The sequence below is a fragment of the Ixodes scapularis genome, unplaced genomic scaffold (assembly GCF_016920785.2).
Source record: "Ixodes scapularis isolate PalLabHiFi unplaced genomic scaffold, ASM1692078v2 ptg000800l_1__unscaffolded, whole genome shotgun sequence".
NCBI classification, from domain to species: domain Eukaryota; kingdom Metazoa; phylum Arthropoda; class Arachnida; order Ixodida; family Ixodidae; genus Ixodes; species Ixodes scapularis.
Genome location: NW_024610039.1, coordinates 1,734,213 through 1,806,301, shown reverse-complemented (window position 1 = coordinate 1,806,301; position 72,089 = coordinate 1,734,213).

Below are 72,089 nucleotides of genomic sequence, written 5' to 3'. Positions count from 1 at the left end.
TAAGTATTCAGGAAGAGGGTGGTATTAGTTACAATTACTGTTATTTTACTGAAAAGAACCATGGGCACACATACGACCCTCGTTTTATAATTTTACAAGAACCAATATAAATAGTAAAAATTAAGTAGTGTTATTAGCAAATAATACCCTATTGAAAATTCCATCAAAATACGTAATTTGGGACACTGACTTCCAGTCAGCAGCATTGGTGGAACGTGATGGACCATCAGATGACGTCTTACTGGCATTGCCAAGGGATTTTCATCAACAAGGGCAGCATTTATGTAAGAGTAAAGCTATACGCACTCATAAATATCGCCAAATGCCTCGATAAAACAAAATATTCGAGAAAAAAAAAAGAAGAGAAAAAGCAGGACCACCGCGGATCCAACCCGCGACCACTTGCGTACAAATCGGACACCTTAACCCCTATGCTATGCCTTCACTTTTAAAAGTCGATTTGACCAAACTTTTTGTACGAGATACTTCGGCTGCAAATGCAGTTAAGCCTTCAGCATGTTATGCAAAACACTCGTTCATCACTCGCCGGACTTCAGTTCTACTCACCTGCCATGTAGAGTACTTTCGCGTCGTAGAACGATCCTTTTGTTCGCGCGTCTCCGGCCCAGTAGACCTGGTACACCTTGTCGTCTTCAACTACACCGCTAAAGTCCCTTACATCAGCGGAACTCACAACAGGCTGGGTCTTGTCGAGTAGAAATTCTACTAAAACATAAGGCATTGTAGAGCCCGGGCAGGATCGACAGGTTGGAGCAAGCGGGGAAACAAAACGAGTCGAGAGCGATCGTTCATGAAAGCTCGGCGAAGCCTCTATGGGCGAAGCGAAGTGGCGTGTTCGCCGTTTCGGCGGGCTTCTGATCAAGGTTGTCGGTCGGCTGCGTGTCATATCTCTAACATCAGCGGTTTTAAGGGCTCACGTCCCGAAATCGTTTTCTTGTGCATAGATTATTTTTCGTATTTATAGATTTGACGAAATAGTGGTATCCGAACGAACTTTACGTCCTTTGACCGTACGTCTGTCTGCACGTCAAAGCTTTTTGACGTACAGTTAGAGACAATCGATGTACAATCAGAATCGCTACCAAGACATCTTGATGGCATTTCGCGGTGGCCGACTGCCACCAGGAAACCATCAGAAAGCCGACAAGTGGAGTCTGACTGGAGTTTAACTGTCGGTCAGAGTAACTTGTTGGCCAATCAGATATGCTTGACGTACAGTCAGGCACAGTCAGCGGTCCACTAGAAAACATTGACTTCCAAACAGGGTTACATTGATGGATTTTTCCTTCGAGTAGAAAGCTAAGTGGTTCTAGAACATATTTTAATTTTCTACACGTATTGTACAGATAACGTAAACAGTTTGGTTCTTTGCGTGCAATTTATTAAAGTAAAATGTCGCGAATTGAAACATTATTTAAGACATGTGGAGCAAAACAAGGCTATTCACGTTTAATTCGACAGAGCCGCTATGGAAGAAAACCATTGCCAAATATCACATTGTCCTCTGTGTTCTACACTGAAACAAAAATTTATATCATATGTCACATGTTCTTCTATATAGGAATATGAGTCCTATGGTGAAATTTTATTTTATTAGGACGCAGTCATAATTAGTTGTAATCAACTGTGACAAGCGAGATTTGCCAAGAGGCTCAGTGAGAATCAAACTCCGGACCGCGCGACCTGCAACCCGACGTGTTTGCTCAACGCCGCAACAGCCTTTTTTTTTTTTAAGAAAAGGGCGCTACGAGTGCACATCAAAAAGGGCACAAACAGGAGGACTGAGCATGACCCACAAGAGCCTGTATGAACAGGCGACCGCCGGCGTGAACAGCTGAATCCCCCAAAACGAAACGCAGTTTACCATGTAACTCCTCAACATCACTGGTTGATTATACCTAGTGTTTTGGGTTTTCGAATAAATCTAACAAAAAGCTAAAAATACGCACAAAAAAAAAAAACAAAAAAAAAACGACCCGGATTTATTTGAGAAATCTAGAATTTCGGGCGAGTCAGTTGTAGCAAATCAAATTATACCCTTTTTCTTCAATCATAAACCGACCTTTGGTGTTTTTTTTTTTTGGTTGTTACCAGATTTGTTGTTGAAAAATGTGGATTTTAACCCTTTATCAGTAAAACACCCAGTAATCTTACTTGGTCCGCAGTCAAAATATCTGGTCTAACCTTCAGCTGCACCTAGAGGCTTTTTTGTGGAGACTAGTCTTTCGCAAACGTTTATTTGCTTCATTTTCGCCTCCTTTTCGTAAGAAGTGGACTTGTCAATTTCATATTGGAGAGCCAAAGAATGTCTGAATTTTAAAGTAGCTGGCAACAACAACATTATTGTTCTTATGTTTTAACATAATCAAGTTACCACGGTTATTGTGAAAGTCGATCGAGATCGCTTGGTAGTGGAATTTCAATTGGCACAATAGGGGAACATTGTCTCGAGGGAGAGGCGTGATAATAACTAGTTGTCTGCTTATTTTTTATAAAGTGACTTTTTTTTTTTTGGTGAAATTAATTTCTAGTAAGTGTCCATTAAAACGGTGCATTATTCAACTCGGGAGCTGCTTACCAATGACGCTAAATATCCGACAATTAAGAATTTCCACTGTCGTAAAATGAAAGCACGAAAAACACAAAAATTACTGTCAAAATAAAGTCTGAAAAACTGCCTTTGATTATGCTAAAAAGAAATTACGAAAAAACAGAACCCTAATTATAACTTAGCAACAAAAAACGCAGTAGCCTATGACGTCACGAGTTAGCGCAAATCCAATAGGTCGATTAGAAGGTGCAATAAACCTCATTCCCTCGCGGTTATTTTACTTATTACAGGGGTTCCTTGCACTTCAAAAACACTGAGGACTCAAGGCGCTACGCGCACACGCACCCAAATACTTTACCAGCAGAATACAATCCACTTCGCTCACTTGCTTTAAATTCTCTTTGAGCAGTTTAAAAACGGCCCGTCAGAAAAAAACTCATGCACATCGCGCTCTCTTCGCGCGCTTTCGCAATGCACCGAGGGACAGAACTGCCGCCACCGCATCTACTAGTTACCAGATTCGCCGAGACAAGTTTACGCGTCGGGTTGACACGACGGTAAATGGCCGGCAGACACCTCTCCCAATTCAAATGGTAAAACGTCGGCGGTGCGCCTCCAGCCATTCCAACTACGCAAAACCAGTTCCAGGCTAAGGAAATCACATTCTTATCTTGTAACATGTATGCCATAGTGAAGTACTCACACAACCGAGATGGAACATTTTCATTAAACTCACAGCTCACATGCTGTGCTCCCGGGTAAGTTAATACCTTTCTTAACTATTCTGATGAACCCGGTGAGCGTATGAGTGCGTCGCGTGTGCTATGCACCCTGAAACACCCAAAGCTCGCCAAAACCAAGCATGACTAGCACAATCAGAATGTACGCACGAACCTCTCCCACTCTCCGGGTTTATCAGAATAATCGAGACAAGTTAATATTTGTTTGCGCGTAATTTGCTCAGCAGGTGATAGCTAACGATAAATAATGAGGGGCGCCGTGGCGATGCAATTTCTCGCAGCTTGATTGACTTCATGGGAACGCTCTATCGGCAGCGGTTGATCGTAAGGCCTGTTCACACACTGGTAACTGAGTAGGATTGACTGAGACAGGACCGGTTCTTAAGCCTCTTGCGACAGCTTAGGACCGAATGCGTTGCTGCGGAGCAGGTCCTAAGCCGTCGCAAGGGGCCTAAAATCCGGTCTTGTCTCAGCCGATCCTACTCGCTTGCAAGTGCATGAATGGGCCTTTGGTGTGAAAGGGAGTACAGGCGTGCCAGTAGTGAACGTTGCACTCAAGAACCGGCAATAGAACAAGTGAGAGCTTCATCTTTCTGATCGATGGGTACGTCTCGCTATTCTGTGCCTCTGTGTCTCCTGATAGGTTCCAAGAATATCGTTTTTATGGTCTTCTAGGTTTCTAAGAGTAATTAGATTCTTCCTTGAGTAAAAAGAGTACTTCGTGATTTCCATCCTAACAAACTATTTCTGTGATGATTGATTTTTTTTCCGCCAAAGATTTGAATATCGAGTTTTTTATCCCGATATTCCATTCATCTATAATTACGGTAGTCTTAAGTCCTCGTAAAAAGCTCATTCCACTCCTTTATATTTCTAACTTCCTTTTGTAATATTAATAACGCGCTTAATTTATTCAATCGAAATGTAAATATTCGTGAGCAGGTATAGAGGGAATAAGTGAATGAATGAATGAATGCATGATTGTTTTTAGTTATTTTATTCATCTACAAATATACTCTGCTCACAACAAGTGCAAAGAGCGTAACAATGGCGTAAGGAGCATCAAGTAATTCGCTTTGTTGAGCGTTATAATTTCGTGAAAACTAACGATTAAAATCTGCTGAATTTGCGAGGAGTGTACGCGGAGGTTTTATTTACAAGTGCCTTCTACTATATGGTAGAGCAAGCAGGTCTTTTAGCACAGAAGCAAGGACATGCGGTGTTTAATGGTAAGGAAAGACACAACAAAAAATAAATTTACTGCATTAAAGTGCCAAAGTTTTTTCAACAGCTTGCGAAAATTCGTCTCGAAAAACGGGACGTGCGTTTTGTCATTGTCGAAAAAGTCATCGAACGATCTGCGAAGACCTAAAAAAAGCGATTTGAGACCAACAATGGAAACGTAGCGCTCGATTCTAAGGGTTCCCGCGACGTGACGTTGACAAAAGAACGGCGCGGAGAGGCGGCACTTGGCTGACTTCAGCCATCTTGTTTACGGCTCTGAGATTGTTCTAGCAGCCCAGCCCGGAGAGATGTTGCGAGCAGTTTTTTTTTTTTCTGTCCAGCATTATTTGATAGAATAGGCTTTACGCGAGCAGCTGAGGTGCATATCGATTACGCTTACACGGCAGCATTGACTGTTATGTTTTCTGCTTTTCTTTATGCACGAACAGATCGCATCTACAACAGAATTTGCAAGAATACGTGCCAGACATAAGAAAGCAATATTAATCTACAAAAGACTGCTGATTACTATAATCCGCATTGGAATCTCTTGACACGATATCAAAATGTTTGTCTCGTGTCGCCATCGCTTAATTATGCCTCGGTCAAATTGCGGGCAACTTAACCGCGATTTTGTAACAAGCCTTCTGGAAATATGTAAATCCGCTGGCCGGCACATTGCCTTTAATTGATTGATTCTGTTCTCCGGTGAAACAACATTGAGTTGATATTGAAAATCAGTATATTTCTTTGAAGAGCGTACTAAACGTTGTGCATGCTGATTTTCAAAGTTCGAGTCAACTCCAGTTTAGGTTCATGATTTACGCATACGCTTTGAAGTTTTCTTTACAATAATAAAAAAAAAATCAATTAGTTCTAAACAAATGCTGTATTAAGGTGAACATTACCAACTCCCTCGTAGCCACTGACTCAACGCAAAAATGCTACGCACGTAATATCAAGGATTTCGGCTGCGCGTGTTTGTAGTTGTTATTAGCTGTTCTCTCAGAGAACACGGCGGTCTCGACGGAGACAATAAAAAACAAGAAATCAGTAAATTTAGGCCTTGGAGAGTTACGCATAATGGGTGTTCAATTTATTTGTTTTTGATATAAAATACTTTATTTTGTTTATTTATTTACAAATGCTCCTGATCGCTATCAGGGATCGTAGCAGGGTGGGAAGTAGCATAAAACGAAGCGATATAGTACCAAAGAGTTACTAGTTACTAATTCAGAACACAAAGCGGAAACAAATGCACTTACAGGGTCTTGGTTAATAATTTTGTAACGAAGCCCATTTCATTCTACAATCGTTCGAGGAAAAAAGGAGAATTTGAAAACGTTGATGCGCGGTTGGTAAGGTGTAATCGTAAGCAGGGTTCTTCCTCGGGTAACGTAACCAGTCGAGAAAGTGATGTATTCGTCAACATTAATTTGATATTGTCCTTTAATTAATTAAAATAAGAACCGAAGTCTGCATACACGATTTTCGTTCTTGAACCGGGACAAACCCACCTGCCATTCTCCATTGCTTCGACGGATGACTGCGATATTTCCGGGAAAGCCTAGTAATTAATTGCTATTAGCTACTCTGAGGTACCTTTTTCTGACAATCCTTTCCTCTTCACCCTCTGTTATACATCAATTGAGAGCTAAGAAAAGCAAAAATCAAAGATTTATCGGTTAATCCTTATCGAATATGTTAGTATGACCTGTGCAAAACGCCACACACGTGCCCCTTTGGAAAACGCCAAGGCTGGCCACTCAGTTTTTTGTCTTTCTCTTTCGTTTTCTCTATTTTTTGCTACGGATTTCCGGCTTAATTAGGGGGTCAGTGTTATCTTTTTCCAGAGGGTTACTTGTCTCAACATTTCCAAGGGTCGTGCAAACGCATTTCCTAAAGATCGCCCAATATATCTCCCTTTAAATCGTTTGCCGCTTACTCGAACCAGAGAGTGCTTGGTGCACGCCCCTATTTGTAGCATAAACCAAGGCATACGCTCTCTGCACACCTTCAAGCTCTGACTCGCCCCAGCATCCGCGCGCGCAATGGCTTCCGCACGTGACGTCGCCCCCCTCTCGCCTTTGTTCCTTCACTACTCTCTTCCTCTCTACGCGCGGGCTACCCTTTCCACTCTTTGGTCCACAGACGGGCGCCGTCAGCTTTCCACTGACATATGGGTAATAATGCTAATTCATTAAAAAGTGTTTGAAATTACATGAAATGTGTTCACTGGGACTTCACTTTTGGTACTCCCGAGTTTTATTTCTCAGCATCCCTACATTATCGATTTTTCGTTAAACGTGATCCTGGCGGTGACGCAGCGACCGAGGATAATAACTTGATGTACTGACTGAGTGCATTGCATCGTGAGCTCGGGACCACCAGCAAGGCTAGTTCTCGCGATCGCTCACCGACTTTGAGCGGTCGTGCGCCAGGTGTGCGGCCAGACAAACGCAAGACGTAAGCCATCTTAAAGCTATGTTTTATTTACAGACTTCATCGCAATATTAACGGTGATCAGTGAGACTGCGTACAGGAAGACGTATAGTCATCTTCGAGCCCGAAGGAGAGGGTGTTCGCGTGTTATCGGTTTAGCAGATGTACACGACGCAACTCCGCTGGTCATGTTCTTCTGTTAAAAGTAACAAGCGTGACACACTCTAAAAAAACGTATATTCTTGCACCCTTTGTCCCATACATTACACTTCAAAACATCAGTTCGACGTACAGAGCACTGACGTCGAACTGACTACCCAAACTTTGGCGAGAGGGCTGATGACGATGCGATATAACATATTAAACAGCTAAAGTAGATGTATGTGTAGAAGAGGAAAAAAAATACAAAGGCTTTGCAGTAGAGCCAAGAAAACCCGGATAACTTTTTTGCAGTTAGTCACATTTACATTAGCTAATTTGATAGGTTTTACAACTTGGCTATCAAGCTGCTCGTGAAATTTGGTAGTGTCGGTTCAACGTCGGTGCGCTGCACGTCCAACTGAAGTTTTGGGGTGTCGTATCTGTGACAAGGTGTGTAAGAATACACCCTTGTTTTAGAGTGTCAGGTGCAACTTAATCGGAAGAAAATTAATTCTTATACTAAAACTTCGGATCGGGGGGCAAGCTGACAAGCAAGTTCAGTCGGTATTTCGCGCATACGTAGAGGAATGGCCTACCTCTCTGGGTCAAAGAAAAAGAAAGCCAAGTTTTTGCAAGACACGCCGTTTACCTTTTCTATGGGCTGTGTCGTAGAATGCGTACTAAAGGTTGTGTAGAAGCAATGCATTCTTGCGCCTGTTGAACATTCAACATGGCTGCACACGTGGTTGTGGTTAGAAAGACAGATGCTTCGGTAAGTCTTTGCAGAGGCAATCGCAGCACAGCGAATTCCCTAGCAAAGTAGGCTGCTTATGCGCTGCTGAATACAACGAAATGCTTCCCCAAACTCCGGCGTCGCACTCTATTCTCAACGCTGAATGATGCTCAGGCAATAACTATGAATGAACGTCGAAACGGCCAAATTTCTAACGATCCACACCATAAGAGGTTGAATGGAGTGAAGAAACAACTTTTCGGAGTGGCTGCAAACTCTTAGGGTCTTCCAAAAAGTAAGGAACACGGAATTCGCCAGCTATTATAGCTGAGCATCCGTTCACGACATGATCATCAGTGGGACGACTCCAGAAGAGCATGTTTATCGGCTAAATCAGGTATTGACAATAACAAAACCAAAAAAAAGGACCGAGGTTAAAAATTAACAAAATACTGTAACACTATGGGGATGTGAGAAGTCAAATTACTATTACATCTCATCCATTCCGAAAAGACATGTCCCACATAAGACTAGATGCGAGCCGTTGTATAAGGGACCGTAGCCATAAAACAATAGAGGTATGCGGTCATTTGTTTGCACCAGTTGCTATTTTATAAAATATTTTAGCATGATAGTGTAACTATCCCAATGGAACTTTATAGCAGGCTGGACTAGAATACAAAATGGCAATAGAAGGACGAGCACCGTAATGTTTTCCGAAAAATTGAATCAAAACAAAAACATTATGGCTTTACACACCCCGTTGGCTCCAATAGTATTGGCTTTCAAAGCACTAGATACTATTGATCAAAATTACTCGCCACTTGCCTGAGCAAGCCTGGCTGTTATGTATGAAGTAAAGAATACAACGCTAGTATGAAGTGAGATTATCTACACTGGACATCAGCCTATGCCTGAAATAATCTGAACTGACAACCCTTTCTCGCCAGTCCTGTCTGATAATTGCTAGGTGGTGTGTAAAAGTGGAACCATGCTGCTACAAATTAAAGTACAGTCCAGGAAACCACTATCCAAATGAAGATTCTATTAACTTAATCCCTCGTCGAAATAAAAAAGATCCAGAAAAATGAGGTGATAAATGTTCCAGGCTTAAACCCTTTTAGCTTTATCGACAGAAAAAGTGGCAAACAGCCGGCGTTGACGTCCTGGCGAACGAATAACAAGCCATCCAAGAGGAAATTTATCAGCTGTTTAGATAATCATTAAAATTTCGTTTCTACAAAGAGTAGAGTAAGCGGTGTGTGCCAGAGAGGCTGACACTGAACGTCAGCGTTCACTGTGTTAATCAGAAAACGCAATGGGCTGCATCTGGTGGCCTGATTAATAGATCTAAATCGAGTTAAGATATTTTATTACTACAAATTGCTCTCCCTGCTGTTCTTTGTCATGAAGTGCCTTTAAAAGAAGTGTAAGTGGCAAATGTGATAATATTTATTCAAAAATAATAGTAGGTTTCGGATGTGTTACTGTAAGAATCAGGATACAGAAAGATTAACTGGCAAGGTAAAGTTACAAAAAGAGGCGCATTTTTACTCACGTCTTCCGTACAGTAGTTTGTATTATTCCTCTCATATGATTCAAATATATTAAGCTACACGTTTGACATGTGTATCAAAAGGAGAGCTGTAAGTATCCGGTATCTGCTGCTAAAGACAACCTTAAAGACTGAAATAGTCCAACCCATCAGCAACGTTATCCCTGCAAAAGGTCGAACAAAGTTTAGGATTCCCTCCGTTGTGCATAAGGCTGTTTCACGTGACGTTCTTTCAGCTTGAAATACCGCTGCACTTTATATTGAGAAAGTTTCGCTTCATAACTGTCTGTGCGCGGAGGCAGTGTTCTCTACCTCGCTTGAGTACGTTGACATCATTATTGACTACGCGGAATCATGAAAGAGCATCAGATGGCACTTGAGTTTTAGGCATACCGTTTTTTTGTTCTTGTTTTTTCATACTTAAAGGTGCCCTGCGGACGTTTCTAAGATCACCTAAATATGGCGATAACTCACCTTGCTGGCTTTAAGCATCCTAAAAGTCCCTATATCACGACCGAAAAGTGGCCGATTTCCCTCCTAGAAAAGCAATACAGATTGAAACAGACCAAATTCATCCTCGGCGATGGAAGGAGCATGTTCCGAAACCAAGACCACTATAAGCTAATAGCAAGCGAAGGATCATCGCGCTTTACGACCGGCGGTACAGCAGAGCGAAATCTCAAATGCGCGCGCCTCGTTGGCTAAACAGCTCGGACTACGATTCAACCATAGACTCCTCCGTACTCACAAAGCCTGGCAGTTCCACGACGGAGCCAGAGAGTGCCCGGTCGCAGATTTAGAGCGCGAAGATCTGGGAGCACAGAGCATTTCTCGGGAAGCCGGGAGAGCGTTTGCAGCTTCGAGGACCCGAAACAGGGTTTTCAAACCCGACGAGAAAAGAAGCGGTAGCGCGAGGGACGCGAGGAGCACGAGCGGACATTCCATCGCTCGGGAGAGGTGTGTATAGGCGTCTCACCGCAGCGGGGCGCCCGCCACCTGGCTTTCCTCTCATCCTTTGTCTGTCGCTCTACCTTTTCAACTTCGGCGGCCGCTTCTCGTGGCAATCTGCAAGGCTTTGTCAGAATAGACCCTTCCATTTAGCGCTCTCTGGGCGGCACCATTTTGTTCGCCCGCAGCGCCCTCTCCACACATCCGGGAAGTTCAGCGGGTTCGGCGGGGTAAAACGAGAGAGAGGGCACGCGCCAGACTCCGCTAGCAGACGACAAACCGGGAGGTTGCCGTTCTCCATCTTTGGGCTGTATCGGCGGGCTCTACCGAACATCGAACTCTCGCTCGTGGCTGCCGTTGTAAAGTGGTTCGCGTTCTTAGAATAGTTGTGGCTACTCCAAAATTATCCCACAGCTTTCTGTTGTTCTATTTTACTAAATGATCAACTGGCATATATTTTTTTCCGTTACTTAAATAGCAGTTGAGTCAGCCGGCAGTACTACCCTCAACTACTGCTTGTATTGCGGCAGGAGAGCACGTTTTATTTATTATTTCCGTCTTCCACTCATGGTCGCTAAAGGCCCACACCAGTACGAACTTTTGTATAGTAAAAAAGGTACAGCAACCGGATTTACTCTTCGCCAAAGAGACCGGCCAATCTGACAGTGTTTTCCGTATTTTTTTTTTTATTTGCACGCAGGTAACAGCGCAATTGGACCCTGCGAGTCTTTTTACCTAGCATAATATTACACGACAACTGGCATACCAAAATCTGCGCATCTGCGCTTGAAAGTTCCAAAATGACGCGATTTTAAACCAAGTTTGCACGCCTGCCGGACGCTAGCTACAGCCCACTCGGGGGTGCGGACGAGATGCGGGGTGAGAGGGGGAGTGTATTTTTTTCTCTTTTACCCTTTCTGCTATGACCCTAATGGAACGGTCTATAGACCGTTTTATCGTGGGTAGCGCCATTTTGAGAGCGAGAGAGAAAAGGGGAAAGGGCTACCGGCGCTTTCCCCCTTTCTGATTGTGTAGGAAGAGTAAAAGTCCCGGATGAGAGGCTTGGCCGGTGTTGGGTGTCTGCTGTGCCCCAACTTCTTTCGCACTTTCTTTTCTGTTTTGAACTCGCAAACTTAATTAGAGCCACGGGCTTTGATGGAAACAGTCCCCCGGTCATCGGGACACCATTGCTCGGTCATAGGGTGCACGAATAACGACAGAAAGCGTCGAATACCGCCCAAGGACCTCGTAGCTTGCATGGAATTCGGCAAGGCACGTGCGGCTGCAATGTTTTGAAGCTCCACCGCTTTCCGCGTGACTGGAAATGATGAACCATTGATAAACTTTTGCTTGCAATAGGCCCATTTCAACGCAGCCGTTTTTAGTAATGAACAAGCGATACACGAAACGGGAACCTCAATTAACTTTTGTAAACACCCGGAGCTGCTAGATATCGTTTTGCTGCGCTGCTTTTATCTTGCGTGTCCGTGTTCTCATATTTCCTTGTGGATGAACGACGAAGACGTTCTAGATGTGCTTATATCGAACCGCAGAAAGCGTCAAAGCAGCCACGAATTATTTTACTATTTGATGCAATATTTTGAGTACTAACCTCCACTTTTTATCACTGACACGTTCGCTGCCGCTGTTCCCCCTTTGCCGCACTGGCGGATGCCATGACTCGAACAAAGAAACGTACATACTGGGCTCGAAGACGCAGATCGCAACACACGAGTCGTACCCTGGAGCGACCATCCAGCGCTTCAAAGCGCCCAATGAACGGAAACAACCCAAACAACCTACCAGCGGCACTCCAAGGAGCGCTTTTGTCGGCTCTCTGGTATCGCACAGGGGATCGCTATTCAGGAAAACCGATAGAACTACCTTTTCAACAATTTTTAGCCTGACCAGCGGCGGAAATAAGCCTTCAACTAAGTGTTGTAAATGATGAAATCGAGTCAGTCACCACTGCAAATTATCAATATTAAGATAAATTCAGTTACAAAATTTTACAAGCTGAAACAGCAATTATCACGAGAAAACTGGCACGCACCTTGCGAGCGTACCCCATGTTCATCGGCGGTACAGCGTTCGGTGCGCGCTCCGTTCACAAGCTGTTCCGAGCACAGTCGAGAAGATGGTGTTGACGAAATGTCTTTTCGGTTTGCGAACGCAATCCACTGCCGCCAAGACCGGGGTCATGTGGAAAGCGATGGAGCTTAAAGACATTGCAGCCACTCTCGCCTTGCCGGATTCATTGCAAGCTACATAGGTCCTCGGACAGTATTCGACGCTTTCTGTCGTTACTCGTGCACCCTATGACCGAGCAATGGTGTCCCGATGACCGGGAAACTGTTGCCGGCGAAGCCCGTTACTGTAATTAAGTTTGCGAGTTCAAAACAGAAAAGAAAGCGCGAACGAAGTTGGGGCACCGCAGACACCCAACACCGGCCAAACCTCTCATCCGGGACTTTCACTCGTTCTACACAATCAGAAAGGAGGAAAGCGCCGGTAGCCCTTTCCCCTTTTCTCTCTCGCCCTCTTTCAGTAAAACGGTCGACTCAACCCAACGAGCGCGCACTCGAGCGTTCGAGAGCTGACGACGGGATACATCACTCCCGTTGAAAAACAAAGCAAAAACAAACAAAGTTCGTTGCTTTCGAGACGATTATTGAATTTTCTTCTATTATCTGCAAAAGCATGCAGATGTTGTAATAAGGGCGCTTGCGATCCAAACGAAATGTCGCGTATGCATTGGTAACATGCCGTCCGGGCCAGAGTGCCTCATGGGCGTTAGGGTGGTCTCGTTATTTTGTCCTACACGTTTATATTTCATTCGGAAGCGCGTGAAGGGTGCGTGCCCCTGCACGCGTTTGTGGCGCTGACTGTGCCATGGCGACATTTGGTTTTCGTCGATTTCTTCGTATTTTCCCCGGGAGCGCCTGCCGTCCGTATCGGGTATTACAAAGGGTGGCATCACTGTTAACAGAATGACATTGAGGCACGCTAGTCCAGGCCACGGTGTAAGATAATACTCTTCAGGTGAGGACAGCGCGCTCCTCGCGCAGTGCAGATAAAGTTCGCTTTTCGCTCTTTCTCCTTCTCAATCTCACTATGTTTCAAGCGGCGCCGGCAGATGACTCGTCGACCCGTGGGCACTAAAGCCCCTCGATGTGTTTGCGCTCGTCTTGCAAGTAGCGTCAAATGCGCGAGTGCACGAGGCCCATGTCTCGAGCGGCCCTTGGAAGCAAATGGCGGCGCAGCACTGAAATGAGCGGGCCTTGGAAGCGAATGGCGGCGGAGCACCCGCTCATGGCACGTGTCTCGAGCGCTTCCACAACAATGGTTGGCGGTACTTGTAAAAAACGCTTTTATCAAGGGGCTTTAGTGGGCACGGCAAAGACGGCTCGTGCCGCCTCATGCTCCACACGCGCAGAGCTGAGCGAGGTTGTCGCTCGTGCAGAAAGACCACGGTGTACCGGGGTGTCATGGCAACGAATAATTTTTTTCGCTTTCACAGTTTCGCCGTTTGGCCGCCGGCGACACTGTCAGCCGCGGGCACGTAGGGTGCCTACATGTCTGTCTGTCTCAGGGTGAGGACATCCATTGTTGACCTGAGTGTGCCAGCGCGTGACACTCTTGCTCACTCGGTGCGTGACTTAGGCGGCAAAATGGCGTCTATACATTAGCCAAAGCTACGCGCTTGAGCTGAGTGACACCGGATCGCGCGCACTTCAAAATGCTTAAAAAAAGGACTGGGCGGAAAAATGGCTGAGATGTCACCACTCAAGCAAAAGCGCGTGTGTATGAAGGCACTCTACGGGCACGGTGGCCGCGGAATCATGCAGCCTTTCAGGTGCCCTTTGAACGAACACTATCTGATTCCTCGCGCAGCGCGTTCAGCCGCGCCGTGTCCCGACCTAAAGGGCTCATTCACACTGGAAGCGGATCCGCGTTCGCAAAGCGGTTGCGAACGCGGTTGTATAAGGATTCAGTACAATTGCACGCGCACACGATGACATCAAATGCGCGTGCAATTGTACTGTATCTTTATACAACCGCTTTCGCAACCGCTTCGCGAACGCGGATCCGCTTCCAGTGTGAATGGGGGGAAAGAGTGTATCTTACGCCGTGGTCCGGGCTACAGGCCAATGCTCATCCCATCGCCAGATATAATTTCAACATTTGATTGTTTGTTTTTAATAGGGAAATCGGGCCCGCCTAAATATGCGTTATGAATTTACAGGATGTTTTGTGCCCGCAGAATGAGTTATGACCATATTTAGGAGATCTCAAAATCTGCTCAGCGCCCCTTTAAGACGAGCTGGCGATTAAGAAGTCGACCAGCTGTCGGTCAAGCGTAGATGCCACAAGGGCGACTTTGAAAGGAAAAAGAAAAGCGTGGTAGGCATGGGTTTATCAACCCAAATACGTTCTCGGTCGTACTTACTGACTGCTGTCATCGACGGTGCCAACGTGCGCTACACCGACAGCAAAAGCGAGACCAAAACGTATCGAGTGCATCTAAACTAAGGGGTAAAGTGACGGACACTCTCCATCAACGGGGTGGAAGGCGGATTACAGGATGCAAAAGGCATTTCGTGAAACAGCTGTATTGCATTATTGAGCCCTTCTACAGCTGAGTTCAACAACCCCATACGTTTATAGTGGTTCGCCAATAGGAAGGCATCTGTTTTTTTAAAGTAAAAGAGACAGAAAATTATAAGTAGATACCATTTGGGTTTCTTTAATAATATGTTTGGTGCGAAGTAAGAAAAAAGGAATAAAAGATCTAACAAAGCTGGATAAATATCAGAACGTTTCGATTTTATGAATCTAGTACGTTATATTCGTTAGGTTGTAGGGGTTTTTAATCAGGGTTCGGCAGAACTAACCTAAATTGTATTTGGAAATACAAATACTGGGATACACAACAAAGACGTCTAAAGTATTGATACCGAAAAAACATATATGAAAAGGTATTGATATACATGTTAGAAATACATCCACCACATAAAAAATGTATTTGAAAATACAAGTACAGGAATACATATTTATAATGCAATTAAATGCAAAGGTGCAAGCGAAGTGAACCAGAATGACGAAAGATAATCCCTGAAGAATGGGAACCACAGGGACAAAAGACAAAAACAATTCAGTCAAAAAATTTTACTGCGCCAAAAAAAAAAAAATGCAAAAAAAATGCAAACTGTATTTCTAAAATGCTCAACTGCTCAGCCCTGGTTTTAATGAGCGACATTAAATGTGGTAGTTTTAGATTTGATGAATTTTTAAGGTTCTGAAATGCTACTGGTCAAGACCATTGAACTCGATCATTTGTTTAGAAATTAGTTAACCACGAATTGACCATTCACCTGTCAGCGAGCGAAATAACGTGCCACACAATACACGCCCTATGCCGTCCTTTTGAATGTCATCGAGCGGCACCAAGACTTCTGAACGCGCAACCATATGTGCGTGTCTTCGCCGTCCCACTTCCTCGCCCTTCGCTGTTTGTTCCAATCTCAAGAACAACAGGCGAGCGCTTGTTCCAGCGACCCTTCCGCCCGATGTTCCCTTGTTTGTCGATCCGCGCTGGCGTGTACCGCTTTCTAGATCGCCGACGTTTGTTCGAAATCCGCAAGCATGGAAAAACCTTGCCCGGGAAATGTATCGCTCAAGGGGGCGGTCTCGTCGGTGTGTGTGTGGCCTGGGCCGTTTGGTTTGTTCTGGAGAAGATTCGCCTCCCAGGAAAAAGCGCCATTTTTCAAGCACGGCTCACCGCCGGACAAATAAACAAAACGCGCCGGAGATGAAGATCGACGCGTCGTCCATCATCTTTCGTCGCTTGGCTGGCGGCGAAGTGTGAGAGGGGTGGCGGGCGTGATGAACGCCTTCGCTTTCTTTTTTTATCCCTCTTTTCCTTTGCTTTTCATTTTTGCCGTTTAAGCGGGTAAATTTTTCCTCGGCATTATATGACGAGCCTCTTCCGTCGTGCACGGAATAATGTCTTGTTCAAAGTATAGATGCTTTCCGTTTCCGTTAGTTCTCAGTCACGTGGTTTCCGTATTTCGTGTGCAGGACGAAAAACAAATTAAAGCATTCGAACCTGGAATACGCAAGAAAATATAGGGGAGGCAAAATAAAAATGTGTTACAATCACGCTCTTTGTTTGTGTGTGTGTGTTTGAGTGAACACCTTTCAGCTGCGTGGAGATATAAAAACGATGTTTTAACGCACACCAGAAGGGTCGACATTCAAGACTGCTGGAACCTCGTAGAAAAGGTGTATAGCTGAAATGTTTTCGGGCATTTTGGGCGTCCCTGGTCACGTGAGAGTTTTGATTCGCCCAGTTTGTGGTGAATTTTTTTTTTCATATTCTATATCACTGGGAGCCTAAGAAACGGCGGACATCACTTGTTACGTGCATGTTTCTTGGCTTGTGACTTGTTCTTCGGCATTGTTATCTGCTGATGCCGCTCTTCCATTGGCTTCGAAGCTATAAGAAGCTTCTCGGAACTTCGCACGCCCTCCCTTTCTTAATGTCGCAGTGACTATAAGCTGTGAGGTAGGCAGCAGCAGGGCTTTTGAAGAATAGTAGTTCGCGTATACCTGCGAAAACAAAATCGTTTAGTTTTTCCGATATCTCAAAACAGCTTATTAATCTTCGTCACAAGATAAAAAAAAAATAGACTTTCTTATTTTTAGAACGATGTAACTGAGGAGCACAGTTAGTTTCTGAAACGGCGCATGAAACATACTGTATGGGACATTCACTTTCATATTTTTTATTTGCGTTTTTGCGCCCTAACTTGTTATCCTATGGTTACACGAGTGGCCATTGTGTTGTCGGAAACAAGGCGGTAGTTTTCTCTTCTTGTTTTTAACGCGGGACTTGAGTAGATCGCCATTGCCAATTTCAATGACTCGACATCTCGGTGGGATCAGTAAATGTCAGCAATGGGGACTCTTAATTCAAACGTCACAAAAATGCAAAAAAAAAAAAACAAAAAAAAAACGGACATTTGTCAGGAAATGTGTTTCAACAGAGTATACGCTCAAATAACTGCAATTAATATACCATTTCCTCTGCCTAAAGAATTTAAATTAGAATTTCATTACTCGGCATCATTAAGAAGCCTACGAAAAATGTTTTGGGGTTTGGGAAAACGAGTCTGCTAGCATAAAGCAACACCTGCAGCACGTCTCCAGTTTTACAGGTATAGACTATGCGTTACTTTTCACTTCGCTATTTATCTCACCATTGCAATTTATTCTACAACAGCGTGGTATGGGAAAAAAACGTCTGTAGATATATTGTAACAATTATGCAGATAACAACACTCAATAAAAGAAAATTATAGTGCAAACGTTAATTAATTAAAAAGGCCTGCTCATGGCACACGGTATTCAACGCCAGAAAATCACTTGAAATATGTCCTGTTCCCGTCCTTGTCCTCAATGTTTATACTTTCAAGTTCTGTATCTATTAACCAACACGCTCGTTTTCAACTGTAAAAATCAATACCGAAGGTCTCACCTAATTTGCAAAGTTATTTCTCAAGCGACTTTAGGAGACAATGTAAGGAGTTTTGTACTTTGCAGAAATTCCATTTAGGATGAGTTCCTAACATGCGTAACCTAAAAAACACGTCTTTGTTTCTCTCTCCTCACAAAAATAGTCGACCAAAAAATTAAAAAAAAAAATGAGCGGTGTTTTACCTTCTTAAGTCGCAGTCAGAATACGCGGTCACGTGATCTGAAGCCAATTATATGCCACGAACGTTTCTCATAGCGACGCGTTTGTCTTGTCAAACTCAAAACACAGGGTACGCGCTGAGTTCCCCACATTGTTAGACTTCGTCCATTTTCTTTGTCGTGAATGGACACGAGGCGTTAGCCGAATGCTCATCGAGCTTTTGATGACAGGAGCCCAAATTGAGTGCCCACGCAATGCTCGGGTGCAATGTATAAGCCGCAATCGAGTATTGCCACTAAGAAAAATATGTCAACACTGCGACCTCCGAGCTACGTCACAATGTTTTGAGAAGGAGAGATTGAAAAGAAACACTCGTTTACATCTCTTGAATTACAGCATCAACTAAGAAGTTTTTGTTCAGGGGCGTTGCGCGCGAGTATGTTTGGGTGATTATGAGGCCAAAACGCTGTTGTAAAAAAAAAAAAAGATTTCAGTATAATTATGTTGCACCACCGCTTTAGATATACAATCAATGGAATGCTCATTGATGCCTAAATTGGATACGTTTATTTTACCCAGGCTGCAATAATACTAATCCCCATTTTATCGTGTCATCAAACTGGTCGAGCATTATTTCGACCCTTAACTTAAGAGAGTGGTGCATGATTCGGAGACAGCACCCAAACGGCTCAACACCAAACGGCAGGAGCTCCCGAACAAAATTCACGAACAAACATTTCTTCCTGTAAAAAAATAAAAAAAACATCTGAAAACACGCAGTATTATTTGTGTATGTTGCAGGCTCTGCGAAAGGTTTGTAGCTTAATTACATTCAAACCTGACCCGTCTTGTGATGATTGTTGGTCGAGTTAAATGCAGCTAACAAACATCGAGACTCAAGACAAAAGACAACAAACCCGAAGTTGCGTCCCCTGGGCCTACGTCAAATTCCTGACGCATCCGCTGATTAGCAAAGCCCCTAGCACCCCCCCCCCCCTCCACACACACACACATTCAAGGAATGGGACCACAATCTTCAGTGCGACACAAGTACACCAGATCAGTAGACATATATACTAGGTTTAAAGCATATAAACTTCGTCCATCGTCACCTTGCGTAACATTTGTTAGTATTTATTTGCAACTCTGCGTCCTTTCATTGATGGTTACGCCTTTTGCGTTTCCCGTAAACTCAGTTGTAGGACTGGTATTATTAGCGGTCCGCGTGACGCTACACGCCATGACGCTTCCCTCCGTGATGCACCTCAACGAAAGACAGTGGAACGCAGCTGACCTGCTGGAAACGGTCAACGAGCTTCGGAATGAAACGGGCTCGCTGGGTTTGGGAAGCAGACTTAGATAATAGGGAGTTTTAGAATAACGTTCGCAATTTTAGCGCACGCTAGCGCTAAATTTAGCGCTTGTATTAGCGCACGCGACGCAACAGAGTTTTAGAATAGCGCTTCTCCATCGCGACGCAAAAGCCCAAGCATCTCGCGCTTGCGGCGCCACCAAGATACAGTAACAATTTTTATTTCACACGCGAAATGCTGTAACTATAGAAAAAACCAAGTTTTTTGGTCCAGAGTAGCATTTTAGATTTGTTTAAACATGAGAATGCGACGCGAGCGGTTGACCGGTCGTGTCCGCTTGCGTCGCCTCGGCAAGAGAGGTCTCGAGTACTGACCTTCGCACACCGTACCTTCGCCGAGAAATGTTCGCGCGTCGCAAGCATCAAGTTGCCGGTGATCGTTGCCAAACCGAGTACAATGTCGTCCTGCATTGAAAATCGCAGTCGCGAGGATGCCGCCGACGTCACACTCACGACGCCGCCAAAGCAGTCGCCGACATGATCTTGCAAGCCGCCATTTTTTTTACCTCTGCTCGTCTTGGCTTTAGCCAACTTCTCATCACGAATCCTCCTTGGAGGAGCGCAAAGACTCTTTGCGTACGCACGCTATTTCCGAGAAATAGCGCACGCTAAAATTGCGCACGCAAAGCGCAATACCTGGTTTGCGTTCGGAGCATGCGCAGTGCCGACGACGCTATTCCTTGCGTGCGCAAAGCTTTAGCGTACGCTATTCTAAAACTCCCTAATCACTGCGCTATGGGCGCTCTTTGCCCGCACTCGTAAAGGAGTATTCACACAGGGGAGTAACTCGGGGAGGAATGTGCATGACGTAATCAGTCGGCGGAACCAGCGGGAATGCTTCCCCGGCTCCAGCATTCACCAGAACGACGGATGACAGAGAGGGATTCCGGTCTTTACAGACGAAAATAGCGGTCGCAATCTCGACAACAAGGCCCGGTGCGCGATGACAAGGGTAGAAAATGAAGGCGTGGAAGATGAAACGGCAGCAAACGATTATGCTAACAGCGCTGTTAGATGCAAAAAAAACCCCCAAAAACTAAGTCCTGCTAAAAAAAAAAAAATATAGTTTCTGGATGAAAAGGTGAATAAACAGAAAAGCGTAAAATCCAGTTGTTTGTAAAGCCGCTTGAGGTGAACACCGACGAATATCGACGACTCATTCGGGTGCCTGCACTCTTAGAAAAAAGGGTATGGATGGTCCTCCCTCAGGGGAGGAACGGTCGTGTAACCTATGTTCCTTTAGAAAGGGAGAAACTTTCGTCCCTGAAGCTGGGGAGCAACTAGTTCCTCCGTCGCCTGCATCTCATTATGGCGGCCCTGAATAAAGCTCAATAAGGCTTAACGAGAACGCTACGTCTTTTGTACGAGACGAGAGGAGCAGCAAATAAAAGCGTAACACGAGCTTTTCGCAAACTGTATTTATTTCTTGTTTTTTTTTTTTTTTTTGTTTATTTTATTTTTGACACAACTGTCAGGGAGGTTGGGACAAAAGGCGAAAACGAATCACCTGACTAGGTCCCCAACCCTCGTTACAGCACTCAGCAGCAGGGCACAGGAAATGAATCAAAAACAGCATAAATAAGAAATAAAACAATATCTGAGAAGATAAAAATATGACACTCAAAAAATGTACAATCTATTTTGATGTGAACTATACTAGGAATGCACACTAGGCACATTGAAGTATACCGTAAGGTATTTTTTGAAAAGAAACACGGACGCTATTGTCTGGGCTAATTCGAATACACAATAATTTCTGTTAAGAAGATCGGGTATCTGGTAGGATATTTTTGTGTACCGTAATTAGTTCTTATTTTAGGTTTTGAAAACTGCTGGTGTCTCAAATTGTAATTTGTTTGCTTGGATAAATATGTTTCGTAAAATATTGCGGGATTCGTGTTTATTTGAGTATGAACTGAAATTGCGACCTTTAGGCAAAAAAGATTATCTAACGTTAATATTCCATGTTTAATAAAGCTAGGGGAAGTCGATTCAGTCCAAGGTAAATTATCAATTGTCCTAACTGCGCGTTTTTGCAATGTAAATAATTGCTTAATATTACTTGCTGTAGTCGTCCCCCAGACCAATAAACAGTAATGCAGCCTCGAGTGAATCAGAGATATATACAGTTGTTTTCCGAAGCCAGATTCCCCCCAAAGATATAGAAACTTGCGTTTCGAAAGGAGTTACTCAGTCTTCTCGTCGACAGCACTGCGATGTTAAACGGAGACAACCGATACCCAGTTACTTCGCGCACTTTGCGTCTTACCTTTGCTGTTCCTCGAATCACAATTCCTTCGTCAACCGCACATCACGGAGGAGAGCAAACTCAATCCGCGAAACCAAAAGCCGCTGTCGAGAGAACAAACTCGAAGCCGCTGTTTATCGCGTAGCGTGAAAGAAGGTTAAATCGCTAGCCACCAGATGGCAGGGTCAAGCAGAGTAATTGCAAGTAAAATAGGCTAGGTGGCGCTAGGTAGCGCGCAATTCATGTTCTACAAAAAAAAAATTTGCTTTGCTCAGGCCACTGCTGCGCTTGGGGATCCTTTACATTACGCTTATTACAAGCATCAGTTGCACATACATTGAGCAGATACACGGCACACACAAATATCAATACACCGGAACACCACACTAACCGGAACACTACACCCGTGCTCTGCGTTTCCGCCTTTTATACTGGTCGTTTTGAACGTACGAAACTTTTCGGTGACTCCCTAAGCAATAAAAAATATTCCCAGCATGTTGATTTTTTCCCAGCAATGTCATACCTCTGAGAGTATTTTCAATGGCTCAGGAGATGAATCTCTTATTAAAAAGTAAACGATCGATCATGCCGTAATTATTTGAAAACCAATAAATCAAGCCGCTCCAATGCGGTTTGAAGCCATGAGTTTGTTTCCCCACACGGCACGTCGTAGCCTGTATTTCTATTAGTTTTTCTATCTGTGCTGTTCGCGCAAAGCTGCAATCGCCGTCTTGAATTGATCTCTGTGGAGCGGATATTCACTCAGCTGGAAGTGATGCTTCACGGGCTGAGAAATCGCTTTTCGATCAACTTGAATGCAGTCAATGCCGCTACTTGTGGCAGGTGTTAAGTGTACGGAGCTACGCCGTGGCGAGCCCGAAAACTTCTAGCGCTCACCCCAGCGCGCCACTTGGAGGGCAGTTTCTCGAGGAACCGTAGTATATTTAAACAGCAAAATAAAGGGTAGTTTTTTTTTTCGATTTAACCTACTATTGTTTTTAATGCCGAAATTCTATACGGTAAATATATGTACTTTCCGTCACAATTTCGTACTGTTCAGTCCTTGCCCCAGAGCACAATCGCTCTCGGGGACGAGACAATTCGGACAGTCACATTGGCCACTCTACGATAAGAGCTTCTACTGTTCAGACCAGCGTTCCAACATGGCTATCCGTACGTTGATCGATTGTACGTAATCCCTCAAATGGTATTAAACTTTTTAATGTAAAGCGGAATGTCAACCTGCGACACCCCGCCCCCTCATCACGGCCCGATCAACGGCATCAATGCCCGACAGTTCACGATCTCATCTTGTTGTTACACCACTGATACGCGAACACAGGGTCACATCGGCGATAATTCCAGTCTTCTGTTCACAACCCACAACACTGCCATCACGATGTTGCAGCTATATTGCTGACACGCACAAACACAGAATTACGTTGAACGCCAGTTGCACTCGGCATCGGAAAACAGAACCGAACTCAGTACGGAAGGCACCCAGGCAGCTGGCAGCAAAACCTTCCTGTCTTGGAGGCAGTTCCTGCGGTTTTCATAACGTCGAAAACGTCGACACAGCTCCGCGTGGTTTCGCTACTGTAGTGACTGTAGTTCCGTGCCGCGCGAGTCCCGCAATCCGGAGACGGCCATCCCCCAGAGTACGTTGGACTGCTGGCACTGCTCCGGAACTTCGCTGTTTCTAGCGGCTTCGTTTGCTCGTTTGATAAAATTAGTGATAAAAACGTAAATGCAATTGAAATGTTCTGCACCTTTAGACTAGAAGACGGAATTACAGGCGGCCTTCGCTGCCGCTGAAGCTCAATCAACTCAACAGCTATTTATTAAACAACGTGCGCGACCTGCTTGAAAAACGAAACCGAAAGAAGATGAGTCGGGAGGGCGAAAGCTTTCTCCCGTCTGCCTGGAGATTGAGAAAAACGTTTCGTTCCTCCCCTTTTCTCATGTCCGCTTGGGGCACGTCAGTAGAAGGGAGGAAGACGCGCCGTTGCTACTTTTTTCCTCCATATTTTTTTTTAGAGTGTGGGACGGTATGCATGAGCCACAACAAGTTAGGTTTTTCCGATGCCACCGCCGGTGTCCCGCAGAGCAGGATATGCAAAGTCGCCAGACAAGCGTAACAAATACCACCAATTGCTAAGAGATCTCCCACCAAGGCGGGGACTTTGTGCAGCCCCGAGAAAATGCTCCCCCATCTCTCGAAAATTTGTACATCAGCACGCATCTGCAAAAAGGCGTAATGTTGTTTATTTACTTATTTATTTTACAATACTACTACCACGAAAATAGGGGCATCGTAGGAAAGGGTGTACAAAAAAAATTACAAATGAATACATTTCGACATGATGATCGAGCAAGCCGGTTGCTATATTGCAGCCAACCGGTAGAGAAAGTTTTCGAGTGAATTTGAATTAGTGATGCTGGAGTGAAAGCTATTCCAATTAGATATAGTTTGTGAAAAATAAACGAATTTTTAAAGCAATTCATGCGGAGCTGGAAATTGTTTATATATCTTGGGTGTGAAGCTCTAGTGTATGTTCTGGTAGAGAAGCTAAACGTGTTGTCTGTGTCGATGTGAAAGCAGCCCGTGATGAGCTCAAAGAGAGTTTTCAGCCTGTCAGTTATCGCGCGGTGGGAGAAAGAAGTCAGGTCTCTGTTCCGTTATTGAAGTGGGCGAATCGTACCGCCCATATTTATTAAAAATATATCCCAGGGCATCTCTCTGCACCATTTCTAATTTCTCTATATTGACGGCTGACTGTGTAGGGGTCCCAGACGACGCGTGCGGATTCCAGTGTTGGCCTAATTAACGTTTTATACGCTCCTAATTTAACTTGAGGGGTTGCGAATTTCAGTGATTGTTTTAGTTGCCAGACGCTGTTTGTAGCTTTGGAGGTAACAGAACCAGAGTGGGAGTTCCAGGACACGTCATTCGAAATGATAATTCCAATATACTTGTACGCTGAGACGCTGTTAAGTGTATGTCCGTCTACGCTGTAGCTAAAAAAGGATGAGTATTTCTTTAGTGTTATCTACATAGTTCTACACTTGGGGACGTTCAAATTCATTTGACAAGTCCTGCACCAGGAGGGAAACTTAGAAAGACATATGTTTAGTTTGAGATGGTCATCATGGACAATCCATGATGCTATTTAGAATGCAATCATCTGCAAACAATTTTATACTGACATTAATACCTGAACATAAGTCGTTGATAAATAGTAAAAGTAATTGCTGTAAGAAACTAGAACCCTGCGGTACACCGGATGTGTAACACCGCATCGATTCAAAGAGGAACCTCCTAAAAAAACAAATTGCGGCCTATTTATCAGAAATGCGTGTTGGTCATCTTTTTAATATACTATGAAGCTTCTGTAACAACTTAGTGTGCAAGACAAGATCAAATGCCTTAGCCAGATTTTAAAATATAACATCCACCTGTTTGTTTTCATTCAGTACGGAGTCAAAATCATAGACAGTAAGAAAGAGCTGCGTGGTTGTTGAGTAAACCCCTCTCAATCCGTGTTGGTGCGGACTTAGTGTTTGATGTTGCTCTAAAGAGCAGGTGATATGCTTCCCAGTTACTTGTTTGAGTATTTTGCAGCACTGAGATATTATTGAAATAGGGCGGTAGTTTGACAGATTGGTTTCTTTGCCCTTTTTGTACATTGGTTATAATTTAGCTATTTTCCAGTCACTTGGTCACTCTGCATTTGAGAGAAATTTTTAAAAAATAATACAAAAATATTTCTCTATTTATTAAGCATACCGTTTTAAGAATGCATTGGGTAGCATATCGGGTCCTTGAGTTTTCTTGCAATCGAGATTGACTAAAAAATTGAGAACACATTCCGATATGACAAGATAACTAAAAAAAAACGTCATGATTACAATGCAAAAAAGAAAAAAGGAAACAGGAGCCTCATCATTATCGTACGAAAAGACAGAAGCAGAGTACCTATCAAAACCCATTCCTATCGTTTTCCTATCGTGAGTATAAATACCGTCGACGGAAAAGCTATTTAGGGAGACACGTTTCAAAGAAATATGACGCCAAAACTTCGCATGTGACGTTTTTATAAAATTGACGATGGTCGTACAATGACAATAGGATTTAGCATGTTTAGTTTTACCTTTATGTTCCGCCACAAGACGATGGAGGGTGTGAGACGGTTGGTTTGCGTACGCCCTTTTGGAAGCCTTTCTCGCTCTATAAATTTTTCTGCCCATCTGTATTATTTCTCGAAAAATCCAAGGACTCGTCTTGCCTCGATTTATAATCCTTTTAGAAACAAAACGGTTAATTCGCTCATCTGTAATGTCTTTGAATTTACCCCATAGCGTGTTAAATTTGCGTGAGAGGTAGAGGAGCACTAGACATACCCGCACATTGGCATGTAATGCACTGTGCGGGAACCACGACAAGGATGTTTCTCGGTGTGAATATCCGTTCACCAGCGGCCAACGTTCTCGAGATTGCACATGCACTTCTTGGCAAATGGCGCGGCAGAGGGGGCGACAAGGGGTGCGCTGTTTGAGTGCCCGTATATGCTCCAGCAGAGCGCACAGCGGCCTCTACTAGGGTGCCTACATGTTTCCGCTCCGCTTTAGGGTGACGCCAACTTCTTCTTACCCTTTTCCAGATCCTCTCCCACCGCCATTTTTTTCCACTTCTTATTTCGCTAAATATAAACAACGTTGAGTCTCTGTAGTCTCGAAACACCGGCAAAAGTGCGAGGCCAGTTCAGTCTCCGTTCATAAGAAAAGTCGGAGGCTCAGCGGGATGGCGGTCGTGGTGGCTGTCACTCTTTTTATGCGGGTGTTTCATATTTTGAAGTTCTGAGCAGGAAGTGTGCGTTGCTTCTAACGAAACGCGAGTTCCCGCGACAAAATGGAACGCAACAGGCCGACGTTGCACGCCAAAACCTCGCCGTCGGAACGAGAGCGGTAAGCGCCCCCTAGCCCTAACGCTCGACGAAAACAGCGGAGGTTGCCATGGTAACGAGTTAGGCAACACTGGTTTGTGGGCAACAGGTATCACAAACGTTGTCGCCACCCTAAACAGCGGAGCGGCGGAAACATGCAGGCACCCGAGCCTCTACTTTTCTTATTATTTCAGGTCCACGTTGTTGCGGTGGTGCAACAAGCGGTAACTCTCTTCTTTATACTAGTCGATACAGTAGTTTTGTTGACAAATCCATTGGAGATCATAAAATGTTAACATTTTTGGCAGATATGTTGTTGTTACTAGGATCGACGTTACAACCTCATCCTGCAAGTCAGTTCTTTTTTTATATAGCTACCAATGCTGGGAAAAGGCATCTCGCAAAGTTGAAACGATCCTATAGTCCGTTGCAACTGAAGAAGGTAGGATGAGGGTAAGACGGGCGGGGATTAGGAAGCAGACGGACCGCCGGAGAAGAGAGCGAGAAACTTCCTTCTCTCTTTAGCGTTCCGTCTGCTTCCACCCCCCCGGCCGGTCTTACCTTCGCCGTACCTTCCTGAGTTGCAACGGACTATCGGGTCGTACTGCCACACAAAGCATCTTGGGTACCTTTTGTCACTGTTTCGGTTTCAATTTGCCAACCTCAATTCCCGACATCGATTCACAATCAAACTAAAGTGCATGCATTTTGGAATATGTAACATTTCTTAAATTTAGAGTGGTACCTACCAATAAGGAAAGAATGCTAGGGCATGGTTTTGGGGGCTCGCGTCGTACCAGAGTTTCTGCGCAGGAAAAAAGAAAAAGAAAAGAAAAATAATTATACTTGGTTGATCATCTTCTTTCGTCGTCTCAATCTCCTAGGCTTCTTTATTTATCCGGGACCAGGAAGGGTCCTGCTGCTCTCAAGAGTTGTACCCAGGCCGCCAGAGAGGTATGGGACGTGGCCGGCCGTGCTCCTACCCAGTGACGTAGTCAAGGGGGAGGAAGTGTTGAAATCCCCCCCCCCCCCCCCCCCTCCGGGGGCCCACTCGTCCCCTGCTCACGCTGTCGGTTTTGCACGGGGCATGGAGAAAAGAGAGAAAAGAGAACTTAGATGCCTTTGAGAAAAGTGTTTGTGGGCTAGAAAATGCTCAAATAAATAAACTAGACAATATTTCTTCATTCATGTTTATTTGATGGGATGCGGAACTTGATCCCAGATATGTCGAGGATGAATATTTTAAAACATTTGTGGGATGAAGGATGGCAATTTCAAGGCAAAGAATAACAAACTGTATTCACTGAAACAAAACCAAAGCGAACATAATAAAACGAACACATGGCTCTAATATAAAACAGTATCAGTTATGTAAGTAATATTAAATGATTTGTAAAAACAATTCCACTGTAAGTAACGGGTGGTGCTACGCTCACGCACACCTTGAGTACTGATCAGAATTACGTGCTTTCGACAAGAAATTACCACGAATAAAAAGTAACTGCGACTAGTTTTTCAGAAAGCAATTTATAGGCTGTCTTGATCATTTCATTTATGCCATGCGCCTACGCATTAAGATCCAGCCACCTGCGTTCACGGCAAAAAAACTATCCACGGAGTCCTCCGCTTGAACTTCAATGACGTGGTGAACATTCAAATGCGCTAGACCAAGCAGTCGCTCATTCAAAATGGGCGTTCTCAGGTATGTTTTCAACCGTCGTAGTGAAGAGAATGAGCGCTCAGCTTCCACCGTTGTTACGCGCCGAGTGCTAGGTTCTTGAGGAGGCGATGGACGCTTGGGAATAGGGCCTCTGACAGAGGGTGATCGCCTGTAATGCAGACGTGATGGGCCTTTCACAATTGTCCCTCTTGTATTTGTCAGCCCATATGAGCAGCTCGCATTGGAGTATACAGGAACTGAAACCAGGCCATAGAGCTTAAAAACCTCTTCAGTGCCGGGACCTGCCCGCTTTACAAGGTCTTCTCAGGCAGAAGCAAGAAAGTAATTGCAACCTACGCCGGGGCTTTTGAAATCTCCCATCTAACTGTGTAACATCAGGTAATCCATGAAAGGAAGAAACACGGAGCGCTTGAAATGCTGTTCCGTGCTTACAGAGGGAATGTTAAAGCGGTGACGTTGCCGACTTGTTACTAGCGGTATCCGAATTTGAACTTCCGCTGTCTCAGCCATTTTAATGGCGGCTTGAAATATTGCTGAATGTTTGTGGCTTGACGCTCGCTCTGATTTTTCAGCGTCGCAATTTTTCTTTCTTTCTTTTTTTTTTTTTTTGGGGGGGGGGGGGGGGATTGCTGTTTAATTTTGTGTTACAGTATTGCTATCCCTTTGTTTTGTCTGGCCGACACGCGTTGGTAATGCAGTGGTAGCTCAAAAAGCGGAGGGAGGTTTGTGCTGGTGTGGAAGCTTTTAAAGTTTGTGGGCCGCAACTACGACGACAGTAGAACAATGAGCCACCACTCCCGTATTCCAGCAAATGAAGCCTGCTCCGTTTTGGGAAATGACAGTGTAGCTTTACCTGTTTTATGTTAACAGCGTCTCCCTAATATTTGCGTGAGCATCTTTACCACCAAGTGCACCTCGCTTCGTCATTGGGGGAGGGGGGGTTATAATGCCGTTGACCCCTCCCCCCCCATAAAAAAAAGAAAAAAAAAAGAAGAAATATGGGCTACGCCACTGCTTCTATACTTGTGGCTAAGCCTAGGTAGGTCCTAACGGCCTCTGGAGGTCCGTGTTTTCACCTGGGTTTTCACGAAGATGAGTGGGTGCAAGGCGAGTGAGTGCTGACTTTATTTTAATGCAGTTCCGAGATGCATACCTCGTCAAGGGGGCCATCGACATCAAAACCATCCATATTGAAAGACCACTTTGAAAATCTAACTGGTTAGACTGGTATTTGGGCTGGTCAAACTGGTACTTGGACTGGTCAGACTAGTTTAACAGGAAATCAAACTGATGCCACTGGTAGCCAGACTGGTCTAACTGGTAGCCATATTGATCCTACTGGTCACCAGATTGCCTTTTAACCGGTCACCAGATTGGCTGAACTGGTCAGCAGATTGGCTGAACTGGTCACCAGACTGGCCGAACTGGTCCAACTAGTAACCGGATTGACCAAACTGGTCACCAGATTGACCTACGTGGTCCAACTGTTTACCAAATTGATTCCTCTTTCTCACTTTATTTTAGGGGTGGGCGAATTAGCTTTTTTTTATTGGATTTCAAATATTTACGGCATGATCAAGCGTTTACTTTTTACTAAGATATTCATCCCCTGAGCCGTTCAAAATATCATCACAGGTTTTACATTGCTGAAAAAAAATCAACATGCTGGAAATATATTTATTCCTTAGGCAGTCACCAAGAAATTCCGGACGTTCAAAACGACCAGTATAAAACTCGGAAACACAGAGCTCGGAAGTAGTGATCGGGTTAGTGTGCTTTTGTATTGATGTTTGTATTTGCCGTGTATGTGTATGCGCTCAATATATGTTCAGCTGACGCTTGTAGTAGGCGTATTGTGTCTACATTTGTGTATAATAAAGATTTCCGAAGCGGCAGTGGTGGCGTGAACAGATGAAAATATTTTTTTTGTCGACCAGTGTGACCAGTTCAACCACCATGACCGGTTCAACCACCATGACCAGTTCGAACCACCTTGAACAGTTCAACCATTTTGAAACTGTGCAAACTGGAGCAATAACCAAATTTGAAACTGGTATCTGTTTGAACTGGTGTTTTCAAAAGGGATGCCTCGTCTTCCCATGGTCAAAGAGTCCCCATAACACACCGCGCGCAGTGTTGCGTGTAAGGATTTTTGAAAGTAGTCGATTGATCGGAGGAAACTACACATGTCTGAATATCTCTATTAGGTGACAAGGTAAGCAATAAAAAAGTACGATTTTTGTTAAGGCTAAGTAAGAGAGTATTTTCTAGCCTGAAAATAACTTTGTAAATATAAATTGAGTGACATTCAGATTACTTGCAAAGTAGCAACGCAGGTCTCTTCCCTTGTAGAGTGCGTAGTCGTCGTCTGTTTATCCTAAGGTCATATTTTAGCGTGTTACCCCTTATCCGCCACTTAAGAACTGACGGTAAAAGGAAAAGGAGTGGGCTAACCTGGCTACACCTTTTAGGTACACTTCGCATCATAAACAACGCGCGCAAACACCCTATTCCTTTAAAGTACGTGCACGTCTTTATGCTAAATGTCGGTGGGTGTCGCGTTTTTAAACATGAGCCATGATGACGGAAAAAAGAAACTAACGTGGGCATAGGCTGGAAAGAAAAAAAAGATGAGGTGCAGTTCCGGTCTTTAACATGAAGGGCTCATGCTGGAGCTCTTTCTATATAAATGTTTAATGCTCGCGCTCGTGCTCATTAAGCGCAACGTAAGCTTTCTTTTCATATTCTGGGACGGTTTGTACATTGCGCATGCTAGCCGTGCTCTTTTAAAGTGATAGCTTTCTATTAGAGCACCGCACAGACCTTGTTTACTCGTGTTTGTGTTGCTGCTGGTGGCACCATACCAGGGCGACGAGAGAGTGTCAGCAATGAAGCCGCGGCAGAGATTGGTTTGACGTTAAAGAGCATACGACCAATAGGGGAGTAAGCGGTGAGCTAAAACTGCTCTCTCTCCTTTCCCTCTCTGCTACGTAGGAAATAAATCTGCGTATTGTCGTAGGAACTGCGTATTTGTGCTATCGAAACCTTCCCTGCGTCTGACCGAATGTCTAAGCCAGGCGTCAGGTTTTTATTTTTTTTTTATTTTTTTAGTACATACGGTTTGGTAAAGCAACGTTTAAATGACGGCACCGACTTGGGGAGACACCGGAGAACCCCAGGAGCCAAGCATGGAGCCGCGCTTGAGGTGATTGAGAGGTCGACGCTTGCAGCAGGTGAGGAGGACATCAGAAAATAATAATAAAAAAGACGGAAGCTTAATCGGAGGATCAAGTCATAGGTAATCGATTAAAGCTTCGATTTATCAAGGCCGAAGAGGCACCCGTCCACCTAACGTCATACATCCAAAAAAGCGTAAAATTGAAGCAATAAAAAGAAAAAAGAAAAAGAGAGGCGGCGACTTTCCTTTTTTTGTCTTTTTCGCTGTTTCGTCGTTTATTTTTCGGCCAGGAACCAGCGCCAAAACAGCGAGTGTCGCCAAGCAAAAATTAAAAAGGGAGCTTATAAAGCCGAAAAAAAAAAATAAAACCACGAAGGGAGCGGTGAAGCAGCTCCATTAATCTGATTTCCTGAAGATCAGAGGGACACGGGAGCAAAGGGGGAAGGGGATTGGGACTAAAGAAGCTGACAGGGCGAGATATAACAACAAAGAAGAGGGGTTTCGGGTCTGCGACATGAAGAATTAGCTTACGGGTTGGCCATTGCCCCGGTGCCTTGCCGACCGCGGCCTTCAAGCGTGCATGTAAGCTTCCACCGCTAAATTGTATCGTAATCGATCAGGGTCTCGACCGTAAATCTTTGACCTCTCCTGCGCCGCCAGTCTTCGGAGACGGCCAGAGAGCTAAAGCTCCACTCTGGCGAGAAGTCCAGCGTTCTCAGCCTTCAAATTGTGGATCGCGGACTAATCTGCGTATAACGAGACTCCTGAGAAACGCTCACATCTTTTTTTTAGACTGAGGGCCCAGCCTGTATTCATCTTTTGGTCTCGCAACCCGTATTTTGTGCTTTGTGTTGTTTTGCGTGTTCGTTGAACCCGCCTTGATCTGCAACATCCACATAAAATAAAGGTCTGCCAGATCAGCGAATATATGATCCTTGTGCTTTCTGCGAGACGTTGGAAAATAAGTAATAAAAAGAGGCACACTATACAGAGGAGCTATATCTTTGGTTCATGAACAAGCAGGTAATCACTGCTAAGCCAGTATTTCCAGTAAATTATGTTTTAAATACTATTTTTTTTTTCATTTCTCTCTCTCCCTCTAGATGAATAACCTAAACTTATATTAGTATATTGATAGTAGCACATGCTTTGTACCGATACATGAAAAATCTAACTACTATCAACTTAAAAAATATCTGCAAAAAAAAAAAAAAGCAATGTTTGTGAAATAAACTTACTTCGTCACAAAAGCCGGTGAATTTGACTTGCTTAAATAACTTGGGCATGTCAAACCGTCATTCTTGGGACTTACCTTACTTTCTACTTGGTCCACGTAAGGTCAGGAATCGGTCTCTTTGTCGACTTTTTTCTTGGGAGATTAGCGGTTTGGTGAATTTTTGCAAGCATTGTTTTATGTGGCAAACTTTTGTGAGTCGAAGCGTAGTTTTTTCTTCTGGAACATATTGATTATTTTTCACTCTACAGTTGTTTTCACGGCAAAAAGTTTTTGCCTCCAATACTGTTTTCCCTAAATGCTCCGACACTATGGCGGAGTTTGGCAGTACAGTCAGGTGAGCGGGCTGGGATTTGCCTCGTCCCTCCTGCGATGGCAGACGTCAACTGCTTCTAATTAAACCCTGCTCCACATTTTGTTCTTCGCGAATCTTTCGAGCGGCGCACTTATCAGTGACATGTTTGAGAAGGTGCATCTCAGTCGACGTTTCCTAACTAACTAAATAATGAATCCCTAATCCCGCATAAACGAGAATATACACCATACGTCTTTGTGGAATTTATTGACTTAACTTTTATTGGACACTGGGGACGCTTTTCCCTCATTTGTGCTTTTCTACTTAATGTATCTTTATTTATTTTTTTGTGGTTTGTACCTAGTCATCCAGATTTATCCTGTCTTAACGTGCATGCCTTATATATAGAAGGAAAAGAATAATTTGAACCAGAAGACGGTGTGTCAGCGACTTGGTACAACCTTTGGTGTGATATATTGTCGTGTCCTTTAAATTTAAAGGCTAAATATTTTTGTTGATTCTCCTGGCTATGCTTCCTCGCGTAATCGAAATATTTTTGGCAGCGGTGCGGGAACGTGTCTTGCTACCAAACACAAAACGGCATAAAATCATATTCGGAACTGATTTGAAACGCGCTTTGCTTCGAGTTATCTGTTGATGTACTGACTGCATAAAAGCTAATTGATAACACGAGTTTGAACAATGATGTTATTACTATAGGAATACAATTTTTTATATCGTTTTTACTTCTTGTTTATATATATATGAAATAGTGTGGAACGTCTAAGGAAAACTTTGTGCAGAAAATCACGTGATGTCATTCGCATAGACAGTCAGATGGTGCGATATTTTGATGATATTGCGTGGTGAATAGATTGAAAGTTTATTTTGTTAATATTGCGTATATATCGATAAAGTTGTGGTGTAACGTGATTTCACATTTCTTTGACAGTTCGTCAACATGGCATCTTAATAATTTGAATTTGTGCGATATACCGTCGTGAAGCTATTTGACAGTTTAGCGAATATGCGCCTTAGTGTTTCGTTTTAATATCAGCGGTATTGCGTTTTCATATAATTTTTAACTGATTAGTACTTGTATTGTAATGACATTGAAATGCTTAGTTTTTTACAACACGCACACACACACACCTACACACCTAGACGTTTTATGCGTTCCATCCTAACGTCGAGGGTGAAACCATCGTCGCCTACACATTGACGACGTTCTCTGCCACGTGCGAATTTAGCTCGTAGAGCAGGCTCTGCTTGCTCCGGCATATGCTTCGGCCGCCCTATCCTTTCGTGAAAGGTACGAAGCGCCGAATGGATATCAAGCTCTCGCACAAGAGATTCAATTGAGGCAGACCTTCTGGCATAAGTGGTTATGCGTAACCCCTAGCATGTGACGAAATGAGGAATCTTGCCCAACAATATTGAAGCCGGTCGGGTCACAGTCCGGGTAAGACGACAGAACAACCTCGTGGAATGCCGCTGGCAAAGACCTCAGGTCTCGCGCAAACGACTGTCGATCACACACAAAACGGCTAATACGTTCTATCCCAACGGCCGGGGTGAGACCAAGGGACCGAGCGGCGAGCAGAACGGGCGACCGAAGGCGAGAAAGAACAATGCCATATGCTACACGGCGGGACCATGGAATTCGGACAACAGCATCTGCTCTGATTGGTGGGCGCCGTGTCGTTGACCAATCGCAGCAGACGACTTTGTCCCGGTCCCTTGGTCCCGCCGTGTAGCATAGTGTCCCAAGTGGCGTCCTCTCCTGGCAGCAAACCCAGTGGCGATGAGCGCTTGCATACCTCCGTTTGTTTTCGGCAGCACGAGGCTCGTCAGTACAAGTTTAATACAACAGAAGCCCTAAAATAACTTAAATAATATGATTTGGGAACCTGCGACTCCAATTACAAGTCCAAAGTCCAAATACAGGTCATTTATAAAAAAATGTTAACCGACGCCACGAAAGATGTATCGGATATAAAAATATGGACATTGAAGATAACTCTGCATGTCACACTCCGTGGTGTTTTCGGCGCATGTGTTTTTAACCAGCGGCTATAGACCTTTCCAGAAAAAGCTCTCTGGCCGCCGCCATTTTGCGAACCGAGCGACCCCTATCAGCCAGAAATTTCTGCCTCCTGCCTGAGCTGTGGAAACCCGGTCAGCGTGACTCCGCAGCTGCATTGTGCATTCGGAGTTCGCCGACTTTTCTTGGAAATTTTTACTTTATTTGCCTGTTTAGAATGCTTACCCTTTGTGTGTTGTCTTCCACTGTGAGAACCAGGGACTACGAGGGTATGGTGGCTATCGTAGCCTGCTCGGCCTTCGCAAGAAATGAACGAAGAGAGCGAACGTCAAGCAGCTTGCGACGCGGGCAGTTCGACGTTCTTCGAGGATTATTTCCGTTGAGATAATCTCCATAAAGCCTTCCCGGGTTGTGTTCCGGGTCTTCGCGAAAAATAGCTGATAGGGTCGGGTCCGGGGTGTGGGGACCGAAGAGAAACATTCGTTCATTTGCTTTGAAGCTGTGCAAAAAGCAGCTTCTTTCTACATGTGCCCAAAACCCGCCGGATTCCGTCCGATCGTCGTGAAGTTACTATCGTCGACACTTTATTGGATATCCTGTGTTATTTGAGACCTTTCTCAAGTCCTGTTCGGATAATGCGGCACCGTGGGGTACGTACAATATATGTTGTTCGATTGATGAGACTCGTTGATTTTTATGTTGTGGGTGGGGAATATGCAAGCAGTTGGAATATCGTGTGTGGTCAAATATTTTCGACGGTTAAAGCCTTTGTAGATTGACACGGCTGAGCGTATGGTGCCGTAAGGAGATCAACATAAAATAGAACGAACATTATAGTTGCATTTCTTCTGTCGCTCACAGACTCACCAAAACAGCTTTCATTGCTTTGTTTTTGTTCACAAAAATAGTACAACGCATTCTTAAAAAAACGCCGAGAAATTTTATTCGCCATAGAACACAAAAGAAAAATGGAACACGGCAATTTAGCCTCCACCAGCGCCCGGAAGTGCGCCTACTCAGGCTTCCACAGCCCACTGACGAGAAACTCCACAGCTCAGCGCGATCGGGCAACACTGACCTACCCTCTCAAAACCAGGGACACGCGCTGTAAATCGCTTCGTTCGAGGCTGCCGCTGGAAAGGTCTATAATCTTTTGCATACACAATGTGACATATCACACCACACTCATTAGGTTTTATAAATTTAATCAAGAAAGTTTAAACTTACGGTCTTTATCTAGAATTTCGAGGTATTTTTTTTCGGTTTCGACAATAAATAACATTTATCGCACAATAATAAGTTATTTTAGAAAATTATTCTGCCACGACTAGAATTCTTCTTCTCTAGACGTAACACCTTGTCTGAGCACAACCACGGCTCTCGGAAATGTAGGTCTACTGAATCTTAAGTTCTAATCTCAAAAAAGGAATTGTATTCAAACATAGATGCCAATGAAATAATTATAGAAATATTTGTGTATTTCCGAAAATGTTTGACTCTCTTACATTCCATTTGTACGATGTTTGCGACGTGTGAAAGTCGCTTTTGCATTCTTGTATGTCTGATCGAGACCAGTATGTAGCTATTTGTGGTTATCACTCCTAATTTGAACCTATTATGCGTGATGTACCTCAAGGGTGGGTTTTGCGCCCCCTTTTGTTTTATCAGTTTGTGAATCATACTTATTGACTAGCGCAAGAAGTTCGTGTTGTCTGCTGATGACTCGAGACTTTTTATTACTTCAAGCAATGACTAGTGTTTGTTTTCCAGAGCCAATTACGTCCTATCGAAGTTTCATAGGATGAAAATCAATACAAAAAAACTAAAATCGTTATATTCCCCCTATAAATGAACATGTCACTATCAAATACCACTCTAGAAAAATTCTCACGCTAAACCTCACGCTAACCACCAGTTCTAGGCGAAAACCTTACGCCCTTGCGACGGGTATGATGTTTTAAGCACCATGTGATCAAGAAGAAGCGTACCATTTTTCTATCGAAGCGTGAAGGCAATTCGAGAAAGTGGGTCAGCGTTTTTTGGTTTTGTTTCGGGCGTCATAATTATTAATTCCTAAATAGGGTGTGTATTCTCCCGCATTTATTAATGAAAAAAAATCGGCAAATGTTTTTCTGTGTTTTTTCTTTACAACGGCGTATTTTGACTGAACGTCTCGTGACAAGTCTAAAAACTAAACTTATCGAATAAACAATTTTGAATATTTTTTTTTTATTTTAGCTAAATTGCTGGCTACCGTACTTCTAAGAATAAAATACAATAAAAGTGAGAAACAAATGAGGCTCTGTACATCACTAGTCACATTAAAAGCTGCCATGGCGAGACTAATTCAGGTTAACTTTTTTAGCATGTCAATTGTTAAAAAAGTTCAGTTTTTTTTTGCAGCCGTAGCCTTAGTTATAGTTGCAGGCTCGCCACAGAAACACACAGTTATATCTTGTTTGGTATTTTAGCTTTTGCTATGAAAACTCGAGAACAAACACACCGATCCCCATTTTACCGCCGAAGTGGCATGATTTCGGAATCCCGGGTTGAAATTCACCGGACAAAAGGTCACACAGCAAAATCTTGTCGGATTTTTCTCAGATCCTGATAAAAGCTCACCGCTCTTACTCGCGAACCCGAACAAACGCTCACCGAATAAAATTTTTTTGCTTTTCTGCATGAGCTCAAATAACATGTCATATTAAGCAGCGCATTCTATAGAAAAAAGTATGTTTGTTGCTTTAGCGCAAGGTATGTTTGGTGCTTAAGAAAATTATGTTTTTGCTAAAATTTTTAAATACGGATACAGCCTTCCATCGTAATCCCGCAATTTCGGCATGTCTCTTTGAAGATGCTAGTCCATTCGCAGCTTCCTCAAGCAGTTCTGAAGACGAGTCTTTGCCTTCCGAACCCCCTTCAGCTGGCGTTCACATTGGCGTGCTTTCAGCAAAGCTATTGTGGCCAACGCTTGATCCTGTTGAATACATTCGAGCGGCCTCCGGACACTTGAATGGTCATGTCCCACAAGCTTGTGGAACCCTTTATTCTTCCTTTCAGACTTGTTATTAGACCTATCCTCGTTCCTCAGCCTGCCATCAGGGACATACCTCACATCCGGAGGAAATTCCGGCCGTCGTCGGAGCACGGCTATCCTGCGTAATTCACTCGTATGAAAAATGCCATCTCAACCTCTAAAAGTTTGGCCTTGGCTTTTAGGTAACCGCTTTGAAAGAATGTACTCTTCAGAAGGATGTGGACGTGACCCTATTTAGCCCACAGTTTATCAAGCCCCTTTTACTTCAAGTAAATTTCGTCCGGCTCACCACGGATTTTCAGTGCACCTTCGGTGAGGCGGTTAAAACCAACACCAGTCTGCCCTCGTATCCGAATAGGTGCAACAGTTTCAGCAAGCCCAAGTCGGTGACATTAAACTGAATCCGTAGCCCCGGATGCCTTTGAAAGGGAGAAAACAATGGGCGCATCTCTGTTTCCCCAGCAAAGATACGCTTTAACAAAGGTTACTTCATCAGTGGGGCCGTGAACCCCACTGATCTTGGCAGTATCTTTCAAGAACCACAACCACCCCTGGATAGACAGTGGAAGATTCATGCAGGATCTACGTGATAACGCGTTTGAGGAACCTCTACTGGAGGAGAAGTTTTAAAGCGAATCTCCGTCGCCGGGGTGGAAACATGAAACGACCGATGTTTTTCGGTTTTAATCTGGGAGAAAATATTCAACCACCGGCGCGTTTTGGTTTTAACCGATTTTTGTATTTTCTTAACCGGCGGATGTTTATCGGTGTTTCTTTTTTTTTTTTGTTTCAAGCCGGAGAGTGCACAGCCTAGTCACCCATAAACACATGCTAAGATTTTTACGAACAAACCCGTGCCTCCATTTCCCGTCATGCTCAAACACAGAATGTCATAAAAAAAAAACGTGATCTTTTTAGTGCGAAAATAAACTATCCATTACCGCGCGCTAATCCTCCGCCCAAGTGCAGAGCTAGATGTTTTTGTTTGTTTGGGTCTTTATTTCGGACACAAGGTCACAATAAGAAAGGACAAAAGGCAGATAGGCTCTGCCGTATGAGGCCCAGTCCCCTCAGTACACTGCATCAGCAGTCAACAGGAAAAAAACAAGTACAAAACATCAACAAGAAACAGCAGTGAAATATCATAGGTAACATTACCTCCACAAGGATAAAAATTACACTCATATTTTATACAGTAGCTAAAATAGCCTGCTCACAATACTATACACAGTGCATGTGTACACAAATTGACGTTCAAAATTTATTCCCAACAACATTCCAGAAGGTACATTTTTACATCGTATTCGAAGCTGCAACGTGAAGCACTATTTAGTGTTATTCCTCTAACATCTGGATGCTTGTCTAGGAATTGAGGTAAAAAGTATGCTAATTTCTGGTTTCCATAGGTTGTTCTTGAACAAAGTATCCTATAAGATTCATGGCGTAAATTATATTGAGTATTATTCCAAAGGAATGTCACGGAAAAGTTGTTGAGTCCTTGATTATGTCGTTCCGTATGTAGATTGAAAGTTTTAAATGAAGCATTTGGTTCACGCTAAGCAGATTGTGCTTTAGAAAGCACGATGCTGTATGGTCCATGAAATTTAGATTTTCTATGGAGCGTATTGCCTTCTTTTTGCATAATAAAAAGCCTTTTGAGGTTTGTTTTAGTTGTTGAATCCCAGTCTAATAGACAGTAATAAAGATGAGAATGCAATAAACAGAATTACAATTGCAGTTTTAACCAACTTATAATCAAAGATCTAAATCTGTATAGGATGCCCATGGATGGAGAGATGTTCTTTGAATCTTAATTATATGGCGAGTCCATTATAATTTTTCTTCAAAAGGAACGCCCAAATATTTATAATCGGAGACGCCTTCAATTACACAGTTTTTTAACTTTAACGATAATATTACAGTCATCAAGTTTATTTCGTGGCTTGAAAATTACATACTGTAAACGACTTAATCATCGCAGAAACCTAATTTTTGCGAATTTCGTGAATACCCTACAATTCGCGAAAAATAGGTCCCGCGAACAATTCCGGTAAAATATAAACACATTGGAAACTACATTGAGAACCCACAGCGTCGTGAAAATACGAACCCCCGAATTATTTCAAAACTTCAGCGCTGACCTAAATCCCGAAATATTAAGCCCGCGTAAAATAAGTCGCGCACCGTATTTTGTTTTGCTCACGTTGGAACGGTAGCTGATATGATCCCAGCCAGGAACGTAGCTTCCTTAGCCACATGTTAGCCGCAGTTTCAAGGTCACGGAAATGATTACCAGAAAAGAAGAAGCTCGTGTCGTCCGCATATATAACTATCTGCGGAGTTTGTGGGATGTTTACAATGTCATTTATATAGATAATAAAGAATAATGGTCCCAGAATAGCTCCATGCGGAACCCTATACGTGATTATTTTGAGACATTGATCGGTAGCCATTTAGAGAACTATACCGCATTCTATTCAACAGATAGCTACGGATTATTTCTAGCGCCACACCTCGGATTCCATGAAAAGGGAATTTGTGAAACAGGATATCGTGTTTTATTGAATCAAATGCCTTTTTAAAATCAAGAAACACTCCAACAGTGATTTTTTTTTTTTCAAAACTATTTAACAACTGTTCTTTAATACTTACTAGTGCCATTCCCGTAGATTTCTCTCTAAAATCCGCATTGTTCTTTCACAAATACACGTCGTTCATCAAGACATTTATTCATCCGAGTTTTTATCACATGTTCAAGTATCTTTGAAAAAAGGGGATGGGCAGATATGGGTCTGTAATTGTTAATGCTCTCAAGAATGCCTCCTTCGTGTAGAATAGCTACTCTGGCGATCTTCATGTCACCTAAAAAAGTACCTGTTGCCAAAGCATCATTGCAGATATGTCGCAAAGGGGAACACCGTACACCTGCGAGAGCTTTGATTGGTTCAGCTTTGATATCATCGTCTGCTCCCGCAGTATTATTCCGTAAGGATCTCAAAAAGACAAATATTTCACTTTCGCCGCATATGATCAAAACTATAGAACGTGAGACTATAGGAAAAACATATCTGCCCAAGTCATGCATCCAATCCGCTGTTCCTAATTCAGCACTGGAGCCCAAAAAATGAGAGTTTAATTTTTCCGCTAATGAAACATATTATGCTGATGACCTTCAAAAATAAGAGTATTGGGGACTTGCTGTTCGATTCACCCATAAACGTTCCCGTTTCCTTCCAAATTTTCTTAGGATCGTCCGATACGGCGATGAACTTGTTCTTATAGTATTCTAACGGTGTTTTTTTTTTAGATTTGCATTGAATTTAATCATTTTTTATTCATATTAAGTTAATATTGTCCGGACTTTTGAACAGATAAACATGTCAAATAATTTGTTTCGTTTTGTAATTCGTTTATAGAGCTCACGGCTGATACATGATTTTCTAGACCTTTTGTGCCTTCTTACAAGAGAATACACTGTCGTGGCTATTCTTTATTTTACGTAGAAATATGTCATAGGATAAATTCGGGTTTTCTTCACTATAAACGTTATCCCAACTTATTACTACAACTAGAGAACGAGTTTATCCATACAACATCTCCGCTGGAATATGGGCGTATCCGAAGTGCGTCTTCTTTTCATTATCGCTCGACGAAAATACTAAATCATGAAAGGTGATCACTTAGGTAAAAAGTCAAAATACAGGATATATTATCAGTCGAGTCATAGCTAGTAATACAAACGTCGATCAGAATTCACTTTCTAGAGTTATCCTGGTTGGTGAATGAATCACATTTGCGCAGCCAAGAGATTCAATGATATCGCTTAAGTGTCGGCATATAGGGCTTGATGAAAGCATATCGATGTTAAAATCACCGACTATAGTGACTGGCAAATTCAAAGATGACGCTTAATCAAGGAGCTCGTAAAAATATTCAATTTGTTTTTATTTCACCCGACGGAGGGCGATAAATTGAAGCAATTAGTGAATCCAGACACTACACGACAGCCGATCCATTATGATCACTAACGTATAAATATTAAGAGAGTATCATATACTGAATATTGTCCTTAAGATAAAGAGAAACTCCCCCTCCCCTGCGGTCTGTTCTATACACACCTTCAGATTTATATAATGTACAATGGACTGCATCACGATCCCTCATGAAGCACTCGGGTACCATATGCCAAACTTTCAGCACTAACCATTATTTTAATCAGAAGTTATGAGCGGTTTTCTGAAACTTTCAGTGGAAAAATGGCGGCCGATGGATCTACTATAATACACGGTGCTCAACGGCGCCTGTTACCGAACATTGGGGACAATGGGCATTATTTTCCTACAGCTACATCTAGGGGGAAATTGAGCGTTCGATAATGCATTTATTTTTACGGTAGAAAACATAATATACATTTTTTTGGGGGACATCTTTTATGTTTGCGGCCCACTCGAATATGCACCGCCGCGCGCCCTTTTGTAATTTTATTTTATTGATGTGAGCTTTGTTAGTTGCGCAAACACGGAGGGCGGCTCCGCTCTCTTTTAAGCAGGAAAAGCAAGGAAGCGGTTACGCCCTTTTCACAGTTGCTCACTCCGCTGCCAAGACCCTTCCCTTGCGGTCTGAATGTAATGGACCTTTTGTAGAAACATCGGTTCGAGAGTAAATGGTTCCAGTACCCTCTTTCTGTTCCTTCTGGCCGAGCAGAGAGGGAAGATGGTTTCGTTGTGTCGACTTCGGGGCGGAAGATTACGCACGATGGGGACAAAGGCGAGGTTGGGGGAGCTGTATCTGGGTAACAGCGCTTTAATGGGTGAAGAGGATGTGGCTGACGGTTTTGGCGTGGAACGGGTGGGAGAGGATTTACGCGCGCGTTGTTTTCTCGCCACCTAGCCTCAAACCCAGTCGCGTGTCTAGGTGGCAGCACATATTCGCCAAGAGGCCCATTGAGTGTCGCGAGACTTCAAGCACGACCCTTGGTTTGCATTTGATTTCAGGCAGAGTGTTCCATGATCGCGAGTGAATGAACCTGAACGCCAGTAAAGGAAAAAGTTTCCCGTTTGGAAGGTGCATGTACTGTAGTCATTCGCCAGCCGTCCATGGACAACTTGGATTTTTCGGTAAGAACATTGCTTTCTTTCGCGTCCACGTGACTGTCTGAATTTGCTGTTCGTCTTGTTTTGACCTGAAACCTTCTGTATCAAGTTGCACAATTTCCGCGGTAGCGCTTCTCATAGGTCAATATGCTCTTTTTGGAAACCTTTTTTGTTGCTTGTGGTTCAGTGGGAAATTGAGAGAAATTCTGTTTCTTGGGAAAGGCTTATGGGTGAACCGTGCAAGGTTTGGGTGAACTTGATGCAGTTGGCCATAATCCCATTGTAAAAACAGCGCAAAAAGACTTACGGAGCAGAAGAAAAACGCAAAAAGGACTAACCCTGTTAGTCTTTTTTAAATGATTTTTTTTTATTTCTTTTGTCCTGTTCGTGTTTTTGCGCTGTTTCTGCGATATGATCAACGAGTACCAACTAGCCCAACTCTCGACGTCACTGTAGTTTAACTCGTTTGTTCTCGGGTAAAAGTGGTGACGAGGAGGTTACGAATTCACCGGACGTAGAGGATACGAGCCGCAGTACGACGCACCATGGACAGTGTCACCCTGCCGCTTATCGGGCGGTTGACGGAATTCTGTCCTGCCACAGGTAACCTCGAAAACTACCTCGAGCGGTTCGAAGCTTTTGAGAGAGTCGACAGCGCAATACAGATGTATTCATCACAGTACTGCGTAACGAAGCCTACATGACCTTACGGAACCTGGTCTTCCCGGAAACGCCAGAAAACATATCAGCGGATGAGAAATTAAGCATTAAAAGCCGAAACATTCCATTGTGGCGGAGTGGCACAACTTCCACAAACGCACCCAAGGAAGCCAAAAGCCTATCGACGAGTTCATAGTACAGTTGAAATGACTAGCAACGAACTGCGCGTTTGGTGCATTTTTGAGTGAAGTACTCCGGGGCCAGCTCGTGGTGGGTGTACGCAGCGAGGGGATTCAATGCAAGCTCCTAGCCGTAGAACACGGCAACCCACTGACATGGGAAAATGCTTGCGTCGTCGACATATCGATGGAGGCGGCGGAGGGGCACGCCAGAGATATGTTTCTGACGCCAACCCATTCACGACAGCCGAACGTGGACACCAACTGGCACCGCAGCGACCAGCTTCGACGGGAGACAACGAGGCTACGGAAACGAATACATGCCAATTAGCGACAGCCGTCGTGTTCCAGGTATGGTTGCCTGCATCAACATCAGAACCGCGGGCACATTAAGGCAAGTGTCCTTAACCGCTTGAAGTTGGAACACTTAGCGTCGATGTGCGAAACTAAACGAAGCCATTTCACAGAGAAACAAGTGTCTAGTGTTGACCTGGACGTACTTCGAAAAATAAATTGTCCACCGTACGTTGTTCAGATAGAGGTGAATGGAGAATTGATTCCGATCGAAATAGACAGAGGTTTTGCCGTGTGTATTATTCCGGAAAAAAAATCATGAGTCATTGCACTCTGTGAAGGGGAATGGCCAGCGAAGCTGTTTAGCAGAAGATGCAAACGTGACACAGAATTTTGAACAAAGATACGAATACATTTATTGTCTTGATCGGTGGTCATCGTGACCAAAGGTACGCATATATATATTGTTGTCTTGGTTGGTGGTCATTATTTCGCGTGGACGACCACCGCCAGCTCGAAAAGCCGGAGGAAACTGGACACGCGCGACGGGACCGCCACCCCGGGAGAGCGGAATGAAAGGAAACTAGGCACACAAGTGGCTTGGAATGACGACAAAGAGAGGGCGGTGCAAGCATAGCCATGGCCGACGTAGGTGGCATAGCGGCAAATCTTTGAGAAACCTTCATTATCTACCTGAGAGTCTACTGATCTTGAAAATGGTGCCTATTGACAAGTAATCTACGCAATAGACCTATTGCAAAATTACCCAAATATCAACGAGAGTGCCGGGAATAGTGTTCCACACGACCCACGTGCCGGCGTCTGCAGCAGTAACGCTTCTAAAGCAAAAGCCTAACACAAAAAGCATCTGACACGCGCACTCGACAACATTTTGTTTTGGTTGTTTACTTTGAATCTTTTATACAGGTAAGGTGCGCGCGTGTGGCGGTGCAAGAGTAGAGTTTTTGTTAACGCACATGAAAAATACACGGAGCCCTAGTCATAAACAGCTTCGCTGTAAAAGAAGCTGCTAGCGAAATGAAATATGAAACAGTGAATTGTCGCTAGCGATTGTATAACGGTTTAACTGTCCCAGTAAAGGGCAAGACTGCGGTCAAGGTGAAACACAAATGCGGTTGTTCGTTTGCCAATTGTGGTAGCTGCTATGGACGAGGAACGCACGGTACCAACCTTGCTTGGGCGGGACTGGCTGAAACACCATTGTATAAACTGGTCGAGGTGCTAAGAGTGAACTCAGTAACTTTTAAAAATGAGTTGCGTCTTGTCCAGTTCGATGACGTGTTGCATGGGCCATTTTTGGCAATCAAAAGCTTCAGTGAGTTCATTGCCCTGAAAAAAGAAGCGCGACGAGTGTTTTGGAGATACCGAGTGCTACCGTACGCTCTTAAAGACGAGGTAGAAAATGAGCTGCGAGATCTCGAAGCGAAGGAAATACTCTAACCTGTGCAAGAAAGCTAACGGGGTACCTCTTCTTGTGGTGGTACCAAAGAGCGACGGCACCGCAGTCAGACGACTACCATGTGTCATTGAATCCATGCATTACGGTGGCACACTATCCGTTACCATTGCCTGAAGATGTGTTCGCGTCACCGGCGAGAGGAACAAGCTTGATTGTTCTCGACTTGTCCAAAGCGTATTTGCAGCTTGAAATGGAGGCAAAATAACAAGACCTAATAACAATCAACACCTATCTGGGTCTTTTTATGTTTCCCACGCCCGCCATTTGTAGTTGCGAGGGCACCAGCCCTTTTGTAGTCCGTACTGGGTAGGGTAATAAAAAAGATAAAAGGAGCAGTGTGCTACCTTGATGACGTGCTAATTGCCTGAAGGACACGGGAGAGTGCCTTAGAGGCACGAAACGGTTGGTAAAAATATCCATCAGCAAGGTATTCGAGTAAATGTTGCCAGGTGCTAGTTTCTTGAAAGCCGTGTTACTTATCTTGGTCATGAAATAGATATAACGGGCCTTAATTCAACTAAAGAAAAAGTCGGATCTATTTTGGAAGCACTCAAACCCACATCTGTTACAGAGCTGAAAGCTTTTTGGGAATTGTTGCATTTTTATGCCAAATTCTTGTCGGGAACAATAACAATCCTCGAACCAATATACAGCACAGGCTACTACTCAAAGCAGCAAAGCGGGGATAGGCAAAATAATGCGAAGCCACCGTTCTTCCATGCAAACGGCTTATCTGTGATGAGTAATTTTAACGCTGTATCATAACAGTAAGTCACTACGTCTCACATGCAGTGCGTCCGCGTGGAGCCTCGGTGCGGTGCTCGTAGAAAACGAAAACCAAGGCGAGCGGCCAATAGCGTTCGTATCGCGCGCACACTTACCGTCGCAGAAGGAAAGCACTACATTGAAGTGGAGGGCGAAGCACTGGCCATATTTTTTGACTTAAAAACAATATATACTTATTCGGGCGGCAGTTTGGTATAGTAACTGATCACATGCCTTTGAAACAGCTGTTTGCTTCAAAAAGGCATTCTAGTCAAAAGGTGGTAGCTTGGGTATAGCGTTGGAAAATTGTGTTTGCTGAATACCAATACACCACCGGATATAAGAAAGGTCAAAGTGCGGGGCATGCCGATGGCTTGTAGAGACTGCGATTGGAACCGACTGCCGGGGAGGAGCAGGAAAATGATTTGTGTTGTCCTTTGTCCCTCTTGTTCTCTTTCTCCAAGGCTTCTTTCAATTAAACTGGTCTTCGACCAAACGCGGGTCCGCTGTCTAACAGTTTTAATGCGAAAGCGTTAACTGTCTGATGAAGCGAGCTGACGTCATCAGTTTGAGGCGCGAAAACGGCTCCTAGTTTCCGCGATTTCGCCTTCGGTTCCATTAGCTGGCGCCCGTCGGCGGTGCTCCCATTGGCCGCTGCGCCATGGCCTCCGAGATCCCGAAGCGTGCGAGGCCTAGTACGTAGCAGACGACAAAGGGAGCAGACGAGCGGCTTGCATGTTTTCGCATTCACAACTCATAAGAAATGCTTAGGTGTTTTCACCCGAGTTTTCTAACACCTATTTTGGTGGCTGTATCTTCATGCTTCGCTCGCATGAAGCGACCGCTTCGTTGACACCTAGCTCTATATATCGAAGCGATTATTGACGTACTGGAAGTTTTATTGCAAACGATAAGTGTTGTGAACTTGCCTCGGACAAGTGAGGTTTGTGATGACGTCGCATTCTGGTTTAGTCAAAATACGACAGACTGTGAAACACAGTACACAATTTGCGCAGTGACGGAGAAATAAATGTTCGATCGTGTTCACTTTTAGGGTAGATAAATTCGCAAATGGCGAAGGTGTTCAAGTGGGCCACGTATTGTACCTTATTATCATACAAAACCTGCACAGCTCACTGTGACACGGCCGCAGTTTTGCCACGAAGAACATACTAAGAGGCCGGACGGGAATGCATTGCGCTGACCCATCACCCCATTGATTGTAAATGTAAGACGTTTTTGAACACGGTAAAATTTTGTGAACGGTACTTTAGGTTTTGTTTGTTTGCGTGTTAAACTATCAGGTTCTTTTTATTTTAGCACAGCTTTTTTCACCGAGGAAATTTAACTGTTGTGTACACTTATTTCTAAAATTATGACCCCCCCACTCCTCTCAAAGTTTAGTCGAATTCAAGATTCACAGTTTCAGATACACTTTTCTCCCTGACTGGGTTCAACTTTGAAATAATTTTGAAATTTTGTCTTGAGCAAGCTTGGTTCGAATGTTCCATGTTCGATTTGTACTGTGTGTATTCTTTATCTCTTCTTATTTTTTACGGTCAATATTTTGCTGTTTTATATAAACGTAAGGAAGACTGCATTTAAAGTGTTTATGTTAAAGCTGAGTCCTTGTCACACATGCAAGGTTCACAGTAATTTAACATTCGCATTTGAAGCTCATTTATTTTACAAACAAAATAAACACTACCAATAAAAAGTTCAGCCCCCAACCTCAAATGTGTGTTTCCTATTGGGTTCTTTTCGGACTATTTCTAATATAGCTCGAGCCTAATATAATCTTTCTTGTTTGATTTTTAGTGATCGCAGATATTTTTAATTAAATCTTCGTACATCTTCCACAGTCATCAATATTTTGCAGACGAGTCTCGCAAGACATGTTAACTACTATATTCTTTCAAACACTCCTCCCTCCTACCCTACGAGGTTTGAAGTGGGAGCGCAGGTAATGTACGTTGCAAGATAATGCATGTTCCGCACGATAAATTGTTCGCTATCGATCTGATAGTAAAAAAAATATTTCAGGTGGAGTATGTATTATCTTCGCGACGCATCGGGACAATTTCTTCTGACTCAACTCAAACTTAGTGGCGGCGCGCAGCGTCTGGGAGCATGTTATATTGTATGATAGGGGTAGCTACTGGCGCTATAGTTTCTATGCGAGTTCCGGGCGCAAATTGAAGCAAACAGAAATCAGTCTCCTTTGGCGGTACTCATGCGCGTTCCTATGGGAAAACACGCGTGCATTTGGTCTCTTCGTGGAAAACAACATGAAACACTTTCTGTTATTTTGGTTGTACCGAATACTATGTGCATTTATTAAAATTGTAAAAGTGTAATTGCTTTAGTTAACGCAGTTTTCTTTATCAGCGTAGGCGATGTTTACATTCGCTACATTTCAGGCCTAAGTTTAAAAACAAGCAACGATTCTAACCAAAATAACAATCTGAAGGAATGTAGAGTTCAAGGTTCGCCAGCATTCTGGTGGCGCTCATATACAACTAATATGACAGTCATGTCACTATATGAAATGAACCCGTCTTGCATCTTGACGAGTGGTTAAGATATTAAAAAACGTAAAGATTAAAGTATGTGGGCTATGAACGGTGTCTCTTTTTAGCATTTTCTATGCCGGGCAGCTTTCATCAGCGCCTTGATCTAGAAATTCTCGAAAGTGAGAGTGATGTTTTCAACGTAAAGAACATTTTTTCCACAAAGCTGAAAGAATAAAGGAGTACTTATTGAAAATCGAATATATTACGTGGTCTTCAACTTATTTTGATATTAGATGCATAGCAAGTTACTGATCCAGTTTTACTGCATAGTTCTTGCCATATCTCCTGGTTCTCCCGACGTCCTTCCTTCCCTTGGCACGTACATCCTCATGCTAAAAAGCGCCGACGTCGTGTTGGCACTGACAGTACCCGACAGTGCACACAATTAAACGTACCAAGCCGTGTTTAGCACCGTATTTCATGCCTCGAATTAAAAAAAACAAAAAAAAACCTAAAGCGTTGTAAATGACCGAGTATGTTGTCTGTCTGAATGAGAAATGTCCAAAGCTGCCTATTACGTACGAATTATTCGAGATAATTGTCCTTATAAATGAGCGCAGGGAGAAATGCACTCATTTTTTCCCATAGACATGCATTACCGGAAGTATTTTTTTCGACTGGGTGCTCTCTGCTTCAATTTGCGACAGCACACTAGCGCCAGTTGAACCTCTAGCGTATATTCCAATAACTCCGTGGCTGGGATCAATCATGCGGTTGATGACGACACCGGGAGTTCTTGCGAAGGAAGACTATGCGATTTCTCAGGGAGGTTTCGACTAACGGCGGTCGCTGTAATAGAGTACAGCGTCGTGACTATTCACTTTTGGCGATAATTGGTTGGGTCCATCGGCTTACATCGTCGACTAAGATCGGACTCATGCTGTATTCACGTTGGCGGTCGAACTGCGTTTGCAAAGCTGTTTCGCACGTTGTTGCATAAAGATCCAATGCAATTTCACGCACGTTTGATTATCAAAACGAGCGGTCCCGCATCCCGGTTGCGAATCGAACGCTAGTGCGAGTGCACCTTCATAAAGCGCAGGCCTAAGGACCGATTCACATATTGCAAGATTACTTCCGATTTCGCAGTTACGACGCGGCTCGTGTGGCAGAAAGAGTGTGGTGGAAGCTGCGGTTCTCAACGTCGCGGTAGCGAAATCGCGAGAAAAATTGCACTATGTAAATTAGGCTGAACTCAGCGCTTAAAACACTGTACTGATCTTGCGTTGCACTGGCTCTCCATTGGATCTGACCCAGTCTTCTTCTGCATACACAAAATGTGGCACTAGTTCAACGGTGAGTCCTCGATGTGACTAGCGATGATGCAGCGCTGTGTACACCGAGTTGAGTATGAACCACATTATAAGAGATAAGTTGGCTCGACTTAACTTGTTTGGATACCGGGAATGGGATTTACTTACGTCGCATGAAGCTTATGTACGTGTTTTATTGATCGAATTAAAAAAAAGTCACTTATAGCAATACTTTCAAATTATTAGAATCAAAAGCTCCTGCTTTGTTGCTTGTTCTACGATTGTTTTTTTCTCTCTTTTTCCTAATTTTATGAAATAATTTGAAAGACCATTTGTATTTAAGATCGATATATTAAATACTTAATGGCTTGTTCCAAACAAATCTTGAAAGACAATATTGAAGAAAGGGTAAAAACAGAGGCGAGCTGGTGAATATCTTTTCCGTAATAACCGGAGACACGGAACGATAAAAAAAAAAGAACAAAACAACCACAAGTCTCAATTGTGGTTGTTTTGTCAGTTTTTGTTATTGTTTTGTGTCTACGGCTACTATAAAAATACTATATTTTTTCTTTTCCACTCGATACTTTGTCACTTTGTCGCTCCCTCACCTTAGATAAACTCAAAGACAAACCTCAAGCTAATCGTCAAAGTGCAAGTTCATGCTTCTCTAACGGATCTAGGGGTGGAGAATTGTAGCATATGTCTTTTACATGTGGGCTAAACGAGCTCTCTTCCCTACCAAAAAGCCCAGTATAACTTCTAGCTGACTGGATAATCGAACTAGAGATCTATCTGGATTCTATCTGATCTTCAGTTTTTGAGAAACGATTCCTTTGTGTGCAATTTGAGTTTAGGTTTCCAGAAACAAATCCAGTTAGATTTGCAGTTCCGTGATATAGATGATGAAAAGGTATAGTGGGTATTTCGGTAGCGTTTGCCAAACATCTGCTGTAAATCAGGGGCACCGCAAAATGGCATCATTGAAAAGGCAGCAATTATCAGATGTTCATTCACTGTGCAAAAAAAAAAAAAAAGACAAGACATTCGTCTTGTCTTTTTTTTTTTTTTGCATCTCCGGAGTTAGAGGTGAATGGCTACTTGAATGTTCTACGGGAAAGTAACTGTATTTGCGTTTTTTTTTTCATACTGTAGGTATAAAACAAGGCGCTGGTACAAACAAACGCAGTGCGCTATTAATCTTAACACTCCGCTTCTGCCATGATCAACCACAGCATATTAACGCTGCCGCAAGACACGCCTGCTGTCTCGCTTCACGCAAGCTTGGAACACTACACTTGAAACAATCCCCACAGACTTGTGGCGGCGTCACTTTGAAACGACACCCGCGGCATTCTTCTCCATCGCTCGCCTGCGCTCCCAGAAACCCGACAAAGCACGCAGAGCGTTAAACTTGGAAGCTCTTTGTGAGAGACAATGCGGGCTCATCTCGAGAGCTTGTCGCCAGACACGGGAGGACATTTGAGAAAGTTCTTTTGTCCCGCGAAACCTCCGTAGAAGCGAGGCAGTTCCCCCATCTCGACCAACGAAGACCTCCAAGCGGATCACAAAGGGCGACCAACGTCGTCGCGCCGGGTTCTGTCTCTTTTAGTCTGCGTGGCAGACATGTTTCTTTGGTCCGGACGAGAGTGTCGAGTGTGCCCAAATTTTGGGACGTATAATGGACAATACCATCGGTGCTAACAGTGAAGTGGAAGCTTGCTTTCTTCAATCTGAGGCTCCGCGTTTTATTTTGGGGGCTGCGGTGATGGAGTGCTACGAAGCTCAAAAACCGAACTCGACAATCCTGCACCATGGCTCTCCCTTGGAGACATATCGGCTAAACTCTGCCGTGTAGGCATAGAGTTTGCGAGATCAACTGTCAAGAATGTCAATTTCTGAATCAACCAGAGTTGTTTTGGGTCTAATGGCGTAAGTAAAACTGCTTGATGCAAGTTAGAAGTTTGCAGTCGTAGGGAGGAAACAAAAATGTGTCTTTAAAGCGTAGAAATAACGTATACTGCACGTACAGATTGCTGTGTTAGCATCTATAATACAACTTTACTCCAATCACCTTGCTCTATTTGAATGGGCTGGTACCCGAACAAGGCTGAGAAATGTCACGTAAACCAATTCGACTTTTGTTTGTACAGTTATAGAATTGAAAAAAAGTGATACAGTGATAGAATTGAAAAAAAAAAAAGAAAAAGTACATCGTGACACGCGGCGAAAGGCGAGAGTTTGTGTTTAGCACCATTCATCTAATACACCAACACTCGGAGTATGCTCAAACTTAACATGGGATGCCGTGACCTTTACAGACGCATGTGCAAAAAGCTAGAGCTATCGACAGAAGTGTTCTAGGGAAAATGAATGTGGAGTTGAGGTTCACGCGTTTACCACCCGCCAAAAAAGGCCCGAAAGGCGGTGCGAGGTTTCGCTTCCAGATTTATTATTAAGCCAAAGCAAGTTTTATTATCATTGGTATGCTTTATTAGCTACATACGGACCGAATAGGAGCACTCTGTGGTGGCGCTTCTTGAAGAAATAATCATTTACAGAACGGAATAAGCGCAGTGCAAATGCAACATCCTGGCATTCTATGACGCGCATCTCAATAGCGCACGAGTTTCTTCTGCGCCATATTATTTTTTCTCCGCTGTCTAGGATGGTCCAAACATATGAAAGAAACGAAACTGGCTTCATGAAGCAAAAGTGACATAAACAAATCTCTCGAGGTGTCAAGCAACAGCGTCACTCCTTTCGCAGTGCTGGCACACTTTTTGGCGTACCAAAGGATCCGGTTTAAAAGCGATTCAAACGGCTCGTTGAACGTAAAGAGCAGCGGCTGTCCAAAAGAGTGGTTGGACTTCAGAAGGCGCGTTCTTTCAGATGTTTCACGTTTCAAGAACTTTTCTTCTGCACCAAACGTAGTAAAAAAAAGAAAGGGAACCAGCAGGTCGGAGAGCAGCACTGTTTCAACGTCATCTCCGCACAAAGCAGACCTGATGTTGGCGAGAGCAACCAAAAGCCGGCCTGACACTGCCCCAGTCCACATCCCCCTTTCCCCCCTGCCGCAAAAAAAACAAGCAAACTCGAAACCGAAGAGGAAGTTTATTAGCGATCCCCCGAAGATGCGTGCAGTGCCCTAGCGTTCTGAGTCAGTGGGATGCATAAAACAAGAGACTGGCCGTTCATAATAGGCAAAAAAAAAAAAAAGGTTTTGAGGCAAGCAGCTATACATTCAGTAGGGATCGAGTGCACGAAATGCCAGGAATGGGCTTATAAAGAGCGCGTTGGACATCGCACAGTTCGTTTGTTGTGTTTTTATTAGAAAAGTGAACGCATATCAGGTTTTTATGTGTTTCTCATTGTATACCACTGCGTCGTCTCATTTTGCCGCACAGGCCGAAGCAAAATGAGATATTTTGTGACCTTAATTCAAACATTGTAGTCTTGTATATTGTTTCACTCTCTACAGTTAAGTCATATTTACTAAGCAGTGAGTCAAGAGATCTCAGAATAACTGCATGCTGTTTTTTTTTGTTCTTAATATTGAAACAAAAATAACAATTACCATTGAAATCACAGTTTTTGTATCATATTGCCTTACCTTACCCTACTTCTCTATATATGTAATAATTAGACCTTGCTGAGAAATCCACTTAAGAAATACTCCAGCTGCTTTTTCATTATATTCAACAATTCCTCAAACAAAACTGAGCAACCGAGAACTTCTTGAATCTATAGAGACGTCATACCAGGAGTGTATGGTAAAAATCCGCCTTTGTACTCGCCTCAACTTGATTCCGGTTGATATGAGTGAAATTCGCGCAGCAAAACTCTTGCTCAAGTTTACTTTCCGCTTTCAAGTGGCCGTTTAAGTTATGGCTTCGCAGAACTGGGTGTAACAAAGACGAGGGGGTCATACGATCAAAAAAACACGGCTGTAAAATGAACAGAAAACTGAGTATACAGGTCACTATACTCGGTAGTAACAAGAGTGTTAAACTAAAGTTAGTTTCCAAAACGTCTGCGCTTTTCAACTTTTTTCGTTCTCACTACTGAGTATTACAAACCAAAGAGCACCCTGTACAGTGAACGAACCGCGGCTGCTGCGCTCGCAAAACTATTGCTCAGTCTACTTAGAAACAACCCTTAGATGATCTTAAGGAAATCAGTAGTGAGATGGGTTAACTGCGGTATGTTGAGCATTGCACATGCTCAAGCATGTTGAATACGAGTCTTCTTACATAGGTAAAAAAAAACTTTAAAGAATGTTACAGCGCAGTTTAAATTAACAAGAATGTAGTGCAAAAGCTAACAGCCTCAAAAACCCCGAAAAGATAAGAAGTGATGATGTTTCTAAATCCCTACAAGTTACGTTCGAAAAGTGAAAACAATAAATATAAGTTTTGCTTTCCAAATAGTAGAGAAATGAATAGTTGGGTTAGCCGGTGCATAAAAAAAAAGAATAAGCTTTTCATAGACAGAGACAGAAAAGAACACTACACCGATACCGAGTGCAGTTTCACCGTCACTGCTCCACTCTGTGTATCTAGAAACATCCGCCTCTTTGCCGATGATTGCGTCTTATCTTCCAAAATTAACAGTTACGACGACCAAGTGAAATTCCAGGCAGGCTTTTCAGCTATAGAAATGTGGTGTTTTATATAACAAATATCCTTGAATCCTTTCAAAATGTTAGCTTGTCCCCTTTCAAAAACACACCAATCCATTTACTTTTAATCACCCCATCGGTAGTTCTTTCTTACAAGCAGCTAGTACTTGCAAATACATAAGCGTATACTTCAGTAAAAACTTTTCATGGTCGATCCCCATAAACGGAATAATTTCAACTACAAGTGAATTCCTTGGTTATCTGCAACGCACGTCAAACTTTGCTCCCCCTCACTTAAAACTGCTCGCCTATCCAGCACTCATTCGCCCCAAACGAGAATATGCCGCAGCGATATGGGGTTCAAACCCAAATTATCTTATCAAAAACTTAGAAGCCTTTGAAAATCGCGTTTTAAGGTTCGTATACACTGACTATTCATTCTTTACGAGCATCACCCAACTAAAGAAACGTGCCGCTCTTCCTTTGCTAAATCACAGTCGAAGAATTGCCAGATTGTCACTGTTTAATCGATATTACCACACGTTGCCACCAAACACTTACATCACTCCCAATGTGCAATTATCAAGTCGCACTAACAACACCCAACAAGTGTCACACTCTCGCCCAAACACAGATCGATTTGCCAATTTTCCTTTAAATTAAAACAGCCAAAGATTGGAACGATCTTCGAAAAAGCATAGTGCATCTTAGGGATTTGGGTAAATTCAAGGGAGCTCTTATAGCGCTGGATCACTCATAGTTTCCTAATAGTGAATTTCATGCTTGCAACTGTGTTCTCGCCCTGTCTTAAGAAATTGGGAACATCGCGCAAAAAAGGCAAGGATAACAAGAGTAGAGCACAGGACAAGCGCTGACAACGAGAGTAGAGCACAAGACAAGCGCTGTCTTTCTTGGTATAAATTTTTTTTCTTGTAATATGTTGTTTTCTGACCAGATGTTTTTCGGAATTTTCGCTGTGTAATGCGAACCCCTCTTTTCACACCCCCTCTTCCGGGGGCCTTCGAGAGAAAGCAAATAAATTAATAAATATATAAATATGATAAAAAGTTCGCCTTTTGTGTACAAACGATGTGTACAAAATATGTGTATTTTATCAATAATCAATCCCATTGTATGTAGAGCTCGGGGTTTTCTGTTCTCCGACCCTGTCTTGGAGTCGCCTATGCTTATTTTGTTTGTTTACAGACGTCGTAAAGTGAACATGCAATTACTCAAAGCAACACACTTGACATTTATTAGAACTGAAATATATGCAAAAGTCAAATTTCTTCACAATTTGTTAACAGAAAAATAATTGTTTTTGTTGATAAACCAACAGCATATTTCTCAAGTACATCGGTCTATAATCCGAAGAAATGAGATTCTTGCAGTCTAGATATTGTGTAATTTTACGAGCTAGTTTGAAGTTGAGAGCTGACTTTTTTAGGATGCGGTAGTTCTGGTGCCACAAAGCGTTTGCGAACAGCTCCCACAGATAGAGGGACCATGCAAATTGAAGTGCCTTGACGAGGGGAACTAAAACTAAAACTTTTATTGTACTTTATATATTTGAAGCAATCTCCGCATTGTTGTAACAGTCTTTCAAATTTGTAACATGCTCATCAGTAATGCAGTAATTGACAACTTTAGCGCAGGACGTGGCGTAGAATGATCGGGATTTTTGCTTCGTAATTCGTTTTTTGGATTCTTAATGAAAGACTAACCTTTTATATTTTGCTTAGTTATTTTCAGCCGTTAATGAAACACCATGTGTTTGTAAGAAAGGCATTAAACAAGGGGAAGAAGAATGCTAATTATAAATTAGGATATTTTTTTCTTCATTTGTGTCCATTATTTTTATAATCGGACCCTTCGCTTATTTTTTGTTTTACCTTTTTGTTCTTCAACGGTCTGAGCTTATTATTTTATTAGCTTTTTATTACCTATAACAGGCAACAATATATGTGCTATGATGACCTTGATTTAAGCACATAAATAATAAACAAAAACACTCGTAATGTTCATAAAACAAGCATTTATACTGACGCTGCTGGATCGAGTGATTAGAAAAAAAAGAGCTCAGTAGAGAAGCTGCGTTTAATACGATAGTAATTTTAGAGAAATTCAAACCTTCACTCACCAAGTCCTAAGCAGTTAGGAGCCGGATGTTGAAACCCTTTTGTCCAGAGCTAAGAATATCTGCTCATCAAAGCCACAAAACAAAAAGAATCTCAAAAAGCAAAAATGAAAAACTTTTCGCCGACCTTAAAAATAACGGCGACACACGCAACTTAATCGGTCTTGTGGCCCGCCGTCAAGATTATGGTCATCAGAACCTTCAGCTTGAAAATAGTACGCAGTCCTGCCGGGGAATCGGCATCTGCATTCATTACATTAAGGGAATATCATCGAAGGGTTGATGCGTACGCTGGCAAACGAAGTTATTCATGGGGCCCACAAGCCGGTACCAACGCTTGGGCGCCTGATGCCACGAAACAACGATGAACGTCCATAAGACAAAGCAAAAAGTGTTGTTTACCAAACTCCGTGCTCTAACATCGGCGATAAAAAAGAGAAAACCTTTATTATAGTATTTTGCAACACAAGAGCGATACGCGCAAATTTGACCAGTAGAGGAGCGCTGTTGCAGAGCCCCGTGACGACAACGACCTCTGTATTGATTCTGTAAGTACCAGAATGGATACAGTTGCTTTTTTTGTTCGACGTCAGATTTTTTTTTTTTTGTTACCGCTGCTTTTTTCATGATTTTATTTTAATATAACTAGAACCCTAGATACCATACGTGCTTTTATTTCAATCACGAGTACAATACTACGATACAATTTTACACTCGTGACTGAAACAATATCTAACGTACGTACGCCGAAAGGACGCCGCGTAAGATAACCTTTGAGGAGCTTTAATTTTGTCGCTGCACCGAAACTAAAAAGAAGAGTTGGTTCAGTCTGCTTTTCACTTCCAGTCCGACCGAAGCCGTGCCACGATCAGACGTAGCCAATCATGCAGCGGGCCAATGTGCACCGTCAGGGCGTTTCTTGTCTTGTGGGTGCGCTATCACCAATTCAAAGGCACAAAGGTGGTGAGGACCTTGACAGTGCACTTTTCACACTGCTCAATTCGCTCCGTGGGATGGTCGTATCTCGGCGGCGGCCGGTCTTAACCTTCTAATGCATGAGTTTTAAAGACCGTAGAAAACAAGAATTATACAAAGGACCGTAGAAAACAAGAAACTACAAGTATACAAAGAATTATACACCATTGCATATGGTTCATCTAGACCATATGCAATAATGAAGAAAAATTACTCCAAAATATAACTTGCAAAATCAGAACCGGTCGTGTCCACAGTCGAGGACAACATGTATTAGAGTGGTCCGATAGTCTTAATTTTTGGTGTTACGCAATAATTTTTCTTTTATGAAAATGGTTGTGTATTTGGGCTTGACGTGTTAACACTGCATAATTTCTGTATTACATTACTGAGCAAATTCCTGCTAAAGGAGAAAATGAACGCGAATGTCTCCAGATGCACTAAATCCTTCAAAGTACTCGGGGAAAGGTGGTACATCGCAACCAGCACAGGTGCGTCACCACTCTCCCAGACAATACAGAAAACATCGTCTGCGACCAGCCAATCATTAGGTCACGTCAAGACCTCCTGCAGACTCACTAGCGATGTCTAAAATTGGGTCAAGTTCTTTTTCTTGTGAGGGATAACTTCTGTCTATTCTTTTTTATTCAAACGTAAGAATGCAGAGCGATGCAAAACTTGCAATCAAACGAGTCAACGTGTTTCGCGGGCAAAAGTCGAAAGCTCGAGAGCCAAACGAGGACAGTGTTACTGCATGATGAAAAGTCGCGCACAAAGCGACAAGGACAAACGAGGAAGTAACACAGAACACAGGCTTAGTCGATTTTTCATTTTACTTTGCCTCTTCGTGCACGATTTTTCATCATGTTCAACGTTTACCAACTCGCCCAGCTTACCACTCTGCTACATGTTACTGCATAGTGTCCTCACTAAAGGACATATATATTGAGTATACACAAAATAAATTGAAAGAAATATTTTCTAAATTTTGCTCTCTTATAACTCATTTGTGGCTAGAACAATCTGAAAATTTCTTTTTTGTTTCATGTTCGGGCATTACTTTGCCGCTAAAAACAATTTCCTTTTACTAACTGCTGCTTGGCAATACTACGAGTGGAGCCGAAGAGGTATGCGCTCTGAGTGTCCGCCGGAAAGTGCTGCAATCTATCGGCCATTTGAAAAACCTGTTCTTGTCCCCACATGAGGACACCACGCCCAAATCAGTGTGAGTCTGCTTTCTACGATAACAAAAAAAATTATAAACAAAAAAAGTATCTCTTCACATGTGAACAAAATACATGAGAGGGGTAAAGTGAAGCGGATCATAATGATCGCCCAAAATAAAATAACTCGTGTATCCGTAGGGGAATAAAGTGGCCCGAATCAAAATTTCTCCACAATCGCTACGCAATCGTGTGAACACGGCATTCTTAGAGGAGGGCGCGTGATGCGTTTATTTCTTGTGTTTCCGATATTTGAGTGTTATGTTTGTATACGTCACTGTATTTTAGTTGCTTCGCCACAATTGCAGAGATACCGACACAGCCGCGCGTCAATTTTTAATGGCGCGGGGTGTCCAGCGATGGGGGCGCGAAATCGTCACGTAGGCAAAACGTTATCGGCACTCGGGCGTCCTCTGAGTTCGTAGTGACCGTATCTTGGTCGCATAAAATATTAACGGGTGGCTCTTCACTAATGGCGCCGGATTACACCGAATTAATGACGCGAGGCATAAACATGAGCGGGTATCGAACGGCCCGTTTGCGCTCCTACGTCGATTCTTCTACTCGGCCGCGGGCTTAATTAGGAATGCAGATCGGGCGACGCCGGTTAACCCTAATGAAGGTGTCAGTCGCTGGGTGAGGTGAGTCGATCGTCCGCGGCGCGGGAAATCTATGCCGTCCCGAGTCGGCGGTCGACCCGTCTTCTGGCGGCTAAAGGCGAAGAGCTCGGACTCCTCGGTTCCATGGTACCAATCAAGCGGGGAAGAACGCGCAGTTAAACAGTGCGTTCATTTTCTGCGATTGATATTGCCGGTGATAGCGAACGGCTCAGCAACGACGAAAAACGTGACGATGCATATTTAATGCAGCTTCATTTGCTTCGTAAATCGTAGCGTCAGCTAAATTTGAACCTGGAGTAAAACAAAAAATGAAAGACATTTAGAATTTTCTGTAAGCCGAATTAGAGCGCAGTTCTTGAGGAGGAGTGGGGAATTGTACGGAGTAGAGTAAAAGGTATGTAGCGATGTAAGTTTAAAAAGAGTTATATATGTAAAGACAGGGGACGCGACAACACATGAAAGATGTGTTGTTCCGTCCCCTGTCTTTACGTATATAACTCTTTCTGAACTTACATCATTACCAACGCGCCCACTATCAAGTATATGTAGGGGAATTCCCCGTAAAATTGTGGGACATTTTCCCGGTAAATTTCCTCGCTAGATTTAGTAGGGAACTTTTTCTGCTATATGTGGCGGAAAAATTTCTCCGCTAAATATGGCGAAAATGTTTTAGCCGGAAATTTTCTGGCTAAACTTAGCGGGAAAATTTCCTCGCTATCTTTAGCTGGGAAATGTCCAATAATGGAACGCGCGCGGTTACGCCGTCGCCGTCGGCGACGTCGACGCCACTCAACCCGTGAAAGCGCGTCTAAGAGCTGCGTTCTGAAAAAGTATGCCACAAGAGAACGACGAGCTCCGGTTGCATGAATTAAGGGGTAGATGCAAAGCTAGCTGCCCCTGTCTTCACTCGCACTTCAAACCCGTTCGACCGCCAAACGCCGGCGTCGCGCGTTCGCCTTGGAACGTGTTCCGAGGGCGAGTAGAGACCAGAGTCATAGCCTCCTCTATACTGACAAAGTCTTGGAAATCGTCACATGACGCAGCAGCCGAAAGTGAAAAGGTAGAGCGGCAGACTAGAGTCATGTAAAGGGCGCCCCGCTGCAGATAGTCGCCGAAACACACTTGTCCCGAGCGATGGAGTGTCCGCTCGTGCTTCTCACGTTCCTGGGGCCACCGCTTCTTTTCTTGTCGAGCTTGAAAACCATGTTTCGGGTCCTCGCCACTGCAAAAGCTTTGCGCCGAATACCAGACTCCCCGAGAAATGCTCTGTGCTACTAAATCCTCGCACTCCGAATCTGCCACCGGGCACTCTTTGGCTCGGTCGTCGAACCGACAGGCTTAGCGATTATAAACGAGGTTATGGTACGAACAAAGGCAACTAGCTTTACGCCTACCCATTAATTTCTGCACTCAGAGATCGATGTTCTGACGTCCCCGCTGTCTCTATTGTCTTCTCCTCTTCCTCAGGTTCTCGTCCCATAGAAAAACCAAAACCCGCGGACAAAGTTCTTGATGTAATCACCGTGAAATTGTGCGCAGATAAAACTTTGACCCGTGTGTCCGGCTGAGTCCCTCATTGATCAGTGCGTCGAAGGAAGCACGGCGTCAGACCTGCTGGCTGACTTGGCGCAATCCTTTTGCGATGACGCTTCATTGAGGTGGTGAAGACTCTACGACCTTACGGACACTTTAAACTTTTCAAACGCCTCTCGCCAATTATCGTTATAAAAATATTATTCAGAATGTTGGTTTTCGAAGAAAAGTTTCCCTAACTCCTTTTTAACACATTTTTGTTTCCAGACATAGAGTGTAGAGTTTGGCTAAGATTTCGAAAATGACACATTATGCGATACATTCCCCCCCTCCCCCCCCCCCTCCAAAAAAAAAAAAAAGAATGCAAGAGTTTTAGATGTGCACATTTGTGCTCATAGCGTTTCAAAAGCTTAGGGAACACGGGGACTGACTTCCTGACTCCAGGCTTCTTGCTCTCATGACTGGTTTTTTGATGTCCCTATCCGGCAACGCCCCAAACCTCGTCGCCTGCGGAGCGATGATGAAATGCTCAAGACTCGGCATGCTTGGCACTCCTTAAGTCCTCGGGAACTACGAGCGCCGGGCGGGGAGTTAAAGTGCTAGTGCGGTGGTATTGATTGTGGTCAAGGGGCGTGTGAGATACGTTGGGACGCGTTTCGTCTTTCCAATATGAGACTTAGTGCCTGTAGACCGCTATGCAAATCACACTCGAACAAATTGTTTAAATTTTCATATCGAATATATTAAAACTATAAAGAAAACATCCATTTTAGTGGTCTGAAATTATTACCTGTTTTATTTTATTTCACGGAGAAAAGATCATTTAAACCTCATTACAGTTGAACACATGACGCAGCTAACAAACATTCATGGTTTCTGGAGACCACCTAGGTCGTATGGCTATTGCGATAAAACACGAGTAGTAAAATCAAAGCAAGATGACGAAGCACCAAGTCTAAAGGTAGGATTGAATGTCTCCACCGATTGAGTGCCCGACTGCATAGTGTCATTGCAAGAAACCATAATACAACTTAGCTTCCGGCTGGAAACCGCCAATACTCACAACCGGAATTTGTGTTGGTGACATTCGTCTGCTTTCGTGTTTCCCATATCGCTCAGACTCTTTCCAGTCGTGATTGACCGCACCAGCAGGAGGAGTAAAGAACATTAAGAAGCTTCGTCTGGTACACAGGTTTTACGAATTTTGATTTTTATTCGGATTCGGAACGAGCCGGCGCTCTAGAGGTCGACTCATCGACGGCGAAAATCACATCGACAGATGTTGCCGGGCGGCTCCGGATAGAGAAAGCACGGAGTAAGCGTTGTTTTAAGAGTCCCAAATAAGTCCCCGATTGTTCTTGTTCTGGGGTCCTAAGCTGGACGCTTGGCGAAAACGACGGCGAGAAATCTGGCGGCCGGGATTGGCCAACGCTACACTCGACCTTGTCGCCGGCCGATCATTTGCAGAATTTCTCGCCAACTTTTCAGTCAAGTGTCCAGATTAGGGCCCCTGATTTGTTGCCGGCGGAGCCTACTGCTGGCTTCTGCCCTCATCGGACACGAAAGAGGGCGCTGGACGACGTTAACAAAGCATCGCTTACGCGCATGCCAATAGGGCGAATAGCGAAAGGCGTCACGTTGGTGTCACCGGCAGGATCGCAGATGGCTAATCGACGTCGAACTCCGCAGTTTTCAGACAGGTTGCTCGGTAGAGTGTCGAGATGTGGCGTGCAAGACGCCTATAGGCCTGAAAAAGACAGGGAAAGTTCACAGGCTTATATGGAAGCGAACCTACTGACTGCATGCTCACAAGTCGCATGTTTCAGATGTTTATTGCACTGGTTAAATTGGCTGACTGAATACGATGTAGTAAATGTAATTGTGGTACTGGTTGAGTTCGCTACCGAAAATGTGATTTCATTTTTGGCACCAAATATGCGTTAGTTTCACTTTTTGCAGGAAACAATATTTTCGGGTTGCGATACTTGTAGTAAAATTTTACCATCTGACAAATAGGCCCTATGTAGTCTCCTTCAATATAAAATACCCATTCGACGAGGCTGTTTCAGGTGGCTGCACAAGTTTCATCCCAACCAGGCCCAAAATTTTTTTGGCGAGGAAATAATGAACCTTTCCTATAATTATTTTTGTAAACGTAAAGTCTCCCCTTTAAAAAGGAATGTGCTTAGCACCGCCGCATGACCTAGCTCAGAGAAATAGAAAATATCGGAAGGGTGAGGTGAGCTGATGATTATTAACTATTTCGGATTAATCAATGACTGCCATAAAGAAGAGACATCAAAAAGTAAAAAAAAATAAAAATAAAGAGGACGACGTCGCTAATTGAGACGTCCTATAGTCTATTTTCTCTCTTCTACGTTTTAATGTTTCTTCACTACCTTAGTCTCAGGTTAATGCAACATGGTCAGAAAAATATTTTTTTTTTTATGTTGCTAGAGTCTCTACATTATTTGCCGTTAGTTTATAGTTCTGCGGATATAAGGCCCTAAGTATTAGCTCCTCGGAATTTTCGGCAAACCTAAAATTTCGGCCTCGGGAGCGGTCATAACACATTTAAGAGACATCGAAAATGGGGGCGACGTCACTCTCGTGCCGCAAGCGCGTGATAAGGATTGATTTGCACCAGCACATCCGAAAATCAGCTTCTGTCTTAGCGAATTTATTTATTTATTTATTTACAATACCCTCAGGGCCATAGGGCGTTAGAGAGGGGGAGTGGGTGTTAAGTACAATGTTTGATACTGCGTCTCGGAATCTGATGGGATCCTGAATGGTGACGATGACTTCGGGAAGGTCATTCCAGTCCACAATTGCATCAGGAAAAGGGGCGTGCTGATGTGCTGTGGAAAAACACTTTGGCCGGGCTATTTTATTGCAATGATCGACTCTGGAGGAAAGATAAGCGGTGGGGAAGGAAGAGACCGATTTAATAGTGGGGAATAGAAAACTTTATGGCAGAAGACAGAGACGGAATATTTTTCGACAGGTGAAAAGCAATGGGAGAGAGAGATTTGATTTAATGAGGGAGACACAGGAAAAACTGGAGTAATCAGACAGAATAAAACGCGCAGCACGGTTTTGAACAGATTCAATGTAGTCTGTTAATATAGCATGATGAGGGCGCCAGATTAAAGATGCGTATTCTAATCTACACCGGACTAGGGCAAGATAGAGGAGCCGTTTTAGTTGAGAAGGGGTGGATCTGAAATTGCGACGAAAGAAACCCAAGCTTTTGTTAGCGTAACTCACTACTGAATTAGTATTGCTTTCCCAGGAGAGGTTCGAAGTTAGAAGAACGCCGAGGTATTTATACATATTCGTGGGTTTAAGAGTGATGCCATTGAGAAAATGAACAGGAGAGGTTTGAAAAGAGGAACGAGAGAAGCGCATGCTTTACATTTGCTGACGTTAAGCCTCATCTGCCAGTTTGTACACCAGCTCTGAACTAGGTCGAGGTCATTTTGTAGGGTTAAAGAGTCATGGGGGGATGTTATTTTTCGGTAAAGGACACAGTCGTCGACAAATGGGCACATGGGTAAAGATACCTGAAGAGGAAGATCGTTGATGTGGATGAGGAAAAGTAACGGACTAAGCACCGTTCCCTGAGGCACGCCAGATATTACGGGGGCTAAAGTAGATGAACAATCATTAACATGAACAAACCGATGACGCTGAGAGAGAAAAGATTCAATCCAGGAGAGAAAATATTATCGAGGTTTAATGAAGATAGTTTTAGAAGCAGTCTGTTATGCGGAACTTTGTCGAATGCTTTAGCGAAGTCGAGAAATACAGCGTCAGTGGGGTAGCCAGAATCAAGGTTTGCGAACGGGTCGTTTGTTAAGCAGAGAAGTTGGGTTTGGCAGGAGTAGTTTCGACGGACGCCGTGCTGCGCTTTGTTAAATACGGAGATAGAATCAAGGTGAATAGATAGTTGCTTGTGGATTACGTGCTCGAGTATTTTAGAAGGCACAGAAGTTAGAGATATTGACCTATACTTTAAAGGAGAACATTTATCACCGCTTTTGTGGACCGGGACGACCTTGCCGATTCTCCAATCCTCAGGAACGGCCGCCGTATCTAATGAATGCCGAAAAATGTTTGTTAAAAATAGGCTTGAGGAATGTTTCGTGCTTTGTAAGACTCTAGAATTTATGCCGTCGACACCACAGGAAGAAGTAATTTTCAGTGACTTAATAATACTAACAATACCTTCGTAATCAATACAAATTGGATCCATAGGTAAAACATTGCTAGTAATAGGTAAGGACAGTGTTAAGGTACATTGGGTGGTGAAATGGTAAGAAAATAAATGATTAAGAACTGTGGCACACTGATTAATCTCGATAATGTTTGGCACATTCATTATATTTAGACCAGGATAAAGCAGTGTCTTGTTTTTTGGCTACTCGAAAACGTCGTTTTTTTCTTATTGTTAAGGATTTTCAGTGAGCGCGGATACCAAGGTTTAGAATACCGGGAACTGATGTTAATAGTTGGAACATGAGCTTCAATGAGTTGCAGTAATTTGTTCCTAAAAAGGCACCAATTTTCATTTATGTTCCTATCCTCGAAACCCTCCAGGAAGACTGAGAAATAGCTTGAAAGGTCCTGGTTAAGCTGCTCATAGTTCCCCTTATTATATAGCGCTATTTGCTTGGTCAACCTGACTGGTTCTGGTGCTGGAAATCCTAGGTTGTTAGAACACGGCTTTGTGGTCACTGATGCCTTCAAAACCCGTGAGAGAGGTAATAGATTTCAGATAGTTAGTCAAAAGCAAGTCTAATATATTTGAAAATGTGGTGGTTACATGGGTAGGGAAAGAAATCACCGGCGAGAAGTTAAAATCCAGGCTGAGACTGACAAAATTGCAACACTCACCAGAACTTTCACTATCAACAAGAACTGGTAAATCCTAATTTATCTCACGGAAGTTAAAATCGCCTACTAAGAAAACAGTATGACCAGGATGTTGTGTGAACAAAATTGAAAATTCATCATTCAAAGAAGTTACAAAACTAGATGACGCATCTCGCGGTCGATAACACACGCCAACCAGGATTGACTTAAAACCACATTTCACTGAGACACAGATGGCCTCAATTGACATAGAAACAAAAAGAAGTGTGCTTTTGATACTTTTATCAATGCGTATTAAAACGCCGCCACCACGACGACCCTTTCGATCGCGTCAATAAATTGTAAAGTCTGAATGATTCGGCAGTATTTCATTGTCGTTTATATCAGGATGAAACCAGGTCTCAGTGATGAGTACTATCTTAGCATCACAGGTTGAAATATGAGAACACAATTGGTCGCGCTTTGGTATTAAACTGCGCGCATTTAAGTCTAAAACACCGAGAAATGAGTTAGAGTTGGAGAAAGCAACGTTCCCACTCTCAGCGTGTGCCTATGCGGAAGCACTAACCACAGAATCAGAAACGGAGTCGTAAAGGCAGACATTTGAACCCAAATGTAGTTCAGTAAAACGCTGCTCATGCGGACCTCCCTGTGACTTGGCGAATGCAAGAAGCCTCTCACGCGAAACGCGAACTTTCTTTGAGAAACCTTCAGACATAGAAAATGGGAGGCCGTGCAGCTTCGGTCCAAACAAAAGTAACTGGTCACTGGGTTTCATACAACTGGGATTGTATGAAAAAAAGCTTGCAATAATAGGCCTGTTTTTTTCCCGAGATGGGGTTCCCAATCTATGTGCACGTTCAATCTGAGAGCTATCAAGTGTGACACCAAGCTTCTCACTTGAAAATTCTAAAACTTTTTGTTCGGTGAAGACCATGACTCGCCGGCAGCATCGGGCATGCCATAAAATAAAAGATTACACATTTGCGAGCGGTTTTCAAAATCATCAAGTCGAGATAGCATAACTTCAGTTGCAGTGGACTGTACAGCGAAGGAATGTTGCAGATTACAGACATCTGCTTTGGCTTGCGTGATAGACAAAATTTATTTTTCGAATGAAACAAGTTTTGCGTTTAGCGCCGCCACCGAAGTCTCAAGTTGAGCCTGTTTGCCAAGTATCTCCTCGACATCGGCTTTTAGGGCATCTTGTCCCGCCGCAAGGCCGGTTACATTACTATCGAGTTTCTGCATTAGCTCGTTCATACTACCAAGTTGTTTCACCTGCGCTTCCAATTCAGACTCGGTAGGCCCGGGACCAGGATTTGTTTCAACGTCACCGGACAAGAGTAGCACGTTACCAATAACGCACGCACAATCACAAGCGAGACAAGGTAACACTTTGGGGCACGGGAATAATCAAATGTTCACGTTATTTGTACTCTTAGCATGCAACGAGAAACGTTTACAAACCTGTACGAGAGGAAGCATTTCATGCGTAAGCAACCGTGCTGCCTTAGCGTTCCCGTGCCCACTGAGGAAGTAGTGGCTTGCGCCGTCCTTAAGTAGGCTGGGATCTTGGAATGCTGGGAATGCTTGCGACCAGTGTGACGTCACGGTGCTTGGGGGCGGGTCCTGCTGACGCACCTAGGATAACACATCGAGAAAAGATGTCAGTCGGGTGGATCCGCCAGGGTTGCGGACACTAAGGATGACTTGAGATGGACCCGGTGATAGTGCGAAACCGAGAAAGGCCTGAAGAAGTGGGATCCGTACGAGAGGAAGCATTTCATGCGTAAGCGACCGTGCTGCCTTAGCGTTCCCGTGCCCACTTTTGGTTTTCCTTTCGTACGAATGTGCGAAAGAAAAACCAAAAGCTTCGCAGAAGTGACAAAACACTCACCATTTTGTCTTCTGCACAAGATAGTACACTAAACAGCTGATATCACTCTATCGCCGGAATGCCGCAACCGCGCTAGCAAAGCGATTGCGAACACGATTTCTTAGGGGCGATTTAAGCGCTCGTCACTCAACGGGCAAAATTCGCTACACAAACCTGAGTTTCAGGAATGCACGATAGTATTCATTATTTTGGGGGTTACTTATTATAACGTAATGAAGGTTGTACGGTCCTTGGACTTTGTCTTTAGAGCGCTGGAGATTTTTAATAAAATCCAGAAATATGACCATTTGACTGTTTTTAGCGCGTTTTTGCAATGCAATGCAATTATTGAGAAGACAAACATAACAAAACGCTTGGCCGTACGTACTAGGGGTGCCTCTAATCTTAATTTGAAGAAAATGAGGAGAAAGCAAAATATTGTTGTATTTGCGTATTTGTGTAAATAACATCACCCTGTTAATTTCATTTCCGTCTTGTTAAACGAGATGGCGACACTAGTACTAAATGCTTTATACTGGGGATTTTCTTGATGTTGCTTTTCTCTCGAGCGAGAATTGGACCGCGATGTCTCGCTGGTCGTGGATCGGTAGCACTTCTGGCGAAAGCTCGCGCTGTAAAGCTCACTGATCGTGGATTCAATCCACTGCCTCTGTCCGTTTCCATCTCGATGAGCATCGTACTGGCGTGCTGTCATGTATGTCTGTTGCGTGGCGCAGGTTAAAGACGTCAGACAAGCAGCGGTATACTGCACTGTTTTTCACCTCCAACGGAGACACCAGATGCCCTCCAGAGCTGATTAACTTCCCGCTGTATAAACATAGATACAACAAAATTACAATTTATGGCTCCGTTGGTCGGCACTTTTTGATTGTTGCAAAAAAGAATAACAAACCTGCTCATTCGTGACCGACCCGAGGTTCCGCAACCTTGTCGCGAACCTGCCACACACCTGCGATCAACTTAGACCCGTCCTTCGTGATGCCTCACTGCACATTATCGGTGCCTCACATTATCTCGCACTGTATCATTATTATTACCCCTTGTACGGGCCTCTCCGCCATTCGTTGTACGGGCTCCATGCATATCTGTGGCGCCTTTGCTTACGAGCGCAAATAAATACCTACCTACCTGCAAACGAATATTTTGGTTTTATGTGTTACATCAGCGATAGCGGTAGTGTTCCTTGATGACTCGGGGAAAACATTGATGCCTGCAAGCGCTGGCGAAACCAGAGTCTGAAGCACAGTAAGAATTAATGCCCTGCATAATAGGTTGTTTAAATGCCCATACATACAGTTCCATTTTAGTGCGTTTGTCTGCGCTGCGTCAAGAAACGGAAGCGAGTCAACTGCAAATCTATGCTTCGTATGAAGCGTGGAATTCAATTCAGAAAGTATCTTGGCACGTGACATACGAAGCAGGGATGTCCTGGTTTTTCGCAGCCGAAACGCAGTCAAACACACCTAAACGTTCTCAAACGCAACTGTTTATAGGCCTTTAGAAGAGCGTTACCGCTGCCTACCGCGGCCACGGTGTACTCCTCCTGGTACAGGTTGTACCAGCGTGTACCACTTCATTTTAGAACCTCCCCCCCCTCCCCCCTGGTGAGGGAATCACCTTCCTTCATTTCCTCACCTTCTCTTCCTGGGAGGTGGCCCTATCCGGCAAAAAGCTCGGTGACCAGTAGCGACTGGTTGATCGAGCCCGTCAAATCTGGGCGGCCAACGGAGCCCTGGTCTAAGGGCACCCACCAGGGCCCGCAAGGTCCCTTCATTTTTCGATTATTAAAGCTTACGACGATGATAATGATAGAGCATGCTTCGAAATAATGGTGCAAGCTCCCGGTTGTACCGCCGCTCTGGGCAGTTGCGGGATCGCTATATTCATGCCCAAGTCCAACAAGAGTGACTAATAGAAACAACCAACACCGACACGCGTCAAGCAAATGAATCACGCAATGTATCTGGCGTGCTTACTTCAAAAGCACCGAAAGACAGTAAGCATGTCATAGATACCTTTGTGTGCGTGCTTCATTTGTGTTCGTATGTTTATACAGCCTGAAGTTAGTCTCCCTCAACTGGCGACTTGTCTCTGAGCTGTAGACGAGCAATATAACCAGTGCTGTACAACCGCTAGCCTGGGATCTTTAATCTGCTTCACGGAGTAGTAATTCACGATCGCACGCCGGTACAAAGCTCATCCAGATCGAAATCGGCAGGGGCGGAGATTGATTTTTGTCCTTTGCTTGAGGCTTATTGGTGTTGGTTATTTCTAATTGTTGCTCTTATGAAACTAGGGCATAATAAGCAACAACCATTTGTGTCTTTTCTTTTCTTCTTACACTGTTAACTTTGGGTTTCTCCTTACCTGATCATGTCATCTTATTTGGTAGCGGAAGTGGACGTCAGGAGGAAATATTCTTTTGGTGTACGGGAGTGTAAAACGTAAAACGGGAGTCACATGTAACTCTCAAGCTACGAAGAATGCTTCTGGCAAGCTCAATGGACCTTTTCGAAAGTTTTACCCCTGTTGCAAACTGTGGAATCCCTGCACAACTATGGATACAAGCGTCAGCTTTTTGTGTTCGATTGCAGTCAGCTGCAACGGTACTCGTGCAGCGGGAGCTCAAGCTAAAGGTACAAGCACGATTGCGCTCGCAGCATTTCTGAGCATCACCCAAAGTTTCAGATTCTCACGTTCCGCAATGTCGGTTATTCCGCCATTGTGCAGTGCAGCAGCCGACGTACACTTAAGTCTAATATCGTCAAAACAAATAGTACAAACGTTGTGGACGCATGTGACATCTATATAAGTGAAATGCACTTGGCAGAAAAAAAAAGACTATTGTTTCATTTTTTGCTGACAGCTTCTTTTTCAATTAAATAAATGCTAAAGGTGTCCACAACGTAAGTTCCTGTTTTGACAATAATAGGCTCAGGTGGACGTCGCTCATAGAGAAATTTCTTCTCTCGCTTTTATCTTTTGATCCAGTTGACGTCCTCCTCTCAAATTTTCGCGCTGTATTCCAACTGTTTGCGTCCCATTTTCAGAGTTTAATCATCCCGCGATGCGTAAATTAGGTACACGGGCAAAAAACAAGATTTTCTCGAAAACAATACTAAGTGCATGTACTGCACGCGCTCACCTTTTCTATATAAGTAATTAGAAGTAAATAATCAATATCAGATAGAAAAAATAGACTTTTCCTTTCAAGCAGTTATATGACTGCAGACGCCAGCACGTGTTGCACGTGTTGCAGTCATTAGCAGACTCATAGCGAAAGGCCCGATAAGACTCTGAAGGCGATACTTTTGTTGATTCTATTTTTGTGTGTGTGCTATGTGAGCGCGCGTCGTCAAACGCTTGCATACGTTACAAGCGTGGCTCGTAAGCACCCTAAGATTGTGCAGGGTTGAACACAGATACCCTAACATGTAGGGTGCCTCAATGTGGGTACCCTACTAATATGTATTTGAAAAAAAAAGAAATAGTTGAATGGTTGTTGCGAAGAAGGCTAAAATACTTATTCCGAACAACATTTACTTTATGAAACAATATTTCAGATATTTTAATTTTTTGTAGACCTTGTTCGGTTGCTAGTAGATATGAGGAACAAAAAAGAAGCATAATTTATATTATTTTGAATAATTACAAATTTTTTTCTGAACGAAAAAACAGGTGCTTAGTCTTAGATTCAATATGAATTTTGACTTTAGGGTTTGGGCGCCCGAAACAATTTTGTTTTGTAGATTTAACACTTCCCGTTTTGCGGATTACTGAAAGAACCAAACGGGCCATCAATAGGTAGAAAATACGTTT